This window comes from Schistocerca cancellata, chromosome 10 (assembly GCF_023864275.1).
Source record: "Schistocerca cancellata isolate TAMUIC-IGC-003103 chromosome 10, iqSchCanc2.1, whole genome shotgun sequence".
In the NCBI taxonomy this organism is placed as follows: Eukaryota; Metazoa; Arthropoda; class Insecta; order Orthoptera; family Acrididae; genus Schistocerca; species Schistocerca cancellata.
In genome coordinates, this window is record NC_064635.1 from 179,394,364 (window position 1) to 179,466,452 (window position 72,089).

Genomic DNA, 72,089 nt, shown 5'->3' on the forward strand with positions numbered 1-72,089 from the left:
CAACTACCATTCATGTGTCTAAATGTGACATGTAACTTCGTGCTTTTTTGTGTGAACATTAACTTATATATTGACGACCATTGCATTCTAAAGTGATGAAGTTCTCTAGCTTATTTTTGGCAGTCAATGAGACTGATGTGAGTTCTTCTTTTATTCAATGAGTCATACTTCAAACTTGTTCACTGGATAATTTTCAGACAGATGCCTTTAATATTGGGTATGTTATGGCACAGAGCTTCTTAGTAAAAGTAATGTGATCTTTGGTTTCAGTAGCTCGCATTGTTGTTGTAGCATTCATGTGTAGTGGCAGAGTCCATTGTTGGTCATGAGTGGTTTCTGAAAATCACTAATAGAACACAGAGATGGAGATGGAGAGGATGTTAGTTTTTGGAGAAGTAATTTTGTAAAGATTGATTTTAGAAGTGTGAAGATATTCAGGTAATGTTGCCACTGCATTGCTTGCTCACATATAATTCATGATGAGTTTGAGAAACGCAGATTTACAATGTGATTTTCCTTTATTGATTTGGGTGTTTTAATATGATTGTAGAGACAAGGTGAAACCAAGTTTTCTGTTCTTTTTATGGCTTGGAATCACCTTTACCATTTCATTAAAGGTTACATCACAGAGTTAAAGTATTTTATAAGAAGTGATTTTTTTAAATAATTGTTTTAATTGTTAAAAGTTAGTTTCATAATATAGTTTTTTATATGGTAGTCTCTTCTGTGTCACTCAGTAGATTCAGTTGCTTTCACCACCACTTACTAATGTTTTGTTGTGAAATCGAGTGTCATACACTGCAGTTAGCAGAAAACAGTTACTTAAAGATTATAGTATTGTGCTTTAATGGTCTGTGATGGACTGCAAAGGACACCAAGAAATTGATTTTTAACATTTACCGGAAGAATTTTAGAGTATTCTGGAACCTCCCAAAGTTTTATGTAGGACATGCCGCGGTTTCGCCCTCGAGATAACTGTAAAGATATTACAATATGTAATGGTGTCAGTTTCTGTACTTCTGCAGATTCCGCAGTCGATACAGGACATCTCCCGTCAGACCTTTCGCATATTTTCCTGACCTCTTACTCCACAATTACACGGTAGTTTTTTCCTGTTTCTCAGCTTCGTGGAGTTGTGTTTTGATGATTCCTGGGAGGTTTTTCATCCTATATTCAGTCTTGTTAACGTGTTTTTCTACTTAACGTATCCGTTTCTCCCGTCTTTCTAGCCTCTCTACCTCCCTCTTCCCTTGCATCTTTTACTTGCTGCTCCAAACTTTCTAGATGTTTCTCCATTTCTTCGTCTGACTTGTTCGTTTATCCCCTTGTCTGTTCCGCAACCTCGTCCATCATTTTTAACAATTCTTGACTCCTGAGATAAATGTCTTTCCATTCTGGTGATCTATTTGGCGCTGAAGTGGCCGAACTCAGTTGAGTAACTCTTTGTGTGGAGGTGTCCCAGCTGATGCTCTACTCTGTTTCATAATTTCTGATCGTTATGATCGCTTTATTGTGTTGTGATGCCATCTTTTCCGTCTACACACTATCATCAAATGGTCTTACGCAAGTCGGTAATTCTGTCTCCGCTACATTGTTATTCATGCTTAACCGTTCAGCAGAAAACATTGCCTGCTCTCTATTATTCCTTCTGTACCCTGATCTGTCTCCGTGATTTCTGATTGATAGTTTTCGGTAACATTCTTTGTAATCTGGTTTGATTTCTAGCGTCCATTTTGCTAACAAAAAAAGAAAGAAAAACATAGCTGAACATACCGAACATTTTAAGCCTACACACTTTTCCGATAAAATACATATTATAGCGTGCCCTATTGACACATATATAAAACAGAATCGCCACCAAAATTGAAGGGAACATGTGGTAGATATTAGCGCCAGCAATTATTCTAATTTTGTGGTTGCTAAGACACAGTATCACATGAAAAAATTACCGAATGTGCTATGAATCAGTCGTAATTTTGGAATGATAGGTTATTTCTATCCTAGCTCCTTACAGCTTCACAGAAGATTGTACGAATGTTCGAGATCTTTGACATTTTTGCAAACCCCTGGCAAAATTTATGCAACACCCTGTCATAATTTACTGACAGAATACGCGATTAATAAATCGTGTCTTGTCCAGGGTCGGCCATTTTATGCGAGATAGCGTATACGAGACTACAGATTTGCAACAACTACACCTAGAGGTCTATCGCTCTTGAATTCCAAATGCTAAATACAGTTACTCATTGGAGTTAACATTAACTCAATTTTAATAATGAACTGGCCCTGTCAATTCGTGAGAGGTATGTACCAATAATGAAATTAAACCCATGTTACACACACGCCAAGAACAATCAACGGATATGTGGACTTGATTACGAAAATAAATTTTATATAGATCTGGGAAGGCTGTCAGACGAGGATTTGTGTGACAATGAGAAACAACTTCCCAAAAGATTAATTAAACTAAGTGGAAACGCGTGAACACAGTCACTGCATGATCGAGGAAAAGAAAGAGATTAATGGTGAGCCTGCGTGAATTTACTTGAATCTAGCGACGCCCTAACTTCATTGCAACCAAATACGCCAATGTTGCTCTGCGGTCTTACGGTAATGGTGAGCAGACGAGGTGACCGCCGAGGTGAGGGCGGAGGTGACCAGAATTCCAAATACTACTCATCTAGTTGCAGATGTCGCCCTCAGCTGTTTCCATTTCTGAGTCCTCGACCATCTGTGCTCCTTGCACATGAAGTCGGAGGTACAGTCTGACAGAGGGTCCTGTATGAAAACGCGAAGTGAAGTCGAGTGCCTGTAGTGGTGATCGCGAGTCTCGTCTGCACCATGTGGTAAAAGATGCGACACACAGGACTTCTTTTGGAATGGTTTTACACGTTTCCACACCAGGGAAAACGATACATATGCTAGAGATGCAAACCCCCCAGTTCCGTGTTCTGTGATTTCTTTGGCCAGCTAACGGAACTTAAAAAAGCAGTACGTGTTTTCCGTGAAAGAGATACCCAGAAAGTGAGATTCGCTAAGCTCCCGTCTTAGTGGGAGGTGCGGCCTCCAGTATCAACCCCTACCTGGCGAGAGCGCCCTGTGACGACACACTAAGTGCCTTCAAGCCAGCCTCCCAGGTCTTCCAGGGCGCACCCCTGCTGTCTGCATGCCACACTTTAGGGGCTGGCCGAGCCGATGGCCGCCCACTGTGTCTCATTGCTTTCCAAAACTGTGTTTCATAGACACACTCAAACCTTTACGTAAGCCCATATTGTTAATTAGAGAAGCAGAGGAAGATGATGGGACCTTACAATTGCTGCTACTACTCTCTTGTTAAATCAGAGACAGATTACATCTGTCTGAATGTGAGTTGTCAAATTATTCGTTGGATTTGCATATCAGAAAGAGAAGAAAGTCAGGAGGGGCAAGCCAGGGAAGGCTTGAGGCTTCTCATCAGTGCCCACACGTAATGCAAAATTTGTGTAGGTGGAGCCACTGTGAGGTACCATTGTGTGACGGTAATAAACAAATTTTTTGGTGTCACTGCCATCAACACCAGTTTAATGTCGTACGAAAGTACCATGTCGTAGATTGGAATAGGGTAGATTAGGATGTGGGATGACACCATCGAACTAAAATTTCTTCATTCATTCCTGTGGGAACCAACCAAATCCATTCATACAAACAGCTGGTGGTGGTGCTGAAGGCTTTTATTAGTTAATGGATTGAATAGTTTTACAATGATATCACTAGTCAACCTTTGTTTGATAGAAGGGAAAGCCAGTTTGAAAAACTCATTCATTTCAGTACAAGAAAAAGGTTTAGAATGTAATCTATCTTAAGCTTCACTCATCGGTCAAGTACTTTCTTTAAAGATTGCTTTAGTTCGTTAACCACATTCACTCTGTTGGTGGGCCCCTACTTACACATTCATTCCGTCATTCGTAGATAAATATAAAGACAAAATCATTCATCAGTAGTGTGTGACAAAGTGACCACATTTTTCTCGCAACCAGGCGTACTCATAGTCTCTAGGTCTCCTTGCATTCATGTAACTCTAACGTAATACTTATATAAATGAAGACAAAGATTAAAAAGTACATGAAGTCATCAGCAATTTATTAGATGGCAATGAGGTGTTGTGAGAGTGATGCATAGTAAAAAGAAAAAGATCTCATTGCTACATTCTAAATATCCACGTGTTTATCGTGACAGTCGCCTGCTACCACTCTACAGCGCATGTACAGCTATTCTGATGTTTGTTGTTAAGATGCGGCTCTTTCAGTACAGCATCAGTAGGTTAGGCCTGAGTATGAATCACCTGGCTCTGAACTAGTCGCCAAACATATGCACTGCACCTCTGAGACACTTATTTAAAAACGTTTAATGAAATATTAAAATGTTCGCTGATCCCGTATAAAGAAAAAGTTGAAACTAAAAAAAAGAAGAAGATACATGCATTCAAGAAGGTTATTTAAGAGAAATTCTGGTTTCAGTATCGTTTGAGACTGTGTCTCTCTTTAAGATCGGTACAGGAAACAACACCGTAAATGGACACTGGAACACAAATGTTCACGAACCACAAGACGATGTTCAGATTCTGGCAATCGGGCCATATGTAAGTAAGCTACTCATCGTGTCCTTTCATGGGGTTAGCCTACTTGCAGTACAATGAAGGGGCAAGGTGGCTAATGTCAACATATTGTCAGGACAACATTTTCTTCTGCCTGACATCTTCGAACTCCTTGTGCATCTTGTCGTGTAAGACTCCAGACATATTTGGCTGTGTCGAGAGGTGTTTCCCAACCGAGTTGACACCAGTGAGAAAGGTCAAATTGCCCCTTGAGCTGAAAGGATAGTGGTTTGTGAAGAGACTGTTCGATATGCAGTGGTCTTCCATCGTTGATAGTTACTTGGCTAGTGCTCATCAATAGCGCTTATGTACGAGTGATGGTAAGGAAGCTTCTCGCGAAGGGATAAAAATTATGATTTTAAAATCAGTTTGTGTTACACTTCGGCTTATTTGTTAGTGGGTTCAACGTAACTGTCTTGAGAAGAGCGGTTCTGTGTCTTTAACTATACGCTGCAGAACTTGTTGATGTGAACGGAGTTCCAAGTAAATGTCCAATCCATGTGGTGCGACAGTGGGTGCCTGTTCCCTTCCACATCTCCATCGCCCCTCTCAGTTTTTATTCAGCAGTCGATGTTCCAGGCAGAGCAGTTACTGCTTGTGTTCGTACATGCCTGCGCAGCTGTGGCGAGGTCGTGTCCTGTGGGGCGGCAAGTATGGTGTCTGGCAAAATGTGTTACTGCAGGCACGCTGGCCCAGGTGGCCGCTATCACCCATTGTGACGCATTTGCACCATGGGCTTCAGTTTCTGTGTTTTCTGTGTCCTCTGCTGCCCATCGCTCAAAGATTACAACTTACTAAGCTATACTCTTATATTAAGTAAAATAATTTTGTTTAGTGTTCATGAAGTGCACCCTCTATTCTTACTTAAACTGTCGGTCGAATTCTTTTGCGGTAAGTCTACAATTAATTGAAAAATAATGTTTAATGTTCGCAAACTTTCTATCAAAATAATTACTTTGGAGAGCTTTATTTTGACCTTATTCTTATGTGCCATTTTCATAAATCGTTGTCTGGCATTGTAATTGACACCCACATTTATACTTTTTAGCTAATTCTATTAGTCTTTAATGGTTTATTCATCCATACAGGCAGTTATTTCCTGTACAGGCACTTAGATACGAAAAATCTACTCCTCCACCTCCTACTGTTAACAGTAACAAGAAAATATGAAGAAAAAAATGTAAACCAGTCTCATAGCGTTCTTGAATTAGTATTTCTATACCTGTTCCTTTATTAAATTTTTTCTTTCTCCTTGTAAAGCTTCCCCCCCACTTGTAGTGCAATGTAATTCTCAGTGCTTTTGGGTAATCGACAAAGAAATCGACTGTTCTTATTTAAAAGTTGCATAACCTGTAGGATACACCATTTTATGAACTCATCTATGACAGCCTAATGTCACTACCTATAAATAAATTATTTTATATTTAGATATGTGGGACAACAAAAGCATTAAAATATTACGTATTCTTTTCTTGCACATACTCATGTATCCTAACGTTAACTGTGAATAACTGTTTTACACATCCTATTTATCAAAAGCCTCCATTTTATTCGCTCATATGTTTTGCTGTATTTGCAGAATATGAATGTTACAATATGCACGCATGCGGAAATTAAGTATAGGAGACCTGTATATAAAGCAAAACATATAAAATAGTTACAAAATTACTGTCAGAACATTTCTTTGCTACTTATAGCATATTGTTAAAGTCATGGATGTATTTTTGCAATCTTTCTGTAATTTGTTTTTGTATTATATTACAATTATATGAATGTATGGTGTCCTAGGGACTATGAGTACGCCTGATTGCTAGCAAAATGTGCTCTTGTTACACATTGATGATGAATGATTTTGTCTGTATATTTATCTATGAATGATAGAATGAATGTGTAAGTAGGGACCCATCAACAGAGTGAATGTGGTTAACGAACTAAAGTAACCTTTAAAGAAAGTACTTGACCGATGAGTGAATCTTAAGATAGATTACATTCTAAACCTTTTTCCTGTACTAAAATGAATGAGTTTTTCAAACTGCCTTTCCCTTCTATCAAACGTGGGTTGATTGTTGGTATCATTGTAAAACTATTCAACCCATTAACTAATAAAAGCCTTCAGCACCACCACCAGCTGTTTGCATGAATGGATTTGGTTGCTTCCCACAGGAATGAATGAAGAAATTTTAGTTCGATGGTCCCATCCCACATCCTAATCCACCCTATTCCAATCTACGACATGGTACTTTCGTACGACATTAAACTGGTGTTGATGGCAGTGACGCCAAAAAATTTGTTTATTGCTGTCACACAATGGTACCTCACAGTGGCTCCACCTACACAAATTTTGCATTACGAGTGGGCACTGATGAGAAGCCTCAAGCCTTCCCTGGCTTGCCCCTCCTGATTTTCTTCCCCTTCTGATATGCAAATCCAACGAATAATTTGACAACTCACATTCAGACAGATGTAATCTGTCTCTGACTTAACAAGAGAGTAGTAGTAGCAATTGTAAGGTCCCAGCATCTTCTTCTCCTTCCCTAATTAACAATATGGGCTTACGTAAAGGTTTGAGTGTGTCTCTGAATCACAGTTTTGGAAAGCAATGAGACACAGTGGGCGGCCATCGGCTCGGCCAGCCCCTAAAGTGTGGCATGCAGACAGCAGGAGTGCGCCCTGGAAGACCTGGGGGAGGCTGGCTTGAAGGCACTTAGTGTGACGTCACAGGGCGCTCTCGCCAGGTAGGGGGTGATACTGGAGGCCGCACCTCCCACTAAGACGGGACCTTAGCGAATCTCACTTTCTGGGTATCTCTTTCACAGAAAACACGTACTGCTTTTTTAAGTTCCATTAGCCGGCCAAAGAAATCACAGAACACGGAACTGGGGGGTTTGCATCTCTAGCATATGTGTCTTTTTCCCTGGTGTGGAAACGTGTAAAACCATTCCGAAAGAAGTCCTGTGTGTCGCATCTTTTACCACATGGTGCGGACGAGACTCGCGATCACCACTACAGGCACTCGACTTCACTTCGCGCTTTCGTACAGGACCCTCCGCCTGACTGTACCTCAGACTTCATGTGCAAGGAGCGCAGATGGTCGAGGACTCAGAAATGGAAATAGCTGCGGGTGACAGCTCCAACCAGATGAATAGCAGTTGGAGTTCTGGTCACCTCCATTTTTATGTCGCTGGTTACCTTATCTGCTCACAATTATGGTAAGACTATAGAGTAACTTTGGCGTATTAGGTCACAATAAAGTTAAGGCGTCGCTAGATTCAAGTAAATTTACGCAGGCTCATCATAACTGAACTCACAAGCATAGTACACATCTTTCTTTTCTCCCTGTCACTGTATTCGCGTGACTTAATTTCGTTTACTGAGTCTTTTAGAAGTCATTTTCATTTTAATACATATCCTCATTTGATATCCTTCCCAAACCCTAACTGTATTTCTTTTTGTTTCCAAGTTGACATATCAGTTGAATGTTATTGGAGTGTGTGTACTGAAACGTTGTAATGTTTGCTGTTAATCGCAGATAAACAATAACATATAATAAATGTGGTATTTACCTGGACCATGCATTTAATTTCATAATCAGTAGATCCCTCTCAAAATTAACCAGCATAATAATTAGGAAAATATCTGTACTTGAAAATCCGTAATAGGACCAAGTAGTCATTAAATTTGCTTTAAGTTCAAATGCACTGTATAAATTTATTAAGTATTTGGATTTCAGGGAGCGATCTGCCTTTCTTTTGGTGCTGTTGATGTAGACTGGTAACTAATTGTCCTATTAGCTAAATTGATAGTAAACTTCTTAGTGAACAAATTTTAGAAAGAAACACCACAGACAAAAGCTGGTAAATTTCAAATATACACAATATGTGTGTGACATGTATCAAGAGACCAGACAAAATAAATGCATCTTTATATCATGGGTAATACAACAGCAAGCATGACACTTCCGCCTTGCTGTGCTACGTTGACCCTTTCCCTTTCCCCGCTGGATTAAACAGTTAAACAAAGTGGATAATCCAATATATGTATGAGTATAAAAACTGCTCAAAAATTACCTGGTATGGACAGCGCATTCTACAATTTATCTAAGTTTATCAAGAAGAGTCTTGTTTATGAAAAAATAAACTGAACAGTGAAAGTCACATTAAGTATACACATTACACGATTACAAAAAGTACTTTATATCGAAGTAATCACTAACACCACAGGGAATTAAACACGCCACAATTTTGAGAAAAGGAATCAGTAAGTGAGAGACACAGTACATCGCTACAAATAAAACTCTGAAAGCGGATTATCGTGAATAAAAATTTTACAAAGCCGGGGGAATCATAGTCTTATACAGTTAATTTTAAACTTCTAGGAAATTTTAGTAGTTTTTGACAGACTGTTTCAATAATGAAAACGTTTTTCACAACGAAAATAGAAACAATTTGAAGTAGTTGGTATATCTTTTGCCTATTTTCCTTTTTCTCTGTAAATTAAACATATTTCACTCACTGTCCTTAATTAAGTGCATCGTTTTATTAGTCCTACCTTCATCTCGACTGCTAATGGTCACGAGATTTCTTATGATACTGTGCACATCACTCAATGTCCACCATTGTTATTATCAGAATTTATTATCTCATAGACCTAAATATGAAAAAGAAAGAAAGAGAAACTGGCAATAGCAGGTGCATACAGATTTTACTATACTGTCATTTAAGTTTACTCTATTTTGCTTTACTTGAAACTTTTATTACTTAGGTACACGTTTACTAAATAAATTTGCAGTCCCCACTCAAAATTCTCAAAATTGAAGGAAGTCCGCAATGTTCAAACGATTGCAAATTTTTGTTGCTTAGCTAGAGTCTGTTATTACTTTCTACTAGGCTTGTCTCATCTTTTTCATTTTTCCAATGAATTCTAATACATAAGATCTTTAATATCATCCAAATGAAACAATTTACATGGTAAATGAGATAAGGCCACAATATTTTTTGATAAACATAGAATAGTATCATTATTGTAGGATATAAATTAAAACACTAGTCATTTCACTTTTGTAGTTTAAACAACATTTATCTACCATACAATTTTTCATTACAATAAAATGTATAAGACTACATCCCCATAGATAAAGCCAACATAGCACTACATATGTATCTGTTTCGTAATACCCTTATTAATTACTGCTAAGTGACTTACACTATACACTTCATTGGCATATTTACAACAGGTAAGCAGATCATGTGCACTCTTACAAAACTCACCTACAACAAAAGGTAGATCCATATTCCTTTGGTTAATAATCAAAGCGTCTTCGCTTCCCAGTTCGAAACCCAGCACCACTGAAACTTTTATTTAATAATCAGCATTGGTGGCCTATGACTTCAGATATAAGAAGACGCCCCAAATCTGCCACCGGCCTTGTCAAAGAGGGAAGAGAAACTGCAAGAGGTTGCAGAAGGCAATGAAAATCATTCCATTAAAGACACACGACGTGTATCCATGGAACATGTGGCCCGTAATTGAAAAAGTGTCGTTATGATCTCTCCATTGGCAAAAGAGTCTGGGATGGTGCCCCATTCGGATCTCCAGGAAAGGACTGCCAAGGATAAGTGAGCAAGGCAAAAAGGTTGAATAACAACAAACGGATAATGTTCTACGAGTCGGGGCGTGACATTTCATAAATTTGGACGCGGTAGGGAAGCTAGAAAATCTGAAAAGGGAAGTTTAAAGGCTGTCTAAATATAGTAGGTATTAGTGAAAAGGTATGGAAAGAAGACAAGGATTTCTGGTCAGATGTGTGTAGGGCCATATCAGCAGCAGCAGAAAACTGTATAAAGGGAGTAAAATTCGTTATGAATAGGAAGGTAGGACAGTGATAGGCTTGTTCCTATCAGAATCGACACCAAACCAACACCATCAACAATCTACATCTACATCTACATGATTACTCTGCAATTCACATTTAAGTGCTTGGCAGAGGGTTCATCGAACCACAATCATACTATCTTTCTACCATTCCACTCCCAAGTAGCGCGCGCGAAAAACGAACATAAACATTTCTGTTCGAGCTCTGATTTCTCTTATTTTATTTTTATGATCATTCCTACCTATGTAGGTTGGTCTCAACAAAATATTTTCGCATTCGGAAGAGAAAGTTGGTGACTGAAATTTCGTAAATAGATCTCGCCGCGACGAAAAACGTCTTTGCTTTAATGACTTCCATCCCAACCCGCGTATCATATCTGCCACACTCTCTCCCCTATTACGTGATGCTACAAAACGAGCTGCCCTTCTTTGCACCATTTCGATGTCCTCCGTCAATCCCACCTGGTAAAGATCCCACACCACTCAGCAATATTCTAACAGAGGACGAACGAGTGTAGTGTAAGCTGTCTCTTTAGTGGACTTGTTGCATCTTCTAAGTGTCTTGCCAATGAAACGCAACCTTTGGCTCGCCTTCCCCACAATATTATCTATGTGGTCTTTCCAACTGAAGTTGTTCGTAATTTTAACACCCAGGTACTAAGTTGAATTGACGGCCTTGAGAATTATGCTATTTTTTCGAGTAATCGAATTCCAACGGATTTCTTTTGGAACTCATGTGGATCACCTCACATTTTTCGTTATTTAGTGTCAACTGACACCTGCCACACCATACAGCAATCTTTTCTAAATCGCTTTGCAACTGATACTGGTCTTCGGATGACCTTTCTAGACGGTAAATTACAGCATCATCTGCCAACAACCTAAGAGAACTGCTCAGATTGTCACCCAGGTCATTTATATAGATCAGGAACAGCAGAGGTCCCAGGATGCTTCCCTGGGGAACACCTGATATCACTTTAATTTTACTCGATGATTTGATGTCTATAACTACGAACTGCGACCTTCCTGACAGGAAATCACGAATCCAGTCGCACAACTGAGACGATACCCCATAGGCCCGTAGCTTGATTAGAAGTCGCTTGTGAGGAACGGTGTCAAAAGCTTTCCGGAAATCTAGAAATACGGAATCAACTTGAGATCCCCTGTCGATAGCGGCCATTACTTCGTGCGAATTAAGATCTAGCTGCGTTGCACAAGAACGATGTTTTCTGAAACCATGCTGATTACGTATCAATAGATCGTTCCCTTCGAAGTGATTCATAATGTTTGAATACAGTTATGCTCCAAAACCCTACTGCCAACCGTCGTCAATGATACAGGACTGTAGTTCGATGGATTACTCCTACTACCCTTCTTAAACACTGGTGCGACCTGCGCAATTTTCCAATCTGTAGGTACAGACCTATCGGTGAGCGAGCGGTTGTATATGATTGCTGAGTAGGGAGCTATTGTATCAGCGTAATCTGAAAGGAACCTAATCGGTATACAATCTGGACCTGAAGACTTGCCCGTATCTAGCGATTTGAGTTGCTTCGCAACCCATAAGGTATCTACTTCTAAGGAACTCATGCTAACAGCTGTTCGTGTTTCAAATTCTGGAATATTCCATTCGTCTTCCCTGGTGAAGGAATTTCGGAAAACTGCGTTCAATAACTCCGCTTTAGCAACAATAATTCACATATACATGCTGACGTCGCAAGCTGAAGATGATGAGATAGAGAAAGTATATGAGAATATTGGAAGAGTAGTACAATACGTAAAGTGAGATGAAAGCCTATTGTTCATAGGAGATTGGAATGCAATTACAGGAGAAGGAGTAGAGGAAAGGGTTATGGGAGGAAATGGGCTTAGTACTAGGAATGAGAGAGGAGAGAGGCTAATTTAGCTCTGCAATAATTTCAGCTATTAATAGTGAATACTCTGTTGAAGAATCACAAGAGGAGGAGGTGTACTTGGAAAGAGCTGTGTGATGTGGCAAGATTTCAATAAGATTACATCATGTTTAGACAGCGATTCCGAAATCAGTTTCTGGATTGTAAGGCATACCCAGGAGCAGATACAGACTCTGATCACAATGAGATGAAGAGAGGCCGAAGTTAAGAGATTAGTCAGGAAGAATCAATAAGCAAAGAAATGGGGTACGGACAGCTAACGAATGATAACATGCACTTGAACTTCTCTAAGACTAGAGATACAGCAATAAGGAATAAGTTTGAAGGAAAAACATAGATACAAAGAAGGTAGCTGTGAAGCACCTAAGGTTAACAGAAGAAAAACATCAATTAATTGATGAAAGAAGGAAGTACATAAGTATTCAGCGAAATTCAGGAATACAGAAATACAAGTCGCTGAAGAGTGAAGTAAATAGGAAATGCAGGGAAGCTAAAACGAAAGAGCTGCGTGAAAAATGTGAAGAAATCGAAAATGAAATGATTGTTGGATGGACTGACTCAGGATATACGAAAGTAAGACAGCCTTCGGTAATTTTAAAAGCATGGGTGGTAACATTAAGAGTTCAACAGGAATGCAGAGGTGAGAGCAGACAGGTGCAAAGAGTATATTGAAGGCCTCTATGAGGGGGAAGATATGTCCGACGTGATAGAAGAAGAAACCGGAATCAATTTAGAAAATATAGGGGGTCCAGTACTAGAATCAAAATTTAAGAGAGCTTTGGAGGACTTAAGATCAATTAACGCCGGAGCAGTAGATAACATGCCATCAGAAGTTCTAAAATCATTGGAGGGAGTGCCAACATCTTACTTTCGGAAAAATATCATCCACACAGTTACGACGACTTCGAGAGCTGACAAATGCGAGTATTATCGTAGAACCAGCTTTACAGCTCATGCATGAAAGTTACATACAAAAGTAATATTAAGAAGAATGGAAAAGAAAATTGAGGATACATTAGATGTCGATCAGTTTGGCTTTAGAGAAGGCAAAGGCGCCAGACAGGCAATTTGGACGTCGCCGTTAATAATGGGAGCAAGACTAAAGAAAAATCAGGATACGTTCACAGGACATTTCAACTCAGAATAAGCGTTCGACAGTGTGTAATGGTGCAAAATCTTCGAATTCCTGAGAAAATTAGGGGTAAGCAATAGGGACAAACAGGTAATATACAACATGTACTAGAGCCAAGAGGGAATAATAAGAGTGGACGATGAAGAACGAAGTGCTCTGATTAAAAAGGGTGTAAGAGAAAGGTGTAATCTTTTGCCTCTACTATTCAATCGATACACCGAAGAAAAAAATGGTTCAAATGGCTGTGAGCACTATGGGACTTAACATCTGAGGCCATCGGTCCCCTAGAACTTAGAACTACTTAAACCTAACTAACTTAAGGACATCACACACATCCATGTCCGAGGCAGGATGCGAACCTGCGATCGTAGCGGTCGCCCGGTTCCAGACTGTAGCGCCTAGAACCGATCGGCCACCCCTGCCGGCTACATCGAAGAAACAATGATGGAAATAAAAGAAAGGTTCAGGAGTAGAATTAAAATTCAAGGTGAACCGATATCAATGATACGTTTCGCTGATGATATTGCTATCCTGAGAGAAAGTGAAGATGAATTACGTGATCTGCTGACTGGAATGAACAGTCTACTCAGTACAGAACATGGACCGAGAGTAAATTGAAGAAAAACAAACGTAATGAAAAGTAGCATAAAGGAGGAAAGCGAGAAACTTAACATTACAATTGGTGATCACGAAGTAGATAAGGAATTCAGTTACCTAGGCAGTAAAATAACCAATAACTGACAGAGCAAGGAGAACATCAAAAAGAGACTAGCACTGTAAAAAGGGCGTTCCTGGCCAACATACGTCTACTGTTATCAATCATAGGCCTTAATATGAGGAAGAAATTTCTGGCAATGTACGTTGGAGAACAGAATTTTATGGTAGTGAAACATGGATTGTGGGAAAACTGGAACAGAAGAGAATGGATACATTTGAGATGTGGTGCTACAGACGAAAGTTGATAATTAGGTGGACTGATGAGATAAGGAATGAGGATGTTCTGCTCAGTATAGGAGAGGAAAGGAATATGTGGAAAATACCGACAAGGAGAAGAGACAGGATGATAGACTATCTGTTAAGAAATCAGGAAACGACTCTCATAGTACTAGAGAGAGCTGTAGAGGGCAAAAATTATAGAGGAAGACAGAGATTGGAATACATCCAGCAAATAATTGAGGAAATAGTTTGCAAGTGCTACTCTAAGATGAAGAGGTTGGCACAGGAGAGTAACTCATGGCGGGCCGCATCAAACCAGTTAGAAGACTGAATACTCAATAAAGAAAAAGGTGAAATTAATCTAACCATGTCTTCACCAAAATAATAACACTCCATATTCTCTAGTAGTACCTGACTCGTCCATTACTTTAGATATCTAATCAGTAATACCACATTAACCTTACTAATATTACAGCACAGTGATATGTCAAGTTTAATAGGTGTGATTGATTAATAGTGTGTTTCTGGACATTCTGTAAAGTTGATGTTACCATCTTATATACAACAAGCGAAATACCCGATTAAAACAACCTAGCAAATCAGCAGTCAGCGATCTCTCTCTCTAACATCATCATGAAATTAAATACAATAAGACCAATAATGTGTTGTGAACTGCAGGTTTCTGGGATGGAGTAAGTAAGCAGTTATGAAAATGTCAGAAAAATCTAATAAACGGGGATGGCAGTTTTAATGTAAAGAACACTTGATGTCTGGCATGCAAAATTATTAAAATCTTACAAGTCTTCATACCCAGTACATATTTGTAAGATACTGAGAGTCTGCATTTCACAAAATGTTACTGATTCCTCAGAAAAACAAAAGGGTATCAAAGAACCTAGTGGGCATTCGGAATTCAAGTCAGCTGCAAATAGCAGAGGCAGACCAATAAGAATTCACAGTTTGGTTAGAGTCAAGGTAACAACTATACATAACAGCACAACTCACACACCTGAAAAAATGGCTGGGTCGCTCTTCCACATTTTATGCACGAAATGGAGACAGTCACTTGGCAGAACAACTGTAAGCAGACTATTAATATAAATAAATTTCATTACGTCATTTCTACACAACACCTTGATTTGCCATTTAGTACTTTGTCAATACAATATCACTTCAATTAACTCGACATGTGCTACTGTTAGTAACAAGCTGTAAGTTTTCTCTTTGCATAACAGGTAATATAAAAGTGGTTCACAGCAACATTTCATGTCTAATAGTTAAACCTGAAGATCTGCCCATTACACATGTCACATTATTACATGCAACACAAATCATTTCGTTTAATCTGAACTTCAAAATTTTCATGTACATACGTAGTTGGCTTTTGAATTTGATTTTTTAAGAGCAGTTTTTTTATTACTGTAGCATACATACTGTACGTGTTTACACACTTACTCAGTTTTATTTATCATTTGCATTATGTTTCTTCATAAATTTCATCTTCTCTTATCTCAGTTGATATTATTTTCAACAAAAAAAATCTTTTATTTTGTTCAACAAACTGTTACTGGATGCATTTAGACAAAGTACTTTTTTCCAGTTAACTTATCTAGAACACGTATTCCATTGGCTTCCATCCTCTGAATCACCTTTCTATTACTGAAAAATAACATTCACTTTCAGATTAATGATAGAAGTTCAAAATTATGTTACTCTTAAAACTGATTGTAGGCCAGAGGAAGAACTGAGTGAACCTAGAAACGAAGTGCTGATTTGTGCAGCTGGGAAGGAATCATTCATTCAATAGTGTATTCACTGAGGACTAGTGAACCTCCTACTTATCTGATTCACTTATTTCGAACATTCTTCCCCCTGAGATCAAGAAAGAAATTTTTCTCAATCTTTGAAACAAGTCATTATACAAGAAAGGTCAGCATTCGTCATTGAAGAAGAAATCTTTATCTCTGTTCCAAATCGATTTCAATCACGGTATGACCACCATTAATGCTAGTATTAAAGCTCTGTGGACGCAGAAATGCAAGCAGTGAAATTCCAATATCTATGGATAGCACTTGTCAGACTGAAGGCAGAATGATTAATGGTCATCTTGCGGTATGTTTTGTATTTCTGGATAGTGGTTGCCTATATACTAGCTTTTATCTTCGCCTAGGCACTTTCTTTGGTCTCTGGCACCTGTGGTGCATACATCTCAGAACGAGAGAGTAGATATAGGTGATGATGAGTATAGAAAGTACTTCAGTTTTGTACAGAATTTACTTCGTATTTATACAGGGTGTTACAAAAAGGTACGGCTAAACTTTCAGGAAACATTCCTCCCATACATATAAGGAAAAGATGTTACGTGGAAACGCTTAATTTCCATGTTAGAGCTCATTTTAGTTTCGTCAGTATGTACTGTACTTCCTCGATTCACCGCCAGTTGGCCCAATTGAAGGAAGGTAATGTTGACTTCGGTGCTTGTGTTGACATGCGACTCATTGCTCTACAGTACTAGCATCAAGCACATCAGTATGTAGCATCAACCGGTTAGTGTTCATCAAGAACGTAGTTTTGCAGTCAGTGCAATGTTTACAAATGCGGAGTTGGCAGATGCCCATTTGATGTATGGATTAGCACGGGGCAATAGCCGTGGCGCGGTACGTTTGTATCGAGACAGATTTCCAGAACGAAGGTGTCCCGACAGGAAGACGTTCGAAGCAACTGATCGGCGTGTTAGGGAGCACGAAACATTCCAGCCTATGACTCGCGACTGGAGAAAACCTAGAACGACGAGGACACCTGCAATGGACGAGGCAATTCTTCGTGCAGTTGACGATAACCCTAATGTCAGTGTCAGAGAAATTGCTGCTGTACAAGGTCACTGTATGGAGAGTGCTACGGGAGAACCAGTTGTTTCCGTACCATGTACAGCGTGTGCAGGCACTATCTGCAGCTGATTGGCCTGCACGGGTACACTTCTGCGAATGATTCATCCAACAATGTGTCAATCCTCATTTCAGAGCAAATGTTCTCTTTACGGATGAGGCTTCATTCCAACGTGATCAAATTGTAAATTTTCACAATCAACATGTGTGGGCTGACGAACATCTGCACGCAGTTGTGCAATCACGTCAACAACACTGATTTTCTGTGAACGTTTGGGCAGGCATTGTTGGTGATGTCTTGATTGGGCTCCATGTTCTTCCACCTACGCTCAATGGAGCACGTTATCATGATTTCATATGGGATACTCTACCTGTGCTGCTAGAACATGTGCCTTTACAAGTACGACATAACATGTGGTTCATGCACGATGGAGCTCCTGCACATTTCAGTCGAAGTGTTCGTACGCTTCTCAACAACAGATTCGGTGACCGATGGATTGGTAGAGGCGGACCAATTCCGTGGCCTCCACGCTCTCCTGACCTCAAGCCTCTTGACTTTCATTCATAGGGGCATTTGAAAGCTCTTTGGCACTCTCATGGGGACCTTTATTGAAAATGATATTTGTCTGTAGCCACTTGAGAGAAGAGGCAGCTACGAAGATGCAGATTTTAATGAGCAATTGTAGGAGAAATGATGAGTTAAGGAGAGACTTCTTCGATTCATTTAACTTGAAGGGCTTACGAGACGATGAAATTGAGCATGATGGAAAATAGTGGCGTACATTCAATATCTACACAACGCCAATGATTCAATGGCATTAATCCAGATTTGTCTAATCAGTTCCCCAACCCAGTACTATGAGAAATCGTGAACCCAAACAGAAAAACGCAACCTGTAAATTCGTTTCAAAATTTGATATGAGTTTCGGGCTACCATCAATATCCAGATAGTTCCGATTGGCGTGAATGAATCACTCTCCGTCATATAACTCGCGCAACAGAAATCACAGGAGGTGAAATCGAAACTGTGGATGTGATTCACGGATTCTGCTCACATATAATGATATCAGGCAATGCTTTACTGAAAATGTACCGTCTATGAATGCTGGGCCTCATCCACAGATTCAGTCAAAATGGTGACAAACCATCCTGAAACAGCAGCGAATAAAATCGTTCTTCATTGCAAGCTGCCATCGAACCTAGAAAAACGATGAAGGAGTTATGAAAGTTATGGCAATTATATTGTGCACCATAGTTCAGAGGTGTTTCTAGGTTCCTTCCATGGCATAATGAAAGAGTTACCCCATGGCTGGGATGTCATCCACAATTGTGCTAAAGAAGATGGCACCACCAGATGACATACAGGAATTGCTAACTTTAGAACTTTTAACATTGCAGCGCGTCAGCAATCGTGAATAATTTAATGATTATAAAGAATCCGCCTCGACTGCAAGTTGAAACCGGATGTTGGCCTAGGTTTCGGCGCGGATAAGCACGCCTTATTCGGAACACACTAAAACTACAAATTGCCTAAAGAGGCATGGTCCAACATTAGTACAGAACGCCCAAAAGTCTTTTGCCCTTTTGGGCGTTCTGTATTAATGCTGAACCATGCCTCTTTAGACAGTTTGTAGTTTCAGTGCGTTCCGAAGAAGGCGCGCCGAAAGCTAGGTCAACATCCGGTTTCAATTTGCAGTCGAGGCGGATTCTTTATAATCATTGCTAACTTTTCCCTCCACCGGAAGACACAGGAATGTAGCGGTTGTTCGAATCATGACTGGCCATATCCAAAAAGAAGGAGATGGCAGAAAAGATATGCATAAGGTCTGACTCCGTCAGATAGATCTGAAAGTAGGAGATATAATTCTGGTGACCACTGGCCGACTATCAAAGAACCATGTCATGTCTCAGATGGGTAGAGCGTCTGCCATGTAAGCAGGAGATCCCGGGTTCGAGTCCCGGTCGGGCACACATTTTCATCTGTCCCCTTTGACACATGTCAACGCCTGTAACCAGCTAAGGGTGTTCATTTCATTGTAATTTCATTCTAACGAGCTGCACGGTCACCGATGGTATCTGTTCTTTCGGACACGTCCGAAAGAACGCATACCATCTTAGTATGAATACTAGTTTGCTGTACCAAATGTGGAGGTTGTGGCGAAGCAGCGCGAACCCCACCGTACAGGCACTGCGAGTGGTCTTCAACTGTGAGGACACGTACGATATGCATATACACTCCTGGAAATTGAAATAAGAACACCGTGAATTCATTGTCCCAAGAAGGGGAAACTTTATTGACACATTCCTGGGGTCAGATACATCACATGATCACACTGACAGAACCACAGGCACATAGACACAGGCAGCAGAGCATGCACAATGTCGGCACTAGTACAGTGTATATCCACTTTTCGCAGCAATGCAGGCTGCTATTCTCCCATGGAGACGATCGTAGAGATGCTGGCTGCTATTCTCCCATGGAGACGATCGTAGAGATGCTGGAACGGCTTGCCATGCCATTTCCACCTGGCGCCTCAGTTGGACCAGCGTTCGTGCTGGACGTGCAGACCGCGTGAGACGACGCTTCATCCAGTCCCAAACATGCTCAATGGGGGACAGATCCGGAGATCTTGCTGGCCAGGGTAGTTGACTTACACCTTCTAGAGCACGTTGGGTGGCACGGGATACATGCGGACGTGCATTGCCCTGTTGGAACAGCAAGTTCCCTTGCCGGTCTAGGAATGGTAGAACGATGGGTTCGATGACGGTTTGGATGTACCGTGCACTATACAGTGTCCCCTCGACGATCACCAGTGGTGTACGGCCAGTGTAGGAGATCGCTCCCCACACCATGATGCCGGGTGTTGGCCCTGTGTGCCTCGGTCGTATGCAGTCCTGATTGTGGCGCTCACCTGCACGGCGCAAAACACGCATACGACCATCATTGGCACCAAGGCAGAAGCGACTCTCATCGCTGAAGACGACACGTCTCCATTCGTCCCTCCATTCACGCCTGTCGCGACACCACTGGAGGCGGGCTGCACGATGTTGGGGCGTGAGCGGAAGACGGCCTAACGGTGTGCGGGACCGTAGCCCAGCTTCATGGAGACGGTTGCGAATGGTCCTCGCCGATACCCCAGGAGCAACAGTGTCCCTAATTTGCTGGGAAGTGGCGGTGCGGTCCCCTACGGCACTGCGTAGGATCCTACGGTCTTGGCGTGCATCCGTGCGTCGCTGCGGTCCGGTCCCAGGTCGACGGGCACGTGCACCTTCCGCCGACCATTGGCGACAACATCGATGTACTGTGGAGACCTCACGCCCCACGTGTTGAGCGATTCGGCGGTACGTCCACCCGGCCTCCCGCATGCCCACTATACGCCCTCGCTCAAAGTCCGTCAACTGCACATACGGTTCACGTCCACGCTGTCGCGGCATGCTACCAGTGTTAAAGACTGCGATGGAGCTCCGTATGCCACGGCAAACTGGCTGACACTGACGGCGGTGGTGCACAAATGCTGCGCAGCTAGCGCCATTCGACGGCCAACACCGCGGTTCCTGGTGTGTCCGTTGTGCCGTGCGTGTGATCATTGCTTGTACAGCCCTCTCGCAGTGTCGGGAGCAAGTATGGTGGGTCTGACACACCGGTGTCAATGTGTTCTTTTTTCCATTTCCAGGAGTGTATTTTGCATCTTAGACCCACAAACTACACAATCGGCAATCCATCCGACTCATCTTTCATTAAGCCGGTAACCTTCTTGTTCTGATTAACAGTACCGCTAGCATTATTGGCTGCCTAACCCGATGTGTCGCATTCATTACCGTGACACCTAATAACTTCATATGGGTCGCAGTTCTTCGCCCAATAGATGAAGCTATCTGTACCCATATAAAGCAACTTTCGCTCCGCGAAATGAGTTTTAGCAAACTCATAGTGGAATCGGTGCATGTGGAGTTTGGAGACGTCCAGTATACACATACCGAAATAGATTGATTTCGTAAACTCAAGTAAAACCATCGACATCTCCACATCAACAAAGTTCTCATTGAAAACTCATTCACACACAAGTGCATGCAAGAAAAATATGAATGAAAGGGGCTGTTCGCCAGTTAAAAAAAAACAATACAATGATTGCTTTTCCTGTTGCCACAGGCAATATGTGGTTGCGACAGAGTGAAACGGCAGGCAGATTAAAGACTGCCCGCACGTTAAGACACCAAATTTTCGGCACTGACAAAAGGGTTTCAACACAGCTGTTTCAAGATGTAAAGTTGTCGTGCTCGTGACTCACGTACGACTAGCGGTAGTAATGTAGTGGTGTGGATGGCAGTCACATTAGACAGCCTGTACGTAGGCTGTTTAGGTTTTCATGTTGGTAACGCCACGTAGCGCCCTGTATGAAGATAACTGGCTGTGCTGTGTGCAGTCTGTGGCTGATTGGCATTGTGTTGAATTTGACACAGCATACAGAGGACGGCTTCCAAAGGCGGCAGGTAACAGGAGCGGTGTTTATAGATCTTTCAGCCGCCTACGACACTGTCAACCACAGACTCTTGTTGCTGAAGCTATACGACCTCACCAAGGACTAGAAACTAACCTGTCTAATTAGAAATCTTCTGCAAAACCGAAAATATTTTGTGGAATATCAAGGACAAAGAAGCAGATGGAGGCAGCAGAAAAATGGGTTGCCACAGGGCAGTGTACTGGCACCCATCCTCTTCAATACACAGGGTGTTACAAAAAGGTACGGCCAAACTTTCAGGAAACATTCCTCACACACAAAGAAAGAAAAGATGTTATGTGGACATGTGTTCGGAAACGCTTACTTTCCATGTTAGAGCTCATTTTATTACTTCTCTTCAAATCACATTAATCATGGAATGGAAACACACAGCAACAGAACGTACCAGCGTGACTTCAAACACTTTGTTACAGGAAATGTTCAAAATGTCCTCCGTTAGCGAGGATACATGCATCCACCCTCCGTCGCGTGGAATCCCAGATGCGCTGATGCAGCCCTGGAGAATGGCGTATTGTATCACAGCCGTCCACAATACGAGCACGAAGAGTCTCTACATTTGGTTGATGATGATGATGTTTGGTTTGTGGGGCGCTCAACTGCGTGGTTATCAGCGCCTGTACAATTACCCAATCTTTGCTCAGTCCAATTTCGCCACTTTCCTGGATGATGATGAAATGATGAGGACAACACAAACACCCAGTCATCTCGAGGCAGTACATTTGGTACCGGGATTGCGTAGACAAGAGCTTCCAAATGCCCCCATAAATGAAAGTCAAGAGGGTTGAGGTCAGGAGAGCGTGGAGGCCATAGAATTGGTCCGCCTTTATCAATCCATCGGTCACCGAATCTGTTGTTGAGAAGCGTACGAACACTTCGACTGAAATGTGCAGGAGCTCCATCGTGCATGAACCACATGTTGTGTCGTACTTGTAAAGGCACATGTTCTAGCAGCACAGGTAGAGTATCCCGTATGGAATCATGATAACGTGCTCCATTGAGCGTAGGTGGAAGAACATGGGGCCCAATCAAGACATCACCAACAATGCCTGCCCAAACGTTCACAGAAAATCTGTGTTGATGACGTGATTGCACAATTGCGTGCGGTTTCCCGTCAGCCCACACATGAATCGAGGAAGTACAGTACATACTGACGAAACTAAAATGAGCTCTAACATGGAAATTAAGCCTTTTCGGGACACATGTCCATATAACAGCTTTTCTCTTTTTGTGTGTGAGGAACGTTTCCTGAAAGTTTGGCCGTATCTTTTTGTAACACCCTGTATACACTAACGACCAGCCGTTACCAGAAGGAACACAAAGCTTCATATATGCAGATGACCGAGCAATCACAGCACAAGATCACAGCTTTGATAGGGTGGAGCGGAAGCTAACTGATGCTCTGAAAAAATTAACTGCCTATTACAGGGACAATCAATTGAAACCAAATCCTTCTAAGACCCAGACCTGTGCTTTCCACCTCCGAAACAGACAGGCTAGTAGAACCTTGCAGATAGATTGGGAAGGAACCTCTTTAGAACACTGCAAGACTCCAAAATACCTCGGAGTCACTCTGATGATGATGATGATGATGATGTTTGGTTTGTGGGGCGCTCAACTGCGTGGTTATCAGCGCCCGTACTATTTCCCAACCTTTGCTCAGTCCAATTTCGCCACTTTCCTGGATGATGATGAAATGATGAGGACAACACAAACACCCAGTCATCTCGAGGCAGGTGAAAATCTCTGACACCGCCGGGAATCGAACCCGGGACCCCGTGGAGTCACTCTGGACAGTGCTCTTAGATATAAGGAACACTGCTTAAAAACAAAGCAAAAAGTGGCTGCCAGGAACAATGTGGTTAGGAAGCTGACTGGAACAACATGGGGAGCACAGCCAGACACAGTGCGCACTTCCGCATTAGCCCTCTGCTACTCTGCAGCTGAGCCCGCTTGCCCAGTATGGTGCAGATCTACACATACAAAGAAAGTTGATGCTGCGTACCTGTGCGCTAAGTCCGCCGCTGGCGCGCTGCCAAGATGACGTCGGCGGCCTTATCGGTGCGGGGTCAAAGGTCAACTGGTCAGTGTGATGACGTAACATGCTGTTACATACTCTATGCCGACAGATTCTAGATGTACCCTTGTCCGGTTCTCAGCTACGCTACAGATCACTTTATTTATGAAAATACAAAGCACAATCACCAACAAACTTTACATATTCACATACTACTTTACCTTTAATCCAAATAAATACAGACTCATTTACAGATATTTTTCTTTTGTTACGAGTATACAAAGACAATGCAGAGGTAGACATATAGGCAGATTTACCAAAGTCTTTATTTGCAAGTTCAGCCATATGGTAGGTACGGTAGGCAATAAGATGCCTTACAGAAGATATCGTCGTCGCTCTAAGCAAACAGTCTATAAAATCATCGAAAATATTGAATTCTCCACATCTGCTGCTGACAAGAAGAAGAACGCTGTCAAGAATACTGCTGCCACTGCATTACTCGACGGACCTTCTGTTTTCTGTGGATGTAGACTTAATTTTAGTATTGATATTAATGATTCTTTTTCACATGGTAATGGTTGGCTTACTGTCGCCATAGTACGTGGAGGTACAGGAGTACCTAATGTTCCTGGACTTGAAAGTTTTGTAGACAGAGACATTATTGCCTACCGTACCTACCATATGGCTGAACTTGCAAATAAAGACTTTGGTAAATCTGCCTATATGTCTACCTCTGCATTGTCTTTGTATACTCGTAACAAAAGAAAAATATCTCTAAATGAGTCTGTATTTATTTGGATTAAAGGTAAAGGAGTATGTGAATATGTAAAGTTTGTTGGTGATTGTACTTTGTATTTTCATAAATAAAGTGATCTGTAGCGTAGCTGAGAACCGGACAAGGGTACATCTAGAATCTGTCGGCATAGAGTATGTAACAGCATGTTACGTCATCACACTGACCAGTTGACCTTTGACCCCACGCCGATAAGGCCGCCGACGTCATCTTGGCAGCGCGCCAGCGGCGGACTTAGCGTATCACTACGGGTTGTCTAAGAGCCACACTTGTGGAAAAACTGTACTGCTTATCCGGCATAGCTCCCCCGGACATCCGAAGAGATACAGCAGCACGGAGTGAAATGAAGAAGGCATTAACATCCGAAGCCCACCCACTACATGGCCAACAACCGGCACAGCAAAGACTTATGTCTAGAAAGAGCTTCCTTCAGAGTGCAGAACCACTCGCTGACACTCCACACCAACACCTGGAGAAGAGATGGCAGGTCAGATGCCAGCATCTGGAGGAGTCGCTGATCCCGCAAGAAGTTCTTCCCCCAGGCCACACAGAGAAATGGTCCACATGGAAATCACTCAACCGCCTGCGTTCTTGTGTCACAAGATCCAAGAGTAATCTGGAGAGGTGGGGCTTCCAGGTGGACTCTCTCCAGTGTGACATTACCTCCAACTCTGTGCACCATGGAGGACCTCGTAAACGCTACACAATGTGCACTGGACGTTGCAAATTTTTGGGCATCCACTGTATAGATTAAAATCATCTTATGTTTGACAACACAATCTGTGTCTAATCATTTATTTCATTCTTGACCAGTTTAATTTATAAACCATAATGTAGGTATGTATGTAGTAATGTATCTAATATTGTTTTTTTTTAGTTTGCTTCTGACACGATAAATAAATAAAGTGTTCGAGTATTCGCTATTGTAGTGCTGGGCAGTTGGATGTGGACAGCGCATAGCGTTGCGCAGTTGGAGGTGAGCCGCCAGCAGTGGTGGATGTGGGGAGAGAAATGGCGGAGTTTTGGGAGCGGATGATCTTGACATGTGTCCATCAGAGAGAGAGCAAATTTGTAAGACTGGATGTCATGAACTGATATATATTACTTTTGAACACTATTAAGGTAAATACATTGTTTGTTCTCTATCAAAATCTTTCATTTGCTAGCTATGCCTATCAGTAGTGAGTGCCTTCAGTAGTTAGAATCTTTCATTTAGCTGGCAGTATTGGCGCTCGCTGTATTGCAGTAGTTCGAGTAACGAAGATTTTTGTGAGGTAAGTGATTCATGAAAGTTATAGGTTTAATGTTAGTGAGGGCCATTCTTTTGTAGGGATTTTTGAAAGTCACATTGCGTTGCGCTAAAAATATTGTGTGTCAGTTTAGTGTTGACCAGAATAAGTAAAGAGAGTAATCCAGAATGAGATTTTCACTCTGCTTCGATAGCTCAGATGGTAGAGCATTTGCCCGCGAAAGGCAAAGGTCCCGAGTTCGAGTCTCAGTCGGGCACAAAGTTTTAATCTGCCAGGAAGATTCAAAGAGAGTAATGTCTGAGTACGTTCAGTTTTGCTCAGCTGTTTGAAAATCAAATAACGTAAGGGGTTTATCGGCACACTCATTCATAATATTTTCCAAAGGGGGCGTTTCAAGCCTTAATAAATCGTTGAGGATGAGCAGCAGGATTTCCCGTTTGTGGAAGTAATCTAGAGAGATGCAAGTAGCAGAATGTAGAATAGACATACGTCGTTAACGTTTTTAGTTCTATGGTTGTGTTGACAGAGAAGGGCAAGAGTGTTGGTGAACCTTTCCCTCGCTGTCAACCATTTCCACCTCGCACTATGTGAGAACGTTCAGTAAATGAGTTTATTTCGTAAGCTGTGTACTGGTAAGAAAGAGGGTTAACCTCTAAAGGAAGTGTGCGTCTGAGGGACACGCAAGCATTTTTACTTTGTTAGATTAACAATGCTGTTTGCGCTGTTGGTGACAAAGTGCCTGTAGCTTCATACAATATCTCTATCAGTTTTTTGGTGTGAGTCATTCTGATGGAGACGATTGCACATGAAGTAATAGCTGTTTCCTCAAATCTTACGATGTGTGTGAAGCACATATGTGAGGCGTTCAACAACTAATGCAACATTTTTTTCCTGAAAGCAGGTCGGTTTTACACATACACTCCTGGAAATGGAAAAAAGAACACATTGACACCGGTGTGTCAGACCCACCATACTTGCTCCGGACACTGCGAGAGGGCTGTACAAGCAATGATCACACGCACGGCACAGCGGACACACCAGGAACCGCGGGGTTGGGCGTCGAATGGCGCTAGCTGCGCAGCATTTGTGCACCGCCGCCGTCAGTGTCAGCCAGTTTGCCGTGGCATACGGAGCTCCATCGCAGTCTTGAACACTGGTAGCATGCCGCGACAGCGTGGACGTGAACTGTATGTGCAGTTGACGGACTTTGAGCGAGGGCGTATAGTGGGCATGCGGGAGGCCGGGTGGACGTACCGCCGAATTGCTCAACACGTGGGGCGTGAGGTCTCCACAGTACATCGATGTTGTCGCCAGTGGTCGGCGGAAGGTGCACGTGCCCGTCGACCTGGGACCGGACCGCAGCGACGCACGGATGCACGCCAAGACCGTAGGATCCTACGCAGTGCCGTAGGGGACCGCACCGCCACTTCCCAGCAAATTAGGGACACTGTTGCTCCTGGGGTATCGGCGAGGACCATTCGCAACCGTCTCCATGAAGCTGGGCTACGGTCCCGCACACCGTTAGGCCGTCTTCCGCTCACGCCCCAACATCGTGCAGCCCGCCTCCAGTGGTGTCGCGACAGGCGTGAATGGAGACGTGTCGTCTTCAGCGATGAGAGTCGCTTCTGCCTTGGTGCCAATGATGGTCGTATGCGTGTTTGGCGCCGTGCAGGTGAGCGCCACAATCAGGACTGCATACGACCGAGGCACACAGGGCCAACACCCGGCATCATGGTGTGGGGAGCGATCTCCTACACTGGCCGTACACCACTGGTGATCGTCGAGGGGACACTGAATAGTGCACGGTACATCCAAACCGTCATCGAACCCATCGTTCTACCATTCCTAGACCGGCAAGGGAACTTGCTGTTCCAACAGGACAATGCACGTCCGCATGTATCCCGTGCCACCCAACGTGCTCTAGAAGGTGTAAGTCAACTACTCTGGCCAGCAAGATCTCCGAATCTGTCCCCCATTGAGCATGTTTGGGACTGGATGAAGCATCGTCTCACGCGGTCTGCACGCCCAGCACGAACGCTGGTCCAACTGAGGCGCCAGGTGGAAATGGCATGGCAAGCCGTTCCACAGGACTACATCCAGCATCTCTACGATCGTCTCCATGGGAGAATAGCAGCCTGCATTGCTGCGAAAGGTGGATATACACTGTACTAGTGCCGACACTGCGCATGCTCTGTTGCCTGTGTCTATGTGCCTGTGGTTCCGTCAGTGTGATCATGTATCTGACCCCAGGAATGTGTCAATAAAGTTTCCTCTTCCTGGGACAATGAATTCACGGTGTTCTTATTTCAATTTCCAGGAGTGTATTATTCCCAGGACGTTTTACTACAAAATATTGAAAGTCTCTTCGGGTTTGCTGCCGGATCCTAAAATCAACTTGACTCGATATTTCGGCGATCCAACTGGTCGCCATCTTCAGGAAAAAGCTGCTTCTGCTTATGAGTCCCGCTGAGAACTGACGCCAGGTTGCAAGTCGACGTCCTATATAGGCCAGCGTTCAGTACACGGCGCATGCGCCGCCCATCACGGTTTCTGCCTTCCTAGACAGGGAGGTGGCGCCGCCCTTAGTGAAACACTGCTGGCAACGATATATCGCAATCAAGGCCGCACCGAAGAACGTTCAGTTTTGATGCGAAATAATACAGGATTCCACGTCTTGCTAAGAGGAACCCCATTGTCCCTGTTAATTAATTTATCCGCCAACCTAATTTCAATTGCTTCTTTGTAGACACTGTTCCAAAAACCGGAAATGTTGGCAACCACCACAGTTGCGTCAAATTTCGTACTGTGTCCCTCATTTGGGCAGTGTTCCGCTACTGCCGATTTTTCCGGCTGTTGTAGCCTCGTATGACGGCAATGTTCCACACACCTGTCATGCACTGTGCGAATAGAACGGCCATCGTAAGCTTTCCCACATTGACATGGAATTTTGTACAGTCCGGGTTTCCTAAGCCCCAAATCATCCTTCACAGAGGCGAGCAGTGCCCTAACCTTAGAAGGTGTTAATGTTAAAATTCCTTAAATCTCGTCCAGTCTTAAACGATAAGCCTCCAGCATAAGGAAGAAAGCCACAGATCTATATTCCTCTTCATACACCTCCGGAGATTGTCCAAACTCCATAACCCAACGAATCTACTTCTCGGTGTATCCATTTTAACATTAAGAGCGTGTTCCGTCCAACTTCTAAGATTAGGGCTGTGCTCGGCTCTGTGAAAGATGATTTGGGGCTTAGGGAACCCGGTGTGTACAAAATTCCGTATCAATGTGGGAAAGCGTACATTGGCCGTTCGATTCGCACAGTGCATGACAGGTGTGTGGAACATCGCCGTCATACGAGGCTACAACAGCCGGAAAAATCGGCAGTAGCAGAACACTGCCTAAATGAGGGACACAGTACGAAATTTGACGAAACTGTGGTGGTTGCCAACATTTCCAGTTTTTGGAACAGTGTCTATAAAGAGGCGATTGAAATTAGGTTGGCTGTATTATCTTGCTTCAAAACTGAACGTTCTTCGGTGCGGCCTTGATTGCGATATATCGTTGCCAGCAGTGTTCCACTAAGGGCGGCGCCACCTCCCTGTCTAGGAAGGCAGAAACCGTGATGGGCGGCGCATGCGCCTTGTACTGAACGGTGGCCTATATAGGACGTCGACTTGCAACATGGCGTCTCTGCCTCGCCTTCCGCATGCGCCTTCCGTCCCCCACGCGCCTCCTCTACGACCTCATCCCCTTCCCCCACCTTCTCCTTTTCCTCGAACACATCCGCACACTATATATTGTCCGCCGCCTTGATCCCCCTCACCCCCTGGTGTCTCCCTTCCTCTCCACCCCCCAACCAGTTGCCACGCCTTTACCGTTGTGTCCCTCCCTCTCTCCATCTCCACTCCCACCATCTCCTTTCCCAACACAACTTCCACCGTCTACCCCTCCCGGATGATGAGCTTCGCCCTGACATCTACCCATCCTACCAACTCTAACCCCATCTTCCTGCCTCCTCCTCAGGGCTCCCTCTCCTCCCCCTCTCTCCTCCTGAGCTGCTTCCCCCTCCTATTACCCTCCCTCTCTTGTGGCCCCTTTCAGTGTCTCTGCACTCCCTCCTGCCCTGTCTTCCCTTTTCCTCTCCCGCCCCACGTGTCTCCTGCCTCTTCGTGAACCCACGGTTGCCCCTCCTCTCTTCATCCCGCCGCTTCCCCAGCTGCCCCATGCTCTCCCCTCCTTTTCCATCCTCTCTGACCTTTCCCTCGGCAGGTCCCACCTGGTAGTTTTATTCTTCGTCGTGTGTGCTCCAAGTGGGTTTTAAGTGTGTTGTTTCAGAGTGTTTTTAATACTGTGGCCATCTTTTAACCTGTGCATGTGCATTCAGTGTCTCCTCTGTGTTTTAAGAATCGCCAACTGTGTTTTTTAACTTTCTGGTGACTTTTTTAACAGTTCCCCATGAACGTCTACATGTCAGTGTATGTTTACCTCCATTTTCTCCCCTTACTCTGTTTTATGTTCCCCTTTTTTATCTCCTTATGTATGTATCATTTTATTCTTGTTTTAGTTGTCGTATCACTCGGCTGAAGAGCGGCGGATTGTGCCGCTGACAGCCCTCCCCTGCCCATATGGGGCAGGGGAATGAAATCACAATAAAGAAAGGAAAAAAAACATTGCGTCAGTTCTCAGCGGGACTCATAAGCAGAAGCAGCTTTTTCCTGAAGATGGCGACCAGTTGGATCGCCGAAATATCGAGTCTAGTTGATTCTAGGATCTGGCAGCAAACCCGAAGAGACTTTCAAGACATATTACGCTGGGAAAGCCTATGCAATCACTACTTTCTCAACATAATCTCCGTTCAATGCCTCAGCCTTACACCACCCATACTCCTAGATGGCGCCACAATAGTGTAGACGTCGCAGCAACGTCTTGATGCATCAATAACCTCCCCATCATGCACGTACTGCTTCCCATGGAGTGCATCCTTCACAGGACCAAACTCATTGCTCTTTATTGTCTTGTGTTACGTAGTGAGCAACACAGTGGTCGCACGCCTTCGAGACCCCAACTGGTGGACCAATGTGTCAGCAGCAGCAACTGCAATTGTGCAGCAAGGTGTTTGGTTGTTATCTGTCGGTCACCTCGAAAGAGTGTGTCCACACGTTCTAACACTGCAGGACTCACGGCCGTGTGCAGCGGCCCAGCACACGTAAATTCAGATAGCTTTACACGACCTTTTTGCGACGATGGCAGACGCCCACAGCAAATAGCTATAGTTCCTTTTGTTCACAATGAGAAAATCTAATATATTGGGAATATAAAGAACCAATTAAAGCTCTAGGAATATCTCGTGATTACGTAAACAGCAGAACACAGTGTATAGCAAGGGCTGTTAAAAAAATTGAGTGATAATTCCAAGATAGAAGATATTAGGTCTTTGATTTTTTGATGATGAACTCATAGAACTAATTGTCAAATAGTCATACCTCAAACTGCAACTGAACACAAACAGAACTGAAGTACATTCTACATAGAATACGCGAAAGAACTTGCCCCCCTTGTAACAGCCGCGTACCGCAAGTCTCTAGAGGAACGGAATGTTCCAAATGATTGGAAAAGAGCACAGGTAGTCCCAGTTTTCAAGAAGGGTCGTCGAGCAGATGCGCAAAACTATAGGCATATATCTGTGACATCGATCTGTTGTACAATTTTAGAACATGTTTTTTGCTCGCGTATCATGTCATTTCTGGATACCCAGAATCTACTCTGCACGAATCAACACAGATTCCGTAAACAGCGATCGTGTGAGACCCAACACACTTTATTTGTTCATGAGACCCAAAAAATATTAGATACGGGCTCACAGGTAGATGCCATTTTCCTTGACTTCCGGAAGGCGTTCCATACAGTTCTGCACTGTCGCCTGATAAACAAAGTAAGAGCCTACGGAATATCAGACCTGCTGTGTGGCAGGATTTAAGAGTTTTTTGGCAAACAGAACACAGCATGTTGTTCTCAATGGAGAGACGTTAAAGTAACCTCTGGCGTGCCACAGGGGACCGTTATGGGACCATTGCTTTTCACAATATATATAAATGACCTAGTAGATAGTGTCGGAAGTTCCATGCGGCTTTTTGCGGATGATGCTGTTGTATACAGAGAAGTTGCAGCATTAGAAAATTGCAGCGAAATGCAGGAAATCTGCAGCGGATAGGCACTTGGTGCAGGGAGTGGCAACTGACGCTTAACATAGACAAATGTAATGTATTGCGAATAAATAGAAAGAACGATCCTTTATTGTATGATTACATGATAGCGGAACAAACACTGGTAGCAGTTACTTCTGTAAAATATCTGGGAGTATGCGTGCGGAACGATTTGAAGTGGAATGATCATATAAAATTAATTGTTGGTAAGGTGGGTGCCAGGTTGAGATTCATTGGGAGAGTCCTTAGAAAATGTAGTCCATCAACAAAGGAGATGGCTTACAAAACACTCGTTCGGCCTATACTTGAATATAGCTCATCAGTGTGGGATCTGTACCAGGTCGAGTTGACAGAGGAGATAGAGAAGATCCAAAGAAGAGCGGCCCGTTTCGTCACAGGGTTATTTGGTAAGCCTGATAGCGTTACGGAGATGTTTAGCAAACCCAAGTGGCAGACTCTTCAAGAGAGGCGCTCTGCATCGCGGTGTAGCTTGCTGTCCAGGTTTCGAGAGGGTGCGTTTCTGGATGAGGTATCGAATATATTGCTTCCCCCTACTTATACCTCCCGAGGAGATCACGAATGTAAAATTAGAGAGATTAGCGTTGCACGGAGGCTTTCCGGCAGTCGTTCTTCCCGCGAACCATACACGAGTAGAACAGGAAAGGGAGGTAATGACAGTGGCATGTAAAGTGCCCTCCGGCACACACCGTTGGGTGGCTTGCGGAGTATAAATGTAGATGTAGATGTACAGCAGCAAAGTAACTGAAAATCTGTTGGTCTGTCTGAAATAAAAGTGGTAGTTCAGTGTTTGTCCTTACCAGAACAACAGGTACACTGCCTATCTATGTGCGAATTGTGATAGACCTGTATGCCTGGAACGTTCCTGAAAAAGTGTGTTAAGTGTTTAATGGATTAATTAACTAAAACATTCGTGAATTTAATGCTTATCCCTGACATTAATTTTGTCGTTACACAGTTCACTTAATTTTGAGGAGTTCCATTACATGAGTGTTCATGAAATTAAAAGATATTGGAATCCTTCCTTGATACATTTAGTGCATTGTTGTGTAGTTTGTTCATTGTGCTAAAATATTAAGGTACCTCACTGACAGAAAAACAACATTTATTTGTTAAATTTTCTTTCAAACACATATTTCCTGCTAAGTAACAAATTCATTCTTCCTACACTGAAGCGCCAAAGAAACAGGCATAGGCATTAGTATTCCAATACAGAGATACATAAACAGGCAGAAAACGGTGCTGCTGTACGCAACGCCTGCATAACACAACAGGTGTCTGGCACCGTTGTTAGATCGGTTACTGCTGTTACAATGGCAGGTTATCAAGATTTAAGTCAGTATGAACGTGGTGTTATAGTCGGCGCACGAGCGATGGGCCACAGTATATCCGAGGTTGCGATGAAGTGGAGATTTCCCTGCACAATTATTTCAGGAGTGTACCGCGAATATCAGGAATCCGGTTAAACATCAAATCTCAGACATCGCTGCTGCCGGAAAAAGATGCTGCAAGAACCAGACCAACAACGACTAAAGAGAATCGGTCAACATGACGGAAGTGCAACCCTTCTGCAGATTGCTGCAGATTTCTATTTTGGGCCATCAACAAGTGTCAGTGTGCTAACCATTCAACGAAACATCACTGATATAGGCTTTCGGAGCCGAAGGTCCACTCGTGAAACCTTGATGACTGCACGACACAAAGCTTTACGCCTCGCCAGGGCCCGTCAACACCGACACTTCACTGTTGGTGAGTGGAAACATGTTGCCCAGTCGGACGAGTCTCGTTTGAAATTGTATCGAGTGGATGGACGTGAATGAATATGGAGACAAGCTCATGAATCCATCCACCCTGCATGTCAGCAGGGGTGAAGGCTGGTGAAGGCTGTGTAACGGTGTGTGGCGTGTGCAGTTGGAATGATATGTTACCCCTGATACGTCTAGATTCGACTCTGACGAGTGACACGTACTTAAGCATCGTGTCTGATCATCAGCATCCATTCATATCCATTGTGCATTACGAAGGGCTTGGGGAAATTCCCCACACTTCTAGAACTGCTGCAGAGTGGCTGCAGGGACACTCTTCTCAGTTTAAGCACTTCATTGGCCACCGAACTCCCCAGACATGAACATTATTGAGCCTGTCTGGGATGCCTTGCAACTTGCTGTTCAGAAGAAACCTCCACACCCTCGTACTCTTACTGATTTATGGACAGCCCTGGTTCAGGTATTAGTCGAGTCCATGCCACATGATGTTGCAGCACTTCCGCATGCTCGTGCGGGCCCTTTGTGATATTAGGCAGGTGTACCAGTTTCTTTGGCTCTTCAGTGTATTAGGGATGATGACTGAGATGGTGATCTTCTGTTTATGTAAAGCTATCAAAGAGGTTTGTGCAATGGTAGTTCCACTAACTTTGTGTCCATGTTATGTCAAACTTTTTTTTAAAAAATGGCTGTTAGTACAATTATTGAATGCATCACATGTTCCTGGGACAATGTAATGAGCATTAGCGGGTGACACAACACAATGGATGACCACTTCCCTGCCATCATTACCCAAATAATGCGAAAGCTACTCAGACTGCAGTCCTTTCATGGGCCATGCTATCCTTCGTGTTAGTGGGATACCTCTCCACCCAGTTGTGACACTGCAAACACAAAGACCCAGGTGCCCATTTCTCTGACGTTACAAGCATCACGCAAAGAGTCTGACAGCTGAGCAACTGGGGCTACCTTCTCTGGCATGACGCCAGAGCTCCAGCGGTCATCGACCTGAGTGACAAAGATGGTGATCGACTCACCCCTCAAAGCTCTTGGGAAGGGCAAGATCAAAGGTGCCCCAGCCTGCTAACAACATCACTATGCACTGTAACACCCAACGACAGCACTTGCAATTGCAAGCAGGTGGTGCTACGACCTCCTACTGTAGTCTGCCCTTAAGAGAAGAAAGGTCACATGCAGGTTGTCTGGTACCCTACACTGTTGTGCCCCGAGTGAGCTATGTGTGGCTCGCGTTGGTTCCGTTGGTAGGTTGGCGTCATGTAATAGTGGTGTCTCTCTCTTTCTTCTTGTGTTTACTGGTGCCACTACGTTTGCTGGCGTTGTCTGTCTGCGAGTGACAGCAGCAGCGTCTTTGGAAGGACATCAATTGTTTTTCGGGTCAGGTGTGTCGGTAGTTCGGTTGGGACGGAGCTGGAGGGAGGCCCGGCAGTGCGAGGACATGCCGGGACCGCTGGCGGCACGCAGGCATTGCCGGATCGAGGGGCTCTAGTTGTGAGGGTCACAACCTCGTTGTCCACCGGACCCAGGACGTTTGAGATGAGTGAACATTAACCCAGATCTGAAACCTCTACTATTTTGAGATCACGCCATATGTTCGTACGTTGCTGCTCGCACAGTTGCTGAGACGAAGAGCAACGAGTGGAGTGTCTGGAGTTGGCGAAATTAATTAGCCATCCTCCACTTCTTATTATAATTCATTGAATTCCTTGTATTTATTCATGAAGTTCAACGAGTGGTATTTTTCTGCCTAGTGGGCGCTAACGCCCCAGTTACCTGCCCTGGAGGTTAGTGTATTCTCGCGGCAGTGAACTTTTCCTCGCCTTGCCACTGCTGTCAGGTAAGGCATGAAGTTCGACAGACTCCTTGATTGTGGTTCTGGACTACCTTGGACTACCTTGGTCGTATGGTTACTTCTGCTTCTGGATGTTCTAAACACGGGATTCTGAAGACGCTGTGCTGTCCACCAGTTCTGCCTTGCCTGGGTTATTCCATCGTTGTCTTAGTTACCAGACGTTAGGTACATTTTCCTAGAGTCTTGGTCTGCGTTTAAACTGCCACTAGTTTGAGTTGCCATCTGGTTAGGTGTCTCTGCCTGTCTCGTTGCTTATGAAGTTGAGCGACTTTTCCCAGGCTGAACCTTGGAGCACTGCCTGAGGCCCACTTCTCTCTTGGTTTGATCACATTGTGATGATTTTTTTTTAATATACACTCCTGGAAATTGAAATAAGAACACCGTGAATTCATTGTCCCAGGAAGGGGAAACTTTATTGACACATTCCTGGGGTCAGATACATCACATGATCACACTGACAGAACCACAGGCACATAGACACAGGCAACAGAGCATGCACAATGGCGGCACTAGTACAGTGTATATCCACCTTTCGCAGCAATGCAGGCTGCTATTCTCCCATGGAGACGATCGTAGAGATGCTGGATGTAGTCCTGTGGAACGGTTTGCCATGCCATTTCCACCTGGCGCCTCAGTTGGACCAGCGTTCGTGCTGGACGTGCAGACCGCGTGAGACGACGCTTCATCCAGTCCCAAACATGCTCAATGGGGGACAGATCCGGAGATCTTGCTGGCCAGGGTAGTTGACTTACACCTTGTAGAGCAGATTGGGTGGCACGGGATACATGCGGACGTGCATTGTCCTGTTGGAACAGCAAGTTCCCTTGCCGGTCTAGGAATGGTAGAACGATGGGTTCGATGACGGTTTGGATGTACCGTGCACTATTCAGTGTCCCCTCGACGATCACCAGTGGTGTACGGCCAGTGTAGGAGATCGCTCCCCACACCATGATGCCGGGTGTTGGCCCTGTGTGCCTTGGTCGTATGCAGTCCTGATTGTGGCGCTCACCTGCACGGCCCCAAACACGCATACGACCATCATTGGCACCAAGGCAGAAGCGACTCTCATCGCTGAAGACGACACGTCTCCATTCGTCCCTCCATTCACGCCTGTCGCGACACCACTGGAGGCGGGCTGCACGATGTTGGGGCGTGAGCAGAAGACGGCCTAACGGTGTGCGGGACCGTAGCCCAGCTTCATGGAGACGGTTGCGAATGGTCCTCGCCGATACCACAGGAGCAACAGTGTCACTAATTTGCTGGGAAGTGGCGGTGCGGTCCCCTACGGCACTGCGTAGGATCCTACGGTCTTGGCGTGCATCCGTGCGTCGCTGCGGTCCGGTCCCAGGTCGACGGGCACGTGCACCTTCCGCCGACCACTGGCGACAACATCGATGTACTGTGGAGACCTCACGCGCCACGTGTTGAGCAATTCGGTGGTACGTCCACCCGGCCTCCCGCATGCCCACTATACGCCCTCACTCAAAGTTCGTCAACTGCACATACGGTTCATGTCCACGCTGTCGCGGCATGCTACCAGTGTTAAAGACTGCGATGGAGCTCCGTATGCCATGGCAAACTGGCTGACACTGACGGCGGCGGTGCACAAATGCTGCGCAGCTAGCGCCATTCGACGGCCAACACCGCGGTTCCTGGTGTGTCCGCTGTGCCGTGCGTGTGATCATTGCTTGTACAGCCCTCTCGCAGTGTCCGGAGCAAGTATGGTGGGTCTGACACACCAGTGTCAATGTGTTCTTTTTTCCATTTCCAGGAGTGTAGTAATGTCTCTTGGAGCAGTTTAACTCTTCTTAAGAATTGTTATCCAGGCCTTTAATTTTTAAATTGATTTGGAGTTATTACTATTGGGGCCTTCAGCCGGCAAATAATTTTAATTTCTGGTCAATAAGGCCTTCGGCCGTAAATGCAACTTGTCTAAAGAAATTTTTTAATCAGATATTGTCTTTTAATAGTGAAATTTTGATGAGTGTGTTTTCCTTTTCTTAAAAAAAATATTTTAGCGATTCTTGGAGAAGCTTAACTGTTCTTAAGAACTGTTACCCAGACCTTCAGCCATTAAATTGTTTTGGAGTTATTACTATTGGGGCCTTCAGCCAGCAAATAATTTGAATTTCTGGTCAATAAAGCATTCGGCCATGAATGCTATTTGTCTAAAGAAATTTTTTAATTAGTTATTGTCTCTTAATAGTGAAATTTTGATGAGTGTGTTTTTCATTTCTTAAAAATTATATTTTAGTGTCTCTTGTAGAAGTTTAACTGTTGTTTTGTCATCCAGGCCTTAAGCCGTTAAATTGTTTTGGAGATACTACTATTGGGGCCTTCAGCCGGCAAATAATTTGAATTTCTGGTCAATAAGGCCGTCGGCCGTGAATTCAATTTGTCTACAGACATTTTTTAATTAGAAATTGTCTCTTAATAGTGAAATTTTGATGAGTGTGTGTTTTCTTTAAAAAGAATATTTTCTTGAAGAAGTATAACTGTTCTTAAGAATTGTTATCTCGGCCTTCATCCGTTAAATTATTTTGGAGTTATTACTATTGGGGCCTTCAGCCAACAAATAATTTGAATTTCTGGTCAATAAGAGTTTCAGCCATGAGTGCAACTTGTTTAAGAATTTTTTATTAGACTTTGGGTCTTAATAGTCTAATTTGAAAATTTTTCCTTGTTCTCAACCTCATTTACAATTGGTTTCAAATAAAGTGTACTTTATTTTTTTAAAAAAAATTAGCAACCAATGTTAACTGAGTAAGGCCCCATCCACACCTTCCCTAAGTCCCACGTTTCAATGATGAGGCATCCACTTTCATGATGAGCCCATATGAGCTGATTCTGGGCCCCCAAGATGTTTACTGACATCAAAGGGGATGAGATATACAAGTTAGTATATTTCCCATCAATGATTTGCGTCTGTGACATATCATGAAATGAACATAGCTGATACACACCTAGTTATTGAATATCGACTTGCCTCTAGATGACTGTCCTAATGGTGCTTTCATGTAACCCACAATCTAAATAGTTGATCTTGTGATTGAGCATGTAGTTTACTACTCATGCAACTAGTGATGAAGTCACACCCTGAAGACATCCATGGTTGCGATTCTCACCAGAAGCAAATTATCTCATAACAAGAACTGCTAGTGTAGTCACTCTTTTGGAAACATCTCTTCCCATGTAGTCCCTAGAGTTCCCCATGAGATCTTGTTCCTTGTGTTCCGTGATAAGTGGAATGAGAAACAGTAATATCAGGGATTACTGCGAAAATATTGTCTTTTGCTTTCAGTAATATAACATTGTGTTTCGTGTGTATATGAGTGAGGCACAGTTTTATCTTCATTATTGTAACCAGTGCAGTGTTAGCAAAGTCCATCTTTTATTATGAATGTTTTTATTTACTGTCAATAGTTATCAAATTATGTTATTTAGGAGTTTTGCTTACACTGTTTATTGTCTCTATTACATTACTTAATCTGCTATTACAGTCCGACTCTCTTTTGAAATACATATGAGATATCAGGCCATTTATTATCTAATATTGGTAACTTATATATATAAAAGACTAGATATTATTTATACTAGTTGAAGTGCTCTAATAAACATGTGTGTTTCCTTGTGTTAATGATATCCCTGAGACTGTTAACACTGGTTGATGTTTTGTCCTCTATTTGATGCTAAAATGTTAGTCAGTGTACAGCCTCCCACATTATACTTTTAATCTACTGGGGTGCAAATACATGTATAAATCTCTGAAAATGCCAAATTGCATTGGTTATATGGTATTTGAACATAGCACACTAAAGAATATTTTCTTGATACAAGCGTTTTTCGTACAAAAAAAATTCTGAATGTGGGATATTTAAATCAGGTTAGAGTCTGTTAGGTACATCTCATTGTAAAGGAACAACACTTTTACTGATATATTATAATGAACAAATAGTACATCCGTGCTTACTTGCATCGTCTGTTGCACAGTTATCTACAATACCCAGTTCAATTAATCATGTGTTATATTGTGACATATGTTTTGTGTAATATATATGTCATCAGAGATTGTTTACAAAGCTCAAATTCATTTCTTTTGTGTTAGTGTTATAGTGATTCTTTGTAACATTGTTGAACTGCTTAGCTTCTTCACAGTTTGCATCTAATATTTGTGACTTTATTCATCAATTTCCTCACAGAACAGGAGTTTAAGGTCTTCTCCATACTGGGTAGCAAAGAATGCTAGAGACTGTGCTCCAGTCGGAAAGACGGTCCCAGATACTTTTTGTCCCCCTAAGGCGAAGGGTGATGAAACACGTCAGTCAGTCGTTTCACTAACCTCACATTTATGACGGATCTTGGATACTTGTTGTGACGATTTTATGCTTGTTGTGACGATTTCATCTTGTGCATCACTCTGTTAAGTCTTCAGACTCTGGAAGAGAGACGAGTCAGTGTGTTCATTTAATAGGATGAAACTAAGCAATGTATGTGAGATTGTTTCCTTTTACATCACATGTGTCCGATAACATGCTCATTGCAAATAGTTTTGTTTGAGCCCTTCAAGCAGTTCTGTTGTATTCTCATCTTAATTGAATTTATTATCAAATTCTAACTCCAAAAATGTAAGATTGTCAAACCTTTTACTTTTACACTTTACTATCGTAAATTTTCCTAAAGGTTTATAGTGAGGTACATAGTCACGATGCCTTAGACAGATCACAGAATATTACAGTAACCTGAAACTGATTGTCTTATGAATTAAGTACATTCTTGAAGGATATGTAAATAGTCTGTGCACTATCAGAAACGTTTAGGTATGCAAACAATTTGAAGTCAGAGGGTTAAGAAAGAACTTGTGTGTTACTGTGCCGACCCCGAAGCCACCAAAAGTTTGAATTTTCATGCGTGACTCTCACTGTAGTGTGCTGCTGGGGTCGGTGCGATGGTGGGGCCGCCGAGTTCCAGCTGCGGCTTGCTGGATGCATCGCTGGAGCCATCAGCCATCGGCCTGGAAATATCAGGAAGAAGTCACCTGCTCTCCGTGAAGGACCACTGCTGGGTGGTCACTTGGCCCGTATCGGTGACTGTGGTGGTTACCATAAAACATTAACGTTATTTAGTATACTAGTTTGGGACGATACTGGAGAAAACTTGCTAACTGAACTTCCAATAAGGCGGTTGCAGCTGCATGGGTTGGCTGATGTTTTCGTGTGGTTGCTGTGGCAAGTCACTCCACGTGAGCTAGGGCCAATGATATCCTGGTGTAAGCCACACTGCCTGGACTGTAGTTCCCTGAGGTTTATCGCAAGAGACTGGTCTTGAAAACTGAGAGCGACATTGAGTTGTGTTATGCAGACAGGTAATGATTTGTGGTGCTGTTTGAACTAGTTGATGGACATGTATAAGATCAAGTTGTTCGTTATTTGAGTATTTTGCAGCACACCGTTCAGTCGAAAGATATCCTGATTGAAAAGGGGCATATTCTGTAAGATCTCTGATGTTGCTCCTAGCTTAATCACCAAATCATTAACTTACGTCTGACTGTTAACTGGAATTAAGAGATTAGTGTCCTCTTTCTTATACTGCAGTTATGTTGGAAGTCATTTGTAATAAATCTTATTAAAATTGTCTGGGAATTCACTTGTGCTCTGCTTTACTATAACTGTGTAGAAGCAATTTGTATCGTTTCATTATAATAGAGTGTGAGTTCACCCGTTAGTAATATGTACTGATGATTCTTGCAGTTCGAAACCTTGTAATAAAGAAAGTGTTAGTAGGACTTTGCGAATATATAGACAGGTTCACATAAAGACTGATTTCAGGTACCGTACTAGGTAATAATATTATCTGAGTAGTACATCAGAAAGGGCGATGGCTTATTTTTCAAAGTAGCTGATCATTTCCTCCTAATATAGATACATGAAGTGATGTAGAAGTGGTTTCCGTTTTTGTCAGTATGGGCAGACTGATACTAATAGTAATTCACTGTTAATATATTCTCCAAAGAGCCTGCAGCAGCTGAACCTGCCTGTTCACGTATAACATCACTCGTTCGTCATCCCTATAAACTGTTTTTATATGATGGGATTTGCTGAACATGATGTGTCAGTGAAGTGATGGATGTGTTTAGATTTTGAAATGTGGCCTGTGCAACTCAATGAATTTGCTTGCTTTCTGTAGCTGAACAGCAATTTACATGTTACTGCCATGTGGGGTAGCCACCCGGTACGGGAAAAGATGTTTTGGCCAGGAATGTATGCTGATGTCAAACGTTATGTGGCATCGTGTGAGGCAAAGCCGGATGTAGGGGGGAATGTGGGTTTGTTGCAGAGAGAGATGTTTCGCGCCTCTTGAGCGATTGTTCATTGATTATTTGGGACCCCTTACCCGTACCAAGCGAATCATAGATATATATTGGTAGTTGTTGATGCCTTTTCTCGGTTCACCTGGCTCCTGCCCACCAGGTGAGTCACTGCTGATATCACGATTAAACAGTTGACCTCGGTTTTTTCTTGGTTTTGTCCACCCCGCTCATTTGTTACTGACAATGCTCCGGCTTTCCTTTCCGCAGCTTTTAAGGGATTCCTCTTTTCTCAAGGGATTCGCCACATCACTACTACTCCCTATTACCCCAAGGCATCCTTTGCTGAACGTGTTAATCGGAATCTTAAGGCGGCCCTTTGTATTTTTCATGCCCGTTCTCCCAAGGGTTCGGATTTGACCCTGCCCTGGTTAAAGTAATGGACTGTAGTCGAATTAAGTCGGGTGATGATAACGGAATTAGATTAGGAAATGAGACACTTAAAGTAATAAAGGAGTTTTGCTATTTGGGGAGCAAAATAACTGATGATGCTCGAAGTAGAGAGGATATAAAATGTAGACTGCCAATGGCAAGGAAAGCGTTTCTGAAGAAGAGAAATTTGTTAACATCGAGTATAGGTTTAATTATCAGGAAGTCGTTTCTGAAAGTATTTGTATGGAGTGTAGCCATGTATGGAAGTAAAACATGGACAATAAATAGTTTGGACAAGAAGAGAATAGAAGCTTTCGAAATGTGGAGCTACAGAAGAATATTGAAGATTAGGTGGGTAGATCACGTAACTAATGAGGAGGTGTTGAATAGAATTGGGGAGAAGAGAAGTTTGTGGCACAACTTGACTAGAAGAAGGAATCGGTTGGTAGGACACGTCCTGAGGCATCAAGGGATCACAAATTTAGCATTGGAGGGCAGCGTGGAGGGTAAAAATCGTAGAGGGAGACCAAGAGATGAATACACTAAGCAGATTCAGAAGGATGTAGGTTGCAGTAGGTACTGGGAGATGAAGGAGCTTGCACAGTATAGATTAGCATTGGAGAGCTGCATCAAACCAGTCTCAGGACTGAAGGCCACAACAACAACACTGGTTTAACCAAGCGTTTAATTTGGAGAGTCATGAGGCAACAGGTAGCAACCCTAATGCTCGTCTGTTTAGGTACTCGGCGAATTCTCCCTTGTCCAACCTGTGGAGTATTACTGATCTGCTTTTCCAGCAAACTGGTCCGGCTAGCCTACGCAACAATTGGCAACAGTCGCGTCGCAATATCTTACAGGCGCATCAGAGGGAAGCCCGTTACTATAATCGGGGTAGGCGCCCCTTCAGGGGCAAAGTGGGAGATGTGGTTTATGTTCGTCATTTTGGGTCCTCAGGGGCGAGTGCTGATAAAGGGAAGTTGGGACCACCTTATCAGGGCCCCTTCCGTATTGTGAGGGTGTTGGGTCCGGTCAGCCCCCTCGTTAAACCGCCGGGATCGGGGAAGACTCGTCGTGTCCACGTGTCTCAAACTAAGTTTGCTCCTCATGTTGTGCCAAAGGGAGGGTACTGATATCCCTGTTCCTCTTTCTGGCTCTCTCCCTCTACGTTTCTCCTTTTCTGCGCACATCCCCTGGGTGTGTTTTTTTTTTTTTGGGGGGGGGGGAGGGAGGTTGTAACGGTGCTCGCTTATTTCCAAGTGCGTATCGATCTTAGTGCTGAGTTTTCACTCAGACGGCGCTTTGGCGTTAGGCGGTTGTTTCCGTGTGTGATCGCTGGCCAGAGCTAAGCTGGAGGCGTGTGTGGAGGTAAGAGGTGGCTGCCTGGACGTGAAGACATTTCGGCTAAGGTGGGGTTGTTTGCGTCTGGACGCCGAGTGGGACCCAATAGGAAGACCGGACAGTGATTTTACGGTTAATAGTGTGGACAGCGGCGTGGTGTGCAATTTAACTTGATTCGCAAGGGGACCAAAATCTCGCCTCTTGTAGTATGTCGAACCTGAGTTTGAAATACCTTCTATGTGCGGCGGGATGTCATTCGTCCTCCTGTCTCTCCGTCGCTGGGATTGCTACCCTCGTTTACCATCCCACGGATGTATATCGATGGCCTACATTGCTCTCCGTACTCTACTAGACGGTGGTGATGGAAGTGCGACGTTCAGCGGCACGTTAGTCTGGGTGCTTTATCTTTGATCTTCAAGTGCATAGTCTTCGAGTGGCACTCCTTAGAGTTTGCCTTGAGCAGTTATATTGGAGTTTGTCTTGTGGTGCTTCCGCTTTCCGTTAACTAAGGTTAAGCTTGATTTGGCACTCCGTACGACGCTTGACACCTCAGCAGGCGGGTCGGAGCCACCTTCGCGACTAAACGGAAGCCTTTGGACTGAGAGGTCTTGTGTTTTGCATATTGTTCATAAATTGTTGTTGTGGTATTAAGTTGTCTGAGGTTTCTTATGGATTTCCCGGCATTTGGTCTGTTGTCCGGCCAGGCTAGGTCTCGTTATTTTAAGAGTCGGTCCTTGTTTTGGCTTAGCACGATTTTGGTTTACTGCCTGGTGGTTCTGGTAGTACGCCGGGTCGGTGTGGTTGTGTTGCATTTTGTATGGGGCTGTGTGCTCGGAGCCGTGGAGTACCATCTGTGCGAACTGCTTCACTGGGGAGGACTGATCGGGCCATTCTTGGTCCTCTGCTGTGTGAAATGATTTTATTAATATTTTAAAGTAGCATTATCACTTAAATGATTTAATTCTTGTTGCATTAATTGCAACTTGCTTACTGAGAAATTTAGTAGTGTAATTTTAACAGTGTCACATACCCCTTTACCTGTTTCGTAATCTGTGTATTACCGAAAGATCTTAAGCTCGTAGTCATGTGATGTGAGTTTCTTAAATTATTGTATTTTTATGCCATGCTATTGTTTTTCTTTTTTTAATTTGCTGATCACTGGTGTACTGTCCCAAGTATTAAAATGTTTCAGGTGGCTATTACTTGGGTGGAACGCCCGGAACCGCAACGGAGAGAGTAGCCGCGTTCCTTACGTGTCCGTTGTTGGCGCGGCCTGGTGTCCGTTGTTTGTTTTGGTGCACCTGAGTTAAGTATTGTGTTGCCTCCTCCCTTGCGGCCCTGTCATGTTCTTCTCATAAACATTTCCTTCAAGGCATTTTAGTTAATTTTATGCTAGTATTCTTTTATTTCTTACACTGGTAAAATTGTGCGGCCTTCATTATGCACAGTGTTTGTCACAGCGGAGTTGATGTGCCATTGTAATTTCCTGAAACTCCATTGTGTGTGCCCTTCGTGATACATATTGTTTGTCATAATAGATTCAGTATGGCAATTATAATGTCTCATATATCATGATGTGCCTGTGTAATGGTGCAATAAATGGATGATTGTTAATTCTGTTTTGGCGCCCTTCATGCCTCCTTTCTTGTCCCTATTGGTACGCTACCCTTGTACTTGTGTTGGTAACCCACATCACACGTTTTCCTAGTAATTTTGTGAAGTTTAAAATAAATGTTGGTGGAAAAAAATCACTAGCCCTCGAGACTGGTAATCACTGTTTGAGACCCGTTTTGCTCAACATTCTCTTCATTTAGCTCCAATACTTCCTTGATTTAAATATATAATTCGCCAAATATACGCTTCTTAACAGATATTTAATAGATGTTACGAAAGCTGCACATAAGCTTATCTCTGATTATATATCACACAGAAAAATCCGGTTTTGATTGTAAATATAAATTCTTAATTGCTGGTTTTTTTTATAAAAGATAGTTTAAAATTTAAAATAGTCATTAAAAATTTAATTCTTTTTCATCCTCAAGGTATTCCAGCTGGCTTCGCAAAGATTGTTCTGGTCATAGACCATGGGACTTCTCATCAGCCGGCCGTGGTGGTCTAGCGGTTCTGGCGCTGCAGTCTGGAACCGCGGGACTGCTACGGTCGCAGGTTCGAATCCTGCCTCGGGCATGGGTGTGTGTGATGTCCTTAGGTTAGTTAGGTTTCAGTAGTTCTAAGTTCTAGGGGACTTATGACCTAAGATGTTGAGTCCCATAGTGCTCAGAGCCATTAAACTTCTCATAACCACAATAATAAATTCTGTGCCAGCTCCAGTAAGTTGTGCTCCAAAAGGTGGGTATATAGTCTCTTGAAAAATATGTTGGTATCCAGGGCAGACAGTCTGTTTTGCAACGTGGCATCTCACTCCAAAAGAAGGGAATGTCGTCTACTGAAGAATATTAATGAGTGATTGCTCTCAGTACTTGGAACAGACAGTGTGCTTGCACTTTTCTGTGTGCGACCCAGAGTACTAGGTTAGCAGGACCTCTAATTACAGTATAACTCAAGTAATTAAGGAGGTTACTGTAAACTCCCCTATAGTTGAAAACGATAAAGGGCAGGTTAGGTGTACCAGTCACTTCACACAAACCACAAACGTTCTGTTGTGTCACTTTATTGTTTGCTATTTCTACATATTACATTCTAGCACTAAGAGTTCACACAAAGCAATTAGCAATACATGTGAAATTTTTATCTACATCCTACAATTAGTGCGTAAAATGAAGTATTTATTCAACGTGTTGTATTGTCTATTTGTAAAATTTATTACAGAAATACAAATACAGCGGATAGTATATTCTATCATATGCATAAAGCACTTAATATTCGGATAATTAAAGCAGACATTATATTACACTGTCTGCATCTAACAATTGATAACTAGAAACATATCGTTACATAATATATTCTTTATATTTGCTTATATATTCTTCCTATTCATGGTTAACATACATTCAATAGTTTCTAAGTTTTATATATTGTAATAAGCAAATTTCCAGTAACATGTATATAAGTGTCATTAACCATAATATGTGATCATAATCAACATCAAGATAAATTTTTAAAGTTGAAAATTCTTAAAAGAGTTAAACATCAAGACAAGTTTGAAAAATTGAAAATTCTTAACAGTTAATCTAATGCTACATTTGGGATATCTGTTTCAACATCTATGTTATTCATTTTTAACTTTACTTACAATTATGAGAAAGATGTAAGGTAAATTTTACCAGAAAGTCTCAGGGGAGAGCATAGTGCTGTGGTAGTACTTCCCAGTGAGGGATCGGAACAGATAATGTAGGACTATCACAGAGTAAACATGCTACAGATACAGTAACCAATACCTCAGGAAAACTGATATATCTTCTAAAACTGGCACCAGATGCTATAATGCAGAGTGTATGCATATACACCGACAAGACGATGACTATGCGTTTTCGTATATCACATGTGATGTGCTACACAGGATTATCCTTCTGTGAACAAAACTCGAATGAGAAATACATATGGGTTCTGACAGCTCATTATATACTGAAATTACAAAAATTGGTCATGTCTGCATATCTCAAAGAATACTTCATATTGAAGTGTTTGAAATCCAGTATTATTTTAATCTGCTGCTGTTTTTCAGTGTAGTAGTGATTTACCAGACATGAGTATACTGTCCTGAAGTGATGGTGAAGAATATATGTATACATATTACGATGACAAGAGTGTCACAAATAGTTATTTAATGGAATTAACATGTATCTAATGGGATGATTGTGATGCATATATTTGCCCTTATGGAGATGGAGAATGAAGTTTGCCAGTAAACTATAAAATCGTGCAGGAGACTATTCATCTCCTTTGTTTCCTGTTTTATTACAAATATCACTGTCAGTTTTGGTGGAAAATTACTCAGTTGCTAACTCTTTTCATAATGCGTTGGTAATACCAACACGGGAGTTAAGAAATGGAACTTTTCACAGTTTAAAACTCCTTAACATGTTTCATTTTTTATTTTATTTTTTTTTTTTAGTGTGAGAATGTTGCTATTTTATAGTATCTTGTATCTCTAGGTGATCTGTTCAGAAATGACCGGATCCGAGAGTTGGAGTTGCTCCAGTTGGAAATAGATTTCATTGGGGAATTGAGTTATCGTAGCAAACAAGAAAGAAAAAGTTATTGAAATAAAGGGAACTAAACTCCATGGTAATGCTGCCAATTTTGGAGCAACAGAATTTTTGGCTGCTTATGCTAAAAGACAACTAACTGGATTCATTGGAATGTTGTACCATTTCAGTGAGGTCATTCAGTATAGACCAAAAACCGCTTGAAAAACCTGACACAACAAATGTTTTGAAATTTGTGAGAATATCGTCTGTGACAAACAGTTTCATCTGTTGCAGGCATTTGCAAGTTTTTGAGAAGATGCACACATTACGTTGGATGTTCTAACATGTTAGCAGTTGTTCAGTGCCGAAGTATGCTCAAATTAATTGTACTCTGACCTACTTTCACTTGTGATATCATGCACTGGGCTGGGCTGTCTTCTTCCATTTCAATTCTAGAAAGTTATCTTAGGCCACCTGATTGAAGGTGACCATCAGTGAAAGTAGGCCACAGTACCATTACATAATTTAAGCCTACTTTGGTGTTGAGACACTGCTGATGACAGTGAAATTAGGCCAGAGCAGCGCTGGAATACTTGAACGCACTTTGATGTCTAACAGCTACTGGTGATCATTTGTGAAAGTTAGTTTAAACGTCGCTGGACAGTCTAGAGGGTGATGTAACATTTGAAACTACGTCAAAGTACCACTGAGCCAACTTTGCCATTAACCACTACTTAGTACCATTAGTCAAAGTACCAAGAGCGCCGTTCGATAATTTCATCATATTTTGGCACTGAACAGCTGTTGGTGGCCATTAGTGAATGTATGGTTAATGAACATCAGGCAGTCGAGCAGGTGATACTACGTTTGAATGTATGTCAGCGTACCATTAGGTAAGTGGAGTCCAGTTTGGAGTTGAACCACTTCTTCGAACCGTTAGTGAATGTAGGTCAAGTTTGCATTAGTCATTCCAGCAGAGGATGCCACAAGTGAGAACAGACCAAAGTTGCATTAAGTAATTTGAGCCTACTTTGGTACCAACCCCCCACTGATGATTAATTGGTGATTGGCCATTAACTGGCCAAAGTACCATTTGGTTATTTGAGCACAGTTTGGTATTGAACCACTACATCTGACCATTAGTTAAAGTTGGTGAAACAGGCATTCTAATGCCTGATGCCACACAGGAAATTTAGCCAAAGTATTGTCTGGTAACTTGAGCACATTTTGACAGTCAACAACTACTTGTGCTCTCAAGTCTACGGTCTCCAAGGCCACTGTATTCAGCTTGTCTTCACACCTCTCACGTTGAAACAGGTTAGACTGTCTCGAGACGCAGAACTCTTCGTGTGTTGCGACTTTTGTGTAGCTTTTGTGCGTGTTTGTGTGCGTTATTGATATTACAACAATTGATTCCCAAAGAAACAGACTCTATGGTGGCTCATATCCCGTGTCGAGCATATTGTCCTACGTAGGAACTCGTTTCCGCGTGTGGAAACATGTGTACAGCAACAACCACTACAGGAAACAGCCACTATCATCGTCTCCAGCACACTACAGGATAGCTACCACTCTACCCAGCGACACACGACAGTCTAGCACTATAAGGTAAATATGAGGTAACGCGCTTCTCGCAAGAACAGAAACACTACACTTCGATCTCAATGACAGTCCGATACGACAGCTGTGCGTTGACGATCACTGGTGTGGAATGTCTGTTTACTAGAAACAGTTTAATTTCTCTGATCGAAGTTGGAAAGACCTCACCAATTGTGGAGGTGGCGTGAGATGGTTACTAAGACCAACACTAGCAAAGAAAATATTTTTCTAAATCTAACAAATCACGCATCACTGTAGAGTCATTGACCGCCGACGCTGCAGACGTCACTAGAATTCTAAATTTCTAGGCTACCACTACCAGCTAACCTACTTCTAAGACTACAGGTGTCCCGTATCAGCCACTCAAATTGTTAGGCCATGGAGAATACAGACGAAGGACTGCATCTTTGCCACATTTAAGCGTCGAATATGTTCAAAGTTCCGTATCGAGTCTCTTTCCGCGACAGATGTGCTAAGAACTTTGGAAGACACATGACGCTGGGAAGAAGAGGAGCGGCAGTGTTATTTACTAAGCAATGTATTCCCTGACTTGGAGAGTGGAAAATTCGACCATGAAAAATAAATGGGTGTTGATGGTGAGGTTAGGTACCTAATTATGGCGCAAAATGTGACGTTAACACCTGAGACTACCACGTATCCTGTTCAAAAGGAAGGCTGATTCCAGAAGAAGGACTTCGGGACTACTAAAGCTATGTTGCACAGTTACGAAATTGCCTGTGTAAGGAACGTCAAAATAGTGCAACACAGCCTCTTAGCTCGCCCCCTAGTTCGCAGAATACAGAAACGTTTTTCCAGGTTTCCGAACTAGATATTTTTCGACGAGTTCAGTGACTGTCTTCTCTTTCGCCTTACGAAAAACGGTGCACTCGCTTCAACGAGCAGAAATTTGCTTCTTAAATGCACATTATCTTTTTCCGATACGTAAAACACAAAAGTGACGTAATAAATTAACACAAAAATCCGTCATGTTTTGAAAGCTCCGAGCTGTACTTGGCAAGATGTCACTGGTATTAATATGAATCAGCTACAAAACTGTTGTATATGCCGCAGTTCAATAATTTACTTGATGATAAACAAGCATAGTCTGTTTAATCTGCAGCAAAAGACTAATATTAAATGTTTCCCATGACGAATGACGTAGCAGAGCTGAAATACGTGAGAAGAAAAGCCAATAATTGTGATACTTAGAATTCCCCCCCCCCCCCCTTTTTTTACTATTTTCCATTTAGAATTTTGCAGCGTACCTAGATCACCCAGGTAGCATTATTATAATTATCTTGGACAGGTTACACCACAGCTGACAAATTTGTTCCCTTCCCCCCACCCCCTCCCCGCCAATAAGATTGGTACTTGTATTGACTCTAGCAGGAAAACTAGGAGAAACCCCTGTATTACTGACAAAGGAAAAGTTCGTATGATGGAAAGTCGTATGTGATTTTATCTACATATCGTCAAAGAATAGCTATAAAATTCATGGCGAACGTCTGTTTGCAATTATTGGTCAGGACATTCAGATTTTCATACGTGTAACAAATGTTTCGTGATGCAAAGAAATAACGTGGAAGAAAAAGTGATAGCTAATACCGGCTCCCAATTAAAAATGTTGCAACAGAAATGTTTTTCGAGCTGTTAATGGAACACAAAGGAAAAGAATTTATTTCTCTTTAGTCTGTGTACAGTTCACAGCAGCCACGTTAGCCAAATTTCGAGAAAGTTTTACAATCCGTGGTTTGTTCTGTAATGTAAACTCAGAATGGTGCCAAAGATTTTTGCAGCAACCTACGTCTGTAAAATTTTCTTAGTCTTGAAGCAGCATCGTGTTCTTTGTATTTAAAATAGAACTTTCGTAGATATTGACCATCCTCACCGTCAGCTCCCGCCAATGAGGATGTCGAATATTTTATCAGTCCTAGTATATAATTAAAACGCGATTCAGCTTCAGCGCTGAAATAGTTTCATACATAGTATTTAGAATTTTCATACCAGTGGCGATAGTTGGTGTTAATGTAACGTTCTACCTCGGTTAAAGTCAACCACTGCTTTGTAATGGATCACAAATGGAGATGTGCAGGGAAGATATCTAATTGGAGCAAGTGATGGAGCTGCGACGCCATTTTCTGTAGCAACAAGAGAAACATTTTTCTGGACACGGTTATCTATTGCAGCTACCAAACTTCCAGAGTTCCAAGTTTACCACCAGTACCGTGGCGTGCAAGAAAGATGGCGGGTGCGTGATGTGTCCTGTCTTACGCACCCTGCCGTTGGCTTCCCTGGCAGCTAGCAGCGCTCCACGTGCGTGTCACAAGAGACACCGCTTCTTGTTGTGACTCTCTCTCTCTCTCTCTCTCTCTCAAAACGCACGTGTGATAGCGCTATCACTTGTTAATGTGGCACGTATTTTTACTTTAGTCAACCAACTGGGGCCAGTGCAGTGTCTTAATAGCTTCTCCACACCTGCACTGACATGAAGACCAATACAAGGTATCCTATGTGCGCCCCATTAGCACAAACTACGTGGAGGCGCGCCATTTGTCATGTGGTACCTTCAGTACTGTGCATCGCTGCCCCATGTATCATCTTACCTGCACATCAGTCTAGGTCCACTGGGAAACACCAAAAGCTAACATCTAAGGAATCCTACCATTTAATACATGCATCTAAATGTCGTCTTCCATGTGGGACACACAGACACACACACATACAGCAAATCTGTTATTGATCACCAGAAGTCAGCTCCAGTCCACCTACGTCATATACGGCAGTATGTTTCACGCAATTATTTCTAGACTGGATCCCTTTTCCTTGGTACTGGACAAATTTTGCAAGAGAGCTTTGTCCAACTTATCCCTTACTGCTTTTATTTTCGACCTAACACAGTGAAGAGGTCTGCAATTTCATTCAGGTGTTTCCGGTACGGTACTGAGAACTGCTCCAAGCCCAAAGAAGAAGACAACACAACGAGGGAGAGGCGCTGATGGCGACACGATTGAAACTGATGAACTACTGGGATATGCTTGGGTTCGCAAGGTTGGCTATATTTTATTTCTACCTGTTTACTGCAGGCATTTATAATGGAAAAAGAGGGGCGGACAGTGGTCTGTGATTTGAGTTTATACATATTACTTGACCTTTCTAATGGGGGGGGATTTCATTTCACTACCCTTAGCATGAGTGTGTGTGTGTGTGTGTGTGTGTGTGTGTGTGTCCTGACATGTGACACTCGTAAGTGTCTTCATAATCATATTTTCCTAATTTCACAGCGCAGATCATTGCGAGCAGCACATAGAAAAATGATTGTCTAGCGTCTACGTGGGGCAGGGTGGGCATAGAGAAACAGGCACTTGTATATGCTAAATACAGCCAGTATAGCGAATGTTTGCGTTTTACTGAAATAAGCACTTTGGATGATATAGAAATTGTCAGTCTACGTAGAAAATTTGGTACTTACAGAGGATATGAATTTAGTAAGATAAACTAAGCAATGTTTCATTTCTGTAACAACTGGTAGACAGAGATGCCTAACTGATATTTGGAAATACAGGGGTAAAAACGTTCCTCTTCGGTGACGTTCAAACAAAAACATGTATCTATAAATAACTACTCCCTGTAGCACATGGCAGTCTTTATTAAAGATCATTGTGAATATTTTTCCATGCAGAATTTTCGGCTATTTGAGCTATGAAAGAAGTCTCTCATGACAATGAATCTAGCAACCTAGCATACATTAAGAGAACTGATGTTGACATAGCCATGACGTTATAGACGTCACGTAGTAACAAGAAAGAAGAGGCGAACAGATGCAGGCAGTGGTTGTTATTAGGTTCAAAAAGGAAAGTACCACCTAGAAGGATTGAATTGAAGTTTTAATGCGAGCCAGTAAACGATGCGTTAATGGTTAATAAGTTAGATTGAGAAAATGAACTAACATATCACATAAGGCAGCAGTAACCTAAGGCGAGACTTCTCTGATTCTCTTTTAAGTAAAAGCTGCATGTATGCAGCATTAACAGAATATCTCTCAGGAAACGGAGTACATTGAACCTATATTTTCATAGAACTGATAAAGCTCTCGACATGTAAAATGAATGAACATCAACATAACAAAATGAACTGATTATGTTTGTATGAAGTTTAATAGGAAAAGAGGCACTAGGAAGGGGTGTCTGTCACTTCTGAACGGAAATTTCAGGCAAGGTATAACTTGATTAGTTGAGATAATGTTAGCAAAATGCGACTGGAGTGGGTGAATGAGCGATTTTGAGGAACTTGAATATCACGAGTAAAGGATAGGAGCGGATGGAGGAGGAAAATGTGCAAGGAGGGCAAGATGATGAGAATGGAAGTAAGAGGGGAGAAATAACAAGTGAGCCAGTAAGATGAAAATGTAACCAGAAAATTATAGCAAAGGCCCCGGCATTATGTTGTCGTATCAAATCACTCATCCACTATTTCAACAATTACGCCTGGTAATATAAACACATTCATTTCACGCTTTAAGTATGGCTGATAACTCTGATCCATTCATCTCCTACTCTAACTGCATATACGGCTGCCATAAAATAGTTCAAGCCATACTGTAATCACTACAAGATCACTATACACTCACTCATCTTGCACCTCAGATAACACTACAAATTCATTAATCTCCTAATTCCCCTACTACTGTAGATACTCTTATTACTCCTACCACTAATTCTACCATAATACTACATCTACAACTTCTGTCTCTACTTTCTGTAGTTTCTACTGCCGCTACTAATACTATTGCTATTACTACTACTAACAGCGTTGCTACTACTACCGTCAGGATGCTAAACTCTTCTTGGGATGACAACAATATTTATTACCTGAGATAATCTATCACATCAGAAAACATTTTTGTTTGAACTTGGGTTATTCTCCATTAAATTTTAGAATGTAGTTGTAATGATATTTATTGAGCTATTTCCGTTGAATAACAAAAAGGTTTGTTATTAATTAACAATGATAAAATCCACTGGCAGATGAATCAACAAGCCAAGGTCGAAATGAAAGTATTTTTAAAGTAAAGACTATAAGATGTAGATGGTGCAGTTTCTGAGAAACCACACACTGTCAGCTGAGCTAATCAATAAATTCCGTTGGGCCATCAGGACTAGGAATTTCCTTCGTTGTTAGCGATGGTTGAGCGTTGGATGAGAAGTAAGTCATGGGGTCCTGTTGTCATATTATAGGACAAAATATAAAGAACATGAATAACAGCGGGGGGGGGGGGGGGGGGAGGAAGTCATAGATGGGCAGTCTTAACTAATGCATTCGATTGGTGGAGATGAAAGTGAAGACCGTTCTTTGACTGACCAACATACCACGGTTATAACTAACTACTTATCTAAAATATCACAAAGACAGAAAACATCATGTTGCACTGTTTATGATAACAGCGAAGCACTGCGTTTCTGAACTGACTGACCAACTTAACACGCCTACAACTAACTACTCATCTAAAATATCACAGAGACACACAACGCAGTGTTGCAGTGTTTTTGATAACAGGCATCCATTGCGTTTCTGCTTTGCTAGTGCCTCCTGGTGTAAGGCAGACCATATCTAGCAAGAGTGTGTAGTCTCATCTCATTCCGGCAATGCTTGGGAGCAGTCAGTTTTATAAAGATTGCTTGATCTCTTGACCTATCTTTAATCTATGATTTTTTTAAAAATATCTATTAATTAAACATATATTTTTCCCCAGAGGCCGCTTGCATGTTGCGTTGGGGCCCATTTAACTAACGAGATGGGGCAGAGACTTGTGTAGTGAAAATGAAGCAACGTGAAGTTGATCTTCATTTGGTCCTTTGGGTGTCGATGTTTGAAGTAGCGAAGACACTTATTGACAATTATTATAAACTGATGTTAATTAATTTATTTTCCTGTAGACAAAACGATGAGTCACAAGGTAGGAAGATCAAAGAAAAATACGCAAAATCTGATAACAGTGAAGGGAGACACATCTTGTTTGAGCTTCGATGTAACATGGCGATTTCTCTCAGAATTTTCTCCGTTATTTTTCTTTTGCACATTTGGGTCGTGATATTTGAAATAACCGTAATAATTATTCACATCAAACACACTCTTTCCTTCTTTCCTTGCTGGTTGTGGATAATTGGGAAGAGTGTGAGGCACTCAGTGGGCACAATAAGTTTACCGACATATTCCAGCTTCCTCGTGCATTTTCGCAGTAGTCTCACGAATTGGTCTCTCCTCAAGCAACTGATAGCAAGTAGTTGGGACCAGCAGCATCAGCGCACAGTTCTGTATTTTCATCTAACTCTTTCTTAGTGTCGCAACAAAAGAATATCACTTATTTTCGTCCAGGGTTTCCGGTGTTAATGATGTTTACAGGCTAGAGAACTGATTTTATATATATATTTGCGTTTGTGAAATAGAAACGGACTTTATGCTCGCGATCTGCGATGCAGAAGGATTTAAAACAGACCTTAATACATCAGTAATGCTGAAATTAATATTTTGAGAGTTTCATCTGATGTAGGTGCCACTTCTCTCAGACAGGAATGGTGAGCAAATGGGTACCGCTGTTTTCCAAGTTCGGAGATTTTTTCGTCTCATCTTCTAAGAGAAGACGTACTCAATACTTCTGTATCAGTGACTCTAGTATGCTCCGACCACTGGTCTTGTCTACAAGAAAATAAGTATTTAAAAGCCTTGAGGATTGGGTCATCCTCTATAGACGGAAAAGTAAATGGGGAGAGAAGTGAAACGATAGCTAACTTCGAGCTATTGCGATAGCTTATAACTGTAAGACCAACTTCGTAGCTAACTATAAAGGAAAATGTCCATAGCTACCCAGTAGCAGGTAGTCAGGCTAACACAGTCACAACTTAACAGCAAGAGCTACCAAGCAAAGCACCTATGCGGATGCATTTGACCATACGGCTTGAAATCTACACTAGTCTTACGCGGCATTAGTGCCCTATACTACTAAATTTACTACGTCAGCCCGTGTCACGAATCAACACAAGTCACACTCGACCAATGAGCACACTCTCGCAAAACCGATATTTCAATGGTTGGCAGCAGTGAATGACATACGACTGCGGTTGCATCAGCGTCGCAGGTGAAACAGCATTCCTAAGCGTTTCTAGTCTCGGCCATTTTGGATGTCCCTGAAGTCGTTTACACGGAGGCTTCTGCTTTATGATTCGCTAACAGCTTGTCAGAGGAGGTTATAACAAGCCGAGCTGTAATCCGGTGGAAATAAAAATAAATGGGAAAGCATAAGATTAGTCGTAATTACTAACGATGTCCTGGCAGGTGTGGTCAATGGAAGTATGCGCAGGTGGAATGTGGAACAAAGAAACCTACGAAAACCTGAGCAGTCTTCTGCCGTTTTTGCACCACTTGTAGTCAGTGTTTTTGACAAATGATGATGAAACAGACCGCATCTTGAAAATACCAGCCGTTTGTCTCAGAAAAAAGGAAGGAAAACTTTGCAACAACTGTGAGCCAAATCACCCTAGACAACACAGGTGAATAACAAATGTCAGGCAGTCACTCCAAGCCTTTGTGCATCATCAACCGAGCATGCTTTCAAATGGTGTCCCCCCTCCCTCCCTGAGGAGGAGGCAGTATCAAGCAACTGCACAAAGCTAAGTTGTATTATCTTTGAGCTTTGTTTGCCATCTCTGGCGTTCAACAGTGGTTGTGGCAGCACTGTGCAGGCAGACAAGAGGAGATGCTAAGCCGTTTGGGATTCACACAGCAACTGGACATTGTGCTGCCTGCCTAACATCCCACTCGGCCGGGCTTCGCATAACGTGGCATATGGCCGGGTTGCACAGTTTTCTTGTGTCTGCGCTGTTCACATTGTGGACTCTTTGGCACTAAGCTCACCACTATTCAGCTGTTTGGTTATTGCTGTACACCCAACATGACCCGGCTGTTTCACTTGCTAGCTGGCACATCTCACGAGGTGGATTTAATTGCGCTTGTGCGGCTTCTGTTTATTCGTGCGTAGCTGCTGGCAAACACGTCGTACCTATGAAATACATTTAGTGCTACGGTCGCTAGTCTATTTCCTTAAAGGTAGCCAGCGTCGTCTGATGTTCCCAGCTTTATGGAACATGGCTATTCCCACTCCAGTCTTTGAAGTCATGTGCATCGCTGGAGACAAGTGCTCCATACGCACTGCAGTTGCATGCATATCATACAAAAATGACTCCTGCATTAGAGACTGGCTTTACTGATGCCAATTACACGCTGGAGTCATCATAATTTACAGCTAGTAAGCGTAATACTAGGGCAAAAATGGTCTGTTGCATGTCGCAACCCATGTGGCACAATTTACACATTTTTTAAATTATTTCAGTCATGCAATAAACGCACTTTCACACCAAAGAATTAAAAAAAATCATCGCTCGTTCAGTTTCTCATTGTTTCAGCATGTCATACTATCGCACACTAATTTGCAAAGTGTACAGCGCAGAACTGGTTCACACTCCCTCACACAGTTAATCGTAAAAGACAACATTCACAAGTCTACACTACCAAACACTGAACTAAAAGAGCCGTGGAAGACCACTGAGGGAAATGGAGACAATGAAACGTGGCGAGCTGCCCAACCACACAAGTTACACACAAATGGGCAGTCTGCTCTAGCTCAGTACCAGTGGCTGTACATGTAATGGCTGCTGCTGTCACATTTGAATGAAAGTTTAAACTTCCATTTCTTCAAGTTTTAGTTGATATATTTCTTTTTGTTGCCATTATGTAATCATTAATACTACTATTCTCACTATCATTATTACAATGCTGTATATATATATATATATATGTGTGTGTGTGTGTGTGTGTGTGTGTGTGTGTGTGTAAAGCAACAAAACAAAACAAACAAATGACACTTGTTTATCTCAATCACATTATTAGGATCCACAGTGTAAGTGTTAGGTGCGAATGCTGATAATAAGAACAGATACATCTCCCAAGAAAAGTGTTTCCGGCTTCCAGAAATTACCCTAACTTCTTTTTGTAATGCTGATGTGATTATTACAGCAGAACTGAGGAACTTAATTGGCTATTGTTGTCTGTGGATATAGTTAAGGTATTTACTTTGCAGATGTCCCTGCATCGCAGAAAGTATTATTTTTCTTTGGTATTACGCGTCAGTATCAGGACAGCTATGTTTGGATCAGCGTTACACAGCGCAGTCTTGGATCTACAGCAACTTTAAAAATATTTATTCGTATAAAAAGGGTGAAATTTATTTACAAATACAGAGACTCTTAGCCAGGCATTAATAACTGGTATAAGGAAGCTTGAGATTAATTTAGGCATTTAGAAATTAATTCCTATCTTTTCGTATTAACTGTAACTGTCAAATTAGCTTCATGACTACAAATGTAATTTTTCGCAACAGCAACCACAGCAAGTATATTTGTTGGTGCACGTAAATTAATAAAAAAATATGCTGAAATACGCCAACCGATGTTATCTAGCATGCTCTGTCAGCCAGACGTTGGCCACGATTGCAGTCACGTTGCTGTTGTAAAATTAACTCACAAGAAGTTTGAAACGAGTTTTTGTCAACTGATCCGTAATACCTCACAAACAGTGTAGTACACGGTAATTTTATGTAGATGTATGAGCAAAGTGTTTCCGAGCAGACAGACTTAGATTAAGGCGAGGAAACTGGCTGGCACACGTTGGCCCCCACGTAGCCGCCATCTTGCCGTCGTCCTTGGATCCCTGTGGCGCTGCCGCCGAACGCTACCAAGCGCTTCAGCACTGGAGCGGAAACGCGCCCCATTTTCTCGGGTGCTTTGGTCCATAGCTGGGTGACTGACACAGTCATGCAGTCGCAAGAGGTGCGCTGCTAGTTTGTTTACATAGGCCACCAACAAAAACTACGTTCTAATTGAGCAATTTCTAAGCTTCTGCTACAAAGATACGTCATCAGTGAACAACCTCCATAAAGGCTTTTAACAGCACTTTTCGTTGAAAAACTAAAACTGGAAAAATACGCTGTGAATCTGTCTAAGCCTGTCAAGAATTCTGCACCTAACGTCTACAACTACATTAAATGGTATTTATTATCATACAATACATATAATACATACTTCTTCTAATAAGCTAACTACGTATGGAACACTACTCCTGAAAAGAATAATTTTTAAGCCATTATCGCACCCACGATATATATTTAACTCTCACTAATATATACATGAAACCCATGACGCCAGTTTGAAATTTTGCTGGCGTAATGAAATTTCCAAGAAGTTTCGGGATCGCAGATGGATGACACCGATGCCACAATACTTCGATCGACAACCATTGAACCGTCTTCAGATCAGTGTTGGCAAAACATTCACCTGAAGATGGCTGACTGGTTGTCAGCAGAAACGTCATGGCCGGAAGTCGATATTATCCGGCTGCAATACCGAAACTTCATGGAATGAAGCACTAAGTTTGCTAAAATCTACTCCGACTTCTAACAGTGTCACACCGTCTACATGCTCGAATTCACTACATAAACCTGTAACCCATTAGCAGACCAAAAAAGAAAAAGCTCTATGTAGCTCTTGTCATAATGTACTGCTTAGCCTAGCAGTTACCTGTGATAGAGCTCCCTAAATTTTACTAAATTTGCTACGAAGCTGCCTTGATCGGTTCCTTCTAATAAGCTGACTACGTATGCAACAATGCTACCAAAAAATAATTTTCAAGCCATTAGAAGTGTATGTCTATTATACAGACGATACACCCTTCATTCTCATGAAACGCTTGTTAGATTGTTGAAATTTTCACTGCATGAAGTTTTGGGATTACAGGAAAATTACATCTATTTCTTACCACGATGTTTTGATTGACAATCATTCAGCCATCTTGAGATCAGTGTCGACATAAACACTCACCAGAGAATGGCTGAATGGATGTCAGCTGAAATATCGTAGCAAGACATCGACGTAAGCTGGCTGCAATCCTGGAACATCATGAAATAAAGCACTAAGTTTGCTGCAGTTTACGACAACTTCACACGATCCCAGTGCTCGAATTCACTACGTAAATCTATAACGTTTTTGTACACTACAAAGTACAAACCTTACATAGCTCTTGTCAGCCTACCAAGCAGCCCTTATACAGCTTCCTATATGTTACTAAATACGCTACGAACAATACCTTTATCGGTTCCTTCTAATAAGCTACTGCACACGGAGCACTACATCAAAAATCTATTAGAAGTGAACGTGTATGATACACACGATACACAGTTCACTCCCAGTACTAAATTATATGAACCCCATATGTCCACGTAATGTCCTGGCGTAATGCAAATTCCTTGAAGTGTTTGGATTGCAGGCGGATAGAATTTCCTATACTTTACTAAATACGCTACGAAGCCTATCGTGGTCTGTTCCTCCTAATAAGCTGACTACGTATGAAACACTACTCCAAAAAACTAACTTTTAAGCCATTACAACTATACATGTACCACGCCTAGGATACACATTACATTTTGAATACTATGTTACACGAAATACTTATGAGACTCTTTAAATTATCATGGTGTAAAGAGTATTCTATGATGCTTTGGAATTGCAGGAGGATGATGTCGACTTCTTGCCATGATATTTCAGCCGGCAACCATTCAGCCATCTTCAGGTGAGTGTTGCCAAACGACTCAGCTGAAGATAGCTGAACAGATGTCCGCCGAAACATCGTGGCAAAAAGTCGACTTTATCCGGCTGCAATCCAGAAACATCATGAAATGAAGCACCAAGTTTTTTTGTTCCGACTTCTAAAAGTCACACATTATATTAGTGCTCGAATTCGCTACGTAGAAATGTAACTTTTTTCATAGACAATAAAGTAAACATCTCATGTAGCTTATGTCTTAAGTTCAGCTTACCATACCATAGTTTTGATAGAGCTTTCTACATTTTACTAAACATGCTATGATACACGCATTCGGTAATTTCCTCTTAATAAGTTGACAACATTTGGAACACTGCTTCCAAAAAAGAAAATTTTCTCCGTTAGAAGTGCGCACATATCACACCCACGATATATATTTAATTCCCAGTACTAATTTACATGAAACCCATATGTACATCTTGAAATTTTCGTGACGTAAAGAGTATTCTATGACGTTTCTGGACTGCAGGTGGATGAAGTCGACTCTTTGCATGATATTTCGTTTGGCAACCACTCAGCCATCTTCAGGTGAGCACTGGCAAAACACCCACCCGAAGATGGCTGAATGTTTGTCAGCCGAAATACCGTGGCGTGAAGTCGATGTTACCTGACTGCATTCCTGAAACATCCCGCAATCAAGCACTAAGTTAGCTAAAATCTATTTTGACTTCTAGAAGTGTCACATCATTTCGGTGCTCTAATACACTACATAAAGCTGTAATCCTTTAGTAGACTAAACAGTAAAAACCTGGTGTAGCTCTCGTCATGATGTACAGCTTAGCCTACCAGTTAGCTCTGACAGAGCTTCCTACATTTTGCTAAATACGCTACGAAGGGAGCCTTGATTGGTTTCTTCTAATAAGCTGACTACGTAGGGAACACCGTTACTAAAAAACAAATTTTAAGCTATTAGAGGTGTAAGTGTGTCACACCGATGACACACTCCTCATTATCAATATTATGTTACATGAACCCTTGAACGTGTCTTGAACATTTCAGTGTGTTAAGAGTATTCCATGACGTTTCGAGATTGTAGGCGAGTGGTGTCGACTTATTGCCTCGATATTTCAGTTGACAAGCATTGAACCACAAACAGGTGAGTGTTTTGCCAACACTCACTTGGAGATGGCTGAATGGTTGTCAGTCGAGATATCACGGCCAGAAATCAACGTCATTTGGCTGTAATCCCGAAACATCACAGAATGGCGTACTAAGTTAGTTAAAATCTACTCTCACTTCTAAAAATGTTACATCATCTCACAGCTCGAATTAACTACTTGAATCTGTAACCTTTTCGTAGGCTACAGAATAAAAAACCTTATATAAATCTTGCCATAATGTACAGCTTAGTCTACCAGTGTGCTCTGATAGAGCTTCCTACGTATTACTAAATATGCTACGAAGCCTATATTGACCGGTTCCTTCTAATAAGCTGACTACATATGGAACATTACTCCCAAAAAATAATTTTTGCCATTAGAATTGTTTTTGCATATACGTACGATACACACTTCATTCTCGATACTATGTTGGATGAATTCCTTATGACAGTCTCGAAATTTACACCGTGTAAACAGTATCCCATGGAGTTTCGTGATTTCAGGTGGATGATGTCGGTGTGACAACATTTCGGCTGACAACCATTTAGCGCTGGAGCTGCATGAATGGTTGTCAACCGAAATAAAGTGGCAACAAGTCGACGTTTTCCAGCTGCAATCCCGAAACTTCATGCAATGATGCAATAAGTGTGCTAAAATCTACTCCGACTTTTGGAAGCGGCGCACCTTCTTAGTGTTCGAATTCACTAGGGAATTTTGTAGACTACAAAGTAAAAACCTTATGTATTTCTTGTAATAATGTACAATTTGACCTACAGTTAGCTCTGACGGAGCTTCCTGCAGTTCACAAAATATGCTACAACAGCCTGCCCTGACTGGTTCCTACGCGGTTGTACAAAGTGCGAAGAAGCGGTGCTTCTTGCGCCCACTTCACCGGATTTCACGAGAGATGCCTAGGCGGAGACAGAATTTGGACCTCGAAACCGGAACACAATCAATTCAAGGCGACCTCTTTTTCGTTAAGCGTCTATTAGTGCTCAAATCGTGCTACAACACTCCCCTCGGCGGTTTTTAGCAGTTGGCGCCACTGAGCTGCCTTCTGTCTACGTTAGCAAAATTGCAGCAAAGTAGACGCCACTGGAAAGGACATTTCCCAATGAATGTTATGTCCACGAGTGGAGAGATAGTGGGAAAGGAAATTTTGCTGAAATAAAGTGATGATGCTAGTACCTAAAGACAGAGAGAGGTGGTGGTGGGGGAGGGAGAGAGATACATCTGAGAGGAAACGTCTCTTCCCTCCTTGTCTTCAAGAGGCTTTAATCCATATCTAGTATCAAAGTAGGAGATAATTATAAGACAGAACAAAATGATATTAAAAACTAATAATTTTTTTACTAGTGGGTGAAACTTTGACAATCGGTGATTTTTAAATGCTATCTCATTGCCGCTCATAGTTGAGAAACGCCGTTGCGTTTGAGAAGAAGGTGATTACAAAACTTAAGATGTGAAATATAGGACAACACGGAAATTCCAAAATTTCCGTAGTGCAGAAAGTTATACGTTGATGTAATTGAGTTTAAGCGAGTTTTATTTTCAGGTATATTCAGAACAAAATAATAATAATAATAATAATAATCTGGGCCGAAATAAGAAAGTACACTAGCAAAAGTTTTCCTACCACGATTTTCAGGGTTTGCTACGCTTGCTGCTCAACTTTTGAGGAACTTCTGTTAGTTGTGATCACTGTTGGTGTAACAATACACACACCACGAAAGAGGCCACTTACACGTAAAATAATGGTAAGCAGTGCTTTGAAACACATCTCTTGTTAGAATAAAATTGACGCCTGTTGGCTGGTAACAAAAGGTGTTTATTAAAATGTAAAATACCGAGGGGAAGGACTGGAACGCTGGAGGAGAAGTTAGTGAGTGAAGAGGGCGAAAAAAAGCTGTAACAGAGCAATGGGAAATAGCAAATGGCTGATGCGTAGCAAATGGCTAATGCCTGTAAGTCAAGCAGTAGCTTGTGGATCTGAACAGACTGAATTCACAAAAGTCTAGAGAGTCTGATATAAAGACACGATATGTTCTCTATCGCTGGGCGTTTGGTTACTGTTAAAGCAGTAGGGAGATCACCAAAATAATCTAGAGGGACTGCCTGAGAAAAGTGATTAGCTCCTGCTGACTCACAAAATCTCGCCGACACCTGCAGTAACTATGCTACTAGCCCAGTAATGTCCGATCCAGCAGAATAGGTTTGTGCGATGCTGTTGTAAAAAAAAAAAAAAAGTTTTGTCGATTCTGCTTCAGGTACTATCATATGGGGTGTGAAACAGCAATTCGTGTGGAGCTGTATTCCCACAAACGCTGTTCGCTTAAAAAAATTTGCTACATTCTACTTTCAAATAATGTCCACATTGGGACAGGGTGGGAGCGAGTCATGGAAGGCCGCACAGCTGTGAAATGCAGAACTGAAACAGTCAGCAGAGCAACTGCCCAGCTGCGTGGAGCTAGACCACTGTGCTGGAGGAGGACTGGGTCGATACGAGGCAGTTCTAGTCAGCTGGTCCCAGCTCGGGGTTCACAGCACCTCCCCCGGCACGGTGGTCCCGCACCAGTGGCTACTGGGCTGCCGGTCTGGAGCTATTTGTGATGAAGTGTGCTTGTGAGGATTCGTCTGTAGTATTTCGCGTACTGCTATGGGTTTGGTCAGCCGCGATCAGGCGGAGTCGCAGAGCAGACGCCATTCGGGGTGCACTGTGTGCAGTGGGAGAATTTTCTGTTATGACTCGAGCCAGTTGTGAATGGAGTGAGTCGGTGGAACAAAGACATTTACGTAAAGCGCGCAAGTGAGGAACTGTATTCTTGCGTCTGTTGTGATCAGGGTGAGTTACGGATCTGTAGCCATTTTCTTAACAATAAGCGTTTGAGGAAACCGTGGCGCACAGTCATGAATGGAGTGACCTAAAGACCCGAAGACGTTTGGGATGAAGTGCCCAAATGACGACATCTACGCAAAATCTTTCCAAAAAGGCATTCGACGGCCAATCGTGATCAGGGTGAGGTGCAGATCTTACAGATCAGTGTGTGGTGAGAAGACAACCTAGTAATACTTGAGCCAATCATAGAGGAAATGAAAGAGCCGAAGAAATTTGCGATGCAGTGCGCCAATCAGGACGTGTATGTCACCTCAGCGCTGTTGGACCAGTTTTTTTTATAGTGGCGGCTGAAGATTTGAAGCCATTTGGGACAAAACGTGCATGTGATGATGTATTGGAACAAGTTTAGCCAGTCACGATTGGACTGAGTCGAAATTCTGAAGATATTTGGGATAAAGTACTGAAGTAAGGTATACAGGATGTTTGACTTTGTGACGCTACTTTGATCAGCTGTGACTGGCGTGAACAGGTTGTTGGAAGCCATTCGAAACGTGGTGCACATTTGAAATATTGTGTGTAGCATATTCATATCCTGGCGCAACATAATGATGATGGCCTGTTCACCGTAATGAGGCTGTCGTACATAAAACTTCTTGGACGTCGTTTTCCACGGGGCATGTGATTTAATTTGTCTCAAAGTCCATCTCAGCGATATGAGATTGTCTGACCACAGCAGAATGATATGCGACCACATGATGTCTACGAATCCATGTGGCAAGACTCACAGGAACCACTCAGTCATGTGACAGCCTGTAAGGTCGAGATTCGAGTGCTGCCTGCAGGACAGAGTTGAGAAGCACTTCCAGTAATATACAGCCTGTAAGGTTCTGCTCGGAACAGTATTTACTGACGTGTGTGGAGGACAAGATGGCAGTCACTAACCAGACTAAAACACTTCAAAATTTACTTTGTATTAGAATGGTGGCGTGATAAGCAGTGGCGGGGTGGACAATGTCGGCAAGAGGGACGTCATCATACTGAAAGATAGCTACAGGTGACGTTTTAAATGAATATGTACAGTCACTTTGGGTTCGTGTTTGTGGTGCACTATTAGACTTTTTTGGCATACTTTTTTCATGAAATTAATTTAATCACTAATGACATCCTTCGGGAAAATCACCAGGAAATAGTAAGATTGACACATCGGGAGCAGGCTGTCATGGGGCTGATGACCTATGAGGATTTCGTCAGTGCGATAATATTGCATTGTGTCTAATGAACGATACCATCACACAAACGAAAAATTTGAATTGGCAGCCGATGTGTCAGTAAGCTTCTCCATATCTGTAACATACATAGGGGCAAAAAAGTCAAATGATGATGAGAAAGAGGACATAGCGGGGAAAGGGGGGCTGGAGCATCAATAGCCTTGGAGTTTATGGTGACAGCCTCCACTTATCACATAATCTCGGTATTACTGTCGCGTCGTGATTAAGTTGAAACTCGGCGTTTCGAAGATAATCATTATCTTCATCATCAGGAGTTGATAACCTATCGGGACCAATGTGTACCTCCTATTTGGGTGTGCCTCATCAAATGTAACGAATGGTGGCGATAATCATTGTGGAAGTGAACTCGTAAACTAAGGATGGAGCGTTCCCACAGAGCACAAAATAAAAGAATTTGTCTTGAAAGTGATGTGGCGGTGCTGCGGACTGACTAACTCCATTCACATCGTGGCCTGCAGTTCTCGTTTAGGCTTGGGAAGGAGGGCAGTGGGGGATTGTGGGGGTGAGGGGTTGTTTTCTGTTCACTGTCCATTTGCTGCACTTGGGCGTATCCTGTCGCAGATTACAGCAATCCCCTAACAATAGACCACAGAATAATATTGGTCCACGTACTCACACTACTTCTGTCATCAGCGTTTTCGAAAGTTTGAGTTTCAACAATTTTAATACGAATAAAATACTATTTTTGTGGTTCTATGAGTTCTAATTAGAACAATTAACTGTCCAAAATAGTGCCACTGCATGAAAGGGTATGGTAGCCAAAGTACACACTCAACAAAAGTGCTAAAAGGCAGACCTGGTTAATGAATTTCCAAATGATAACAAAATTAATGTACACACTGCACAATTCACATCTTTCAGAGCATGAACAGTATCAAGATTCAAGAGAAGGGTTTGTATTACTGTAGTGAAAATGTCTGAAGGTTTGAGCTCACTTTGGTTTCATGTTTGTCATAAGAAGAACAAAGAAAATAGATGTCGCTCTGAGGTGATCAGATGGTGAAAAGCGCTAGCTCGTAATCTTTTTTTTTTGGGGGGGGGGGGGGGGGGGTTCGATGTGAGAGGTGTATTGGTTTAAGGAGCCTGGGTTTCTGATGGTTATGGAGGCAGGCAGCAGAAGTGGTTTGATGTGGTTGGTACAGTGGGTGGCCATTGTCTAAGATGATCAGAAATAACGGATGTGGGAGGGGACAGGCAGGAGAAGTGAAGTTGCTGGAGAGCAATGTGAGTTTTCAGCATGGACAGTTGCACCCCTATGTAGTGAACTGGATTTACACTGCAGGCGTGTTAATGTGTTTGTAAGGAATTTAAAGCAAAATGGTATCAATATAGAATGTAGTGTAGCTACAATTGTCAGTTATGTGGAAAGCAACAACCGACAAGCTAATGAAGATGAGAAAAGGGAAATTCAACTTGGGGTCATTTGTTATAGTCTGCTGTATCGACGCTCCCTTTAAGAATCGAGCGAGGGCGGGGAATGGGAATATAAATGGCCCTTCTAGCTAACCTACTTATATACAGAACTAGCAACTATCATCACTTCCAGGAGCAATAACCTACCTCTGGAGGCCACATGCACATCAGCTTGCAGTGGACTGCTAAAAACTATAAATCCTACAGACTACTTCTAAATGTTCAACAGCCATCTACTGAACACATTTGGATCAAGAAGTGTAGCAAAATTGTGGGTGGAAGGAGGGTACTATTAGCTGTAAAACTGCAACCACCAGGAAAGAAGAACATACACGATCCTTGACTGGAGTAAACACACACACACACACACACGCACACGCACACAAACGAACGTTCACATGCACCTTTACTTTCTGTTGTTTTATAGCAAGTGTTGCAGCTGAAGTGAGTTATTCAGAATAAGATATTTACTCTGCAGCGGGGTGTGAGGTGATATGAAACTTCCTGGCAGATTAAAACTGTGTGTCGGACCGAGACTCGAACGCGGGACCTCTGGCATTAGCTGGCAAGTGCTCTACCAGCTGAGCTACCCACGCACGACTCAGAAGGCCTCCTCACAGCTTCAGTTCTGCCAGTACCTCGTCTCCTACCTTCCACACTTCACAAAAGTTCTTGTGCGAATCTCGCAGAACTATCACTCCTGGAAGAAAGGATAATGCAGAGACATGGGTTAGCCACAGCCTGGGGGATGTTTCCAGAATGAGATATTCACTCTGCACCTCATGTAAGGTAGTTTCCTCAAACACAGGATATAAAACTGTTCTGTAGTAATATAGAGCAGAAGGTATACTGAAAACATATTGTTTATGTCAAAACCATTTTACCACCTTAGGCTGTTTAAAAACTTTTTTTTATTTCATTATCACTTGTACAGTGTCAGGTACTTTCCATGCAAGGTCATTGTCAAAGACTTCAAAAACCAAAATACTGCACAGCCACACTCGTGTTATCTCAATGGCTGTGAAGCGTAGGTGAGGCTCTGAGTATTTAAACGACTTGATATTGGTCACTCAACAGTATATTTTCAGAAGATGGTGTTCTACAGATCGAAAATATTTGAAGAACGTCAAGATTCCCATCAAGAGCTGATGATAAAATTTCTTTATTTAACAACCAGCTTCGGTCCACAGACAATTATCAAGTTAGCAGAAGCATGTCAGGCGACATAAAATCATTGGCGTCAGACAATAAAATCCATGAATGCGTGACTGTTGCCACATATTAATACAAATTACACCGTCAATTATAAACTGTGTCAAACGGTGCAATCATTCATGCTACGTCAACAATTGGCAGTATGTCATAATGCCTCCTTTCCTAGCGTTAATGCTAACTCTTGATGTAGCAAGAATGGCTGCACTGTCTCACACGGTTTATTACTGACGATGTAATTCATATTACTATACGACGGCAGCACAAATTCGTGGATGTTATTACCTGACGCCAATGATTCTACACCGCTTACTAAGTCGATGTAAATGTTTTCACGAATATAATGATAGTGCGTGGGCCGAAGATTTTTGCTAAATAAAGAAATTTTATCAGCAGTTCTTGGAGTTAATCATGATGTCCGCCATGCATCAGAGTCAGATGGTAGTGTACAAGTGAATGGTGAAATAGGGGAACATAAACTTCAGATATTTTAAACTACCAAAAGTCGTAAAAATGGCTTTAACCTTCAAAACGTTCACAACACCTGTGGACCGAACCACTAGGAAATCAATGGAAATTTGATTCCTGGGCGGGGAAGATGTTACACAATCAGGTATGCTGTTTGTATTAGCGATGATGTGGCAGCTGGGTACACTCTGCACTACAGTGTTTGTCTAGCACACATGTGATGTCAGTAGACAATCTCTCAAATGTGTTATACATTCATCAAACAAACATACTCTTCGTGAAGTAAACAGTCATAAGGACATTACTGCTGACAGCAACGAGATCTCGTGGCCATTATACTTCCAACCGCACTTGTTCTTTGGTAGAGTATTGTCATTCATTCATGAAATTTGAGCGCCCAGCATCCAGTATTAATAGAGAGCTTCAAGTGTCTGATACTTGGGTATCAAGCAAATGTTACAGACAGAACTCTAAAAAGTTGTTCTCTAACTGATAAAACGTTTGGTGGAAAAAAAAAATTGTGTCGATCTTTCTTTGCTATTGTGCAACTCAGATAACACCGTTAGTTCGTTTTCCTGAATAGTTTTTGTTGTGCAGTTGTAAATAAGTTGAAAATTTTTGCCATCGTCATGCATATATTTTATCATGTCAGCAGACACACACATACAGACACACACACAGACACACACACACACACACACACACACACACACACACACACACACATGCATGCCCACACAGATGTACACACATGTCCACACACACACACAGAGTGCGTGTGTGACAGAGAGAGAGAGAGAGAGAGAGGGAAAGAAACACATACATATATACAAATATATATCCCTTGACTGAGTGTAGGTTATTAAGTGACCATGAGTATAAACTGAAAATTTGAGAAGGACAAACAACAGGCGAAAAGAATTATTTTCGTCATACTTAGGAAATAGATTGGGACTGAAAGTTCTTGCAGATTTTCTGGATGATACACTCTCTGCCTTTGGTACAAGTGGATGCAGCAAAGCAGATATATTCTTGAACTATATCCACGAAAACAAACATGGCTCTAACAGCATATAAGTGACGAAATGGTGGCTGCAGTTGGCCAGGTTAACAACACTTCTGATCCATTGGGCAGAGCAGAGTCAGCGTGAACAATAAATACAGCACTCGGCTGTGCTACAGAAAACTATCAGTTAGTTTAGAATCTGCTACCTGACATATCAGAACTGGAACCACACTCTGTGACTTTTACCTCATGTGTTGCAAGATGTCACGACATGCCACAGCATGTTGCAACATATCACAACACGTCTCAACATTTTGCAGTTTGTCACAACACATGCAAACATTTTGGAGTATCTCACAACATGTTCTAATATGTCATGACAAGCTACAACATGTTGCAATATGTCATAACATTTTTCAAGACTAAGATAATCCACTTGAATCTTTCATAATGTTTGTATCACAACCTGTGCTGTGGCAATGTCACATGCATTGACTGTAACAGACCATTGTTAAGTTGCAAATTCACTTTTAATAACAACGGAGCGGGGTGATGTCTTCTGAACGAGAAATCTGAATTATTACTCAGATTAAAATCATGTTGTAATCAATAAGATAAATAGTCACAAAGTTTAAACTTAGCGCACTTGTGTTATAGGTAACATCTCAGTGAGCTAATGTCGTTTGCAGAACTGTCGAGAATCACACGGATGTGGTCTCCCACTTCACTGATGCTTATACTACACACTGAAATAGCTGCCTTGATTTATTGAGACAAATATAACTAACAGACACACGCACACACACCCACACACACACACCCAGCCACCCACACACACACACACACACACACACACACACACACACACCCGCGCGCGCGCGTTTGCACGCACAAATGCATTCACTAGAGGACAAATCTACACACTTTCCTGAGATATATCCACCAGTGGTTCTAAGTGCATAAAACTGGAGTATTTAAAGCTTCGTTAGCAAATCGATAATTCTATTCTCACTAAACAGCTTACGACGTACTAAATAATTCAGCCTTATGACACGGCCTGCCAAAAAATTGTTGATATATGCACCCACAAGTATACGTCCCAAGTTATGAGTGAGATTAGCACTAAAAGTAGAAAACTAAGCATTCTATACCTATCAGCTCTGATTCTGAAGACAGCGCCACAGGGAAGGCCAAGATGGCGATTCTAGGCTCCATGACGTAACAGTTCGTAGAGGAAGTTTCTCTTTTGTCAGTCTTCTGCTAGTCGAATATCCGAGTCTTTCAGTTTCTAAGTGAAAATTCGAAATCTGAAGTAGTCACACTTCATATAAAATTACATGAAAATTTTCGAGAAGCGTCGATTTTCTGTTGTTATTTTCGGTATTTTAGTACGCAGTGTGTCGTTAGAAGTAGCGTGCTTATCTTTCTGAACGATTT